Source organism: Arachis ipaensis, chromosome B3 (assembly GCF_059453495.1).
Source record: "Arachis ipaensis isolate K30076 ecotype BB chromosome B3, ASM5945349v1, whole genome shotgun sequence".
Taxonomy (NCBI): domain Eukaryota; kingdom Viridiplantae; phylum Streptophyta; class Magnoliopsida; order Fabales; family Fabaceae; genus Arachis; species Arachis ipaensis.
In genome coordinates, this window is record NC_142438.1 from 113,250,478 (window position 1) to 113,322,566 (window position 72,089).

The 72,089-nt window shown below is 34.1% G+C and overlaps 5 protein-coding genes across 5 annotated transcripts; 3 read left to right on the forward strand and 2 right to left on the reverse strand.

The window, feature by feature from the left end:
• The first annotated feature begins 12,377 nt into the window (after positions 1-12,377).
• LOC107630770 (uncharacterized) lies at positions 12,378-14,601 on the forward strand. The gene is made up of 4 exons (XM_088509599.1): positions 12,378-13,238; positions 13,333-13,467; positions 13,980-14,129; positions 14,213-14,601. Exons 1-4 carry the CDS (start codon positions 12,570-12,572, stop codon positions 14,297-14,299), a joined length of 1,041 nt encoding a protein of 346 aa, XP_088365725.1. The 5' UTR covers positions 12,378-12,569; the 3' UTR covers positions 14,300-14,601.
• Positions 14,602-18,771: 4,170 nt separating this feature from the next.
• Positions 18,772-29,878, reverse strand: LOC107633458 (general transcription and DNA repair factor IIH helicase/translocase subunit XPB1-like). Its single transcript, XM_088509913.1, has 11 exons — positions 29,856-29,878; positions 29,211-29,298; positions 28,822-28,905; positions 27,988-28,060; positions 27,572-27,687; positions 27,223-27,303; positions 27,051-27,110; positions 20,879-20,962; positions 20,663-20,762; positions 19,410-20,522; positions 18,772-19,051 (listed from the first exon to the last, which is right to left on the reverse strand). Exons 3-7 carry the CDS (start codon positions 28,833-28,835, stop codon positions 27,074-27,076), a joined length of 321 nt encoding a protein of 106 aa, XP_088366039.1. The 5' UTR covers positions 28,836-28,905; positions 29,211-29,298; positions 29,856-29,878; the 3' UTR covers positions 18,772-19,051; positions 19,410-20,522; positions 20,663-20,762; positions 20,879-20,962; positions 27,051-27,073.
• A 30-nt stretch (positions 29,879-29,908) lies between these two features.
• Positions 29,909-36,635, reverse strand: LOC148572089 (general transcription and DNA repair factor IIH helicase/translocase subunit XPB1-like). Its single transcript, XM_088509914.1, has 3 exons — positions 30,304-36,635; positions 30,158-30,214; positions 29,909-30,034 (listed from the first exon to the last, which is right to left on the reverse strand). Exons 1-3 carry the CDS (start codon positions 30,559-30,561, stop codon positions 29,909-29,911), a joined length of 441 nt encoding a protein of 146 aa, XP_088366040.1. The 5' UTR covers positions 30,562-36,635.
• Positions 36,636-39,871: 3,236 nt separating this feature from the next.
• Positions 39,872-40,411, forward strand: LOC148572090 (uncharacterized). Its single transcript, XM_088507962.1, has one exon. It carries the CDS (start codon positions 39,872-39,874, stop codon positions 40,409-40,411), a length of 540 nt encoding a protein of 179 aa, XP_088364088.1.
• Positions 40,412-46,399: 5,988 nt separating this feature from the next.
• On the forward strand, positions 46,400-46,939 carry LOC110269765 (uncharacterized). Its single transcript, XM_021117598.2, has one exon. The coding sequence runs from the start codon at positions 46,400-46,402 to the stop codon at positions 46,937-46,939; it is 540 nt and encodes a 179-aa protein (XP_020973257.1).
• Positions 46,940-72,089: the final 25,150 nt, after the last annotated feature.

Sequence of the window (72,089 nt, forward strand, 5' to 3'; positions counted from 1 at the left end):
TAAAACATCAAAAGGGATGGGACTAAAATCCGTATTTTAAATAATCACCAATGGTGGAAACCCAACTCACACTTGAGTAACATCAAGTCTTGAGTTCAATGCGGTAAAGTACACTATTAGAATAATTGCAAGTACTCATAATAATTTCTTTCATCCCAAAGTAAAAAGTACTTGGAACCATAATGGTATAAAGGAACAGGATGAGCTTTGCTCTTAATAGACCTATAGCAAGTATATTATTGCTGAAGTGTTTAATTATGAGATACTTTGATAGGGTCTACCTATATGAGTGTGAACTGAGGCTGGTTTTCAGAGTTAAGATTTTACTCTTAAAGCACTCACGAAAGGATACAAGACACAAGGCCTACTAAATGTGTCATATTAAATATAACATTTAAATGATACTGAAATTTTATGTGTCATCAGTGCACGCTTGTTCATATGAGTTAAATGGTTCAAAGCTTGTCTACCATTTTAAATTCGGATGAGTGAATACCACTGGTTACTAGGTAAAGGTTCAAATCGCAAGATACCTCTACTGAAAGCATAAAACTTCCAGAATAATAGGATTGAAAAGAAATTTTGAAAATGGTGGGAGATTGTGAGATATATTTTCAAAATATGTGAAAAGTTATTTTGAAGAGTTACATCTCTTCATAGAGTTGTGACTTAATCAAAATTTATGCCTGTTAAAAGGTTGCAACTATTTGAATAGTTATGTCTATTAAAAGGTTGCAAATATTTGAATAGTTATGTCTGTTGAAAGGTTGCAACTATTCAACTATTTGAATAGTTATGTCTGTTGAAAGGTTGTAACTATTTGAAAAGTTGTGTCTGTTGAGTATGTAGCTGCATGTACTCCATCTCTATAAATTTCCCTCATTTCATTTTTGCCAGCATCCATCTCAACACTTTCTTTATGCGCAAAAGAAAGAATAGAGAATATTATTCTGTAAATTATCATTTAGTGTAAGGCTTGATTGTGTGAGTGCATAAACAAGTCAAGTGTTCTTCATTGTATCCTACAGAAAATTCGCCAGTAACCTATTTTGCACACCATTGTATATTGGTGGGGGCGAATTAAGCCTAAAGAAAAGTGTGTGTAACACACGCCTTGAAGAATTGCGCTATTTGATTCACTATCCCCTTCTCTCTTAACTCACAACGAGTTATACCTTGGAGCATCCAAATCCACGCAGGAACATTTGGTGCCCACCGTGGGGCCAACGATTTCTCTAACCCCACAGCCTTTTACTCTATATATCTTTCTACTCTTTTTTGCAGGTCACGACGCATGGCGGACGAACATAGTCACGCTCCTTCGAGTATCAATCAAGCCGAAATCCTGGCAATCAATGAGACCCTCAAGGCAGAAAACTAAAGGATGGCCGAACTCCTATGCCAGATGGAGCATGACCGTAGTAAAGAAGGAGACAAGAATGCCGAGAACAAAGACAACAACGATGAACACACCTCAGAAACTAAACACGCCATCCCGAAAGCCACAAAAACAACTACCAAAAGAACCAACCCCTTCACAAAGGAAGTTATGAGCTTTAAAATGCCCAAAAAATTCACACTACCTTCAATCCTAAAACCCTACCAAGGAATAGGAGACCCAAATGTCCACGTCACCAAATTTCATGCCATGATGTTCATGAACAAAGAATCCGACTCGATCCTATGCCGAACCTTCCCAACCTTTCTGGATGGAGCTACCTTAATTTGGTTCTCCAACCTCCCTGAAGGTTCCATCTCAAACTTCGATGAGCTGGCCGACCAGTTCGTCAATCACTTCGCTGCATCCAAAATATACGTCCACAATTCTGATTACATGAGCACCATAAAACAAGGGTCGAACGAAAACCTGAAAGACTACATGACCAGGTTCGCCGAAGCAACCAACGAGATACCCAACCTAAATCCCGAAGTTCATCTCCACGCCCTAAAGAGTGGTCTCCGCCCATGAAAATTCCAAGAATCTATAGTTATAGCAAAACCAAAGACCCTGGCCGAGTTCCGAGAAAAAGCAACAACTCAGATCGAAATTGAAGAATTTTGAGCACTGCGGAGAGCGGAAAAACCTACTTCAAATAGGGAAGAGGAAAGACGAAACATGCACCCAAGCAGTAGAACAGACCAAAGATCGTTCAGACTAACACCCAAGTTTGACAGCTACACCCACCTTAATGCAAAGAGGGAGGACATTATAAAGGACATACTGCATTCAAAACTCATCAAACTCCCAAACAGGGCAAGTACATATCAGAACCAACTATTAAGAATGGCCGATGCCAACAGACGACCTTACTAAGATCCAGTTCACAACCGACGAAGGAAAATATACATACCTCGTCAACACACTAAGAAATGATGAACAAGATCAATTAGCCAAGCTATTAAGACAAAATGTCGATCTGTTCGCATAGACCCCAACAGACATGCCAGGAATAGATCCCAACATCATATGCCACAAGTTAGCCACCAACCCATCAGTCCGACCTGTAGCCCTGAAGAAACAACACCTCGGCACAGACAAGAGAGCAGCCTCTCTGGAAGAAACCCAAAAACTACTCAACTTTGGCTTCATCAAAGAACTCAGATACTCTACTTGGTTAGCCAACGTGGTAATGGTAAAAAAGAACAATGGTAAGTAGAGGATGTGTGTGGACTATACAAACCTTAACAATGCCTGTCCAAAGGACTCATACCCCCTCCCATGCATTGATAAACTTGTCGATAGTTCCTCTAGTTTTCAATGTTTAAGTTTCATGGATGCTTATTCTAGCTATAACCAAATCCTAACGCATGAGACTGACCAAGATAAAACTGCTTTTATTACTTACAATGGCAATTTCTGCTATAAGGTTATGCCGTTTGGACTAAAAAATGCAAGTGCTACTTACCAAAGACTTATGGACAAAATTTTCATAAATCAAATCGGCCGAAACATAGATGTCTATGTCAATGACATGGTGGCAAAATCAACACATACGGCAAACCATGTCAACGATCTAACAGAGATACTGCAACAACTTCGAAGGTACAACATGAAGCTCAACCCAGAAAAATGCGCCTTCGGAGTGCAGAGTGGAAAATTCCTCGGCTTCATGCTAACTTGGCGAGGTATTGAAGCAAATCCCCGACAAATGCCAGACAATCCTAAACATGAGGAGCCCAAAGACAGTCAAAGAAGTCCAACAACTGACTAGCCGACTTGCAGCATTGGCCAGGTTTCTACCCCGTATAGCCCACCAATCACATCATTTTTTCAAAACTCTAAGGAAATAAGAAGAGTTCCATTGGACCAAAGAATGCGAAACATCTTTCACCGAGCTCAAAGCCATACTTTTAGCACCTCCAATCCTCCAAACCCCAGAGGCTGGTAAACTACTTTATCTCTATTTATCTATTACTAACCATGCCATCAGTTCTGTCTTGATAACAAAAACAGGAAAGAAACAACATCCGATATACTTTGTCAGCAAAACCCTTCAAAACACCGAGGTCCGATACCCGAAGCTAGAAAAACTGGCTCTAGCTCTTGTCACAACAGCCAGACGCCTGCGACACTACTTCCAAAGCCATACCATTGTGGTCAGAACAGAACAACCCTTAAGACAAATACTGACGAAGCCTGAACTAGCAGGAAGGCTAATCAAATGGTCGATCGAGTTGTCAGAATACGACATCCAATATGAGTCCAGAGGAGCCATCAAATCGCAAGCACTATCCGACTTCATTGCAGAACTAACTTTAGATGAGAAAGATCCTAAAGACAACATATGGACACTATATGTCAACGGAGCCTCAAACAGCAAGGGTTCTGGAGCAGGAATACTCCTCAAGGACGAACACGGAATAGCAATAGAACAATCCCTGCAATTTACTTTCCATGCACGTAATAACCAAGCAGAGTATGAAGCTCTAATAGCAGGACTGCGACTGGCTCACACAATGGGCATCACACAGCTGAATGTGAAATGCGATTCCCTCCTTGTGGTACAACAGGTAACAGTTAACTTCCAGGTAAAAGATACATTACTAGAAAAATACAATACCATTTTCAACAACCTCGTCAACAATTTTCAAAAATTCCATATATCCCACACACCCCGCGAACAAAATGATAGGGCTGACATCCTTTCAAAATTAGCAACAACAAGAAGTCAAAGTACAACACCTATATTATCTCAACTAACACTCAACGAACCTAGTGTTATGCTAACAACAATTTCGAGCATTTCGCGGAAAGATGACTGGAGATCACCTTTCATAACCTATTTGCAAACAGGTAGCATACCAAGCAATGTTCAAAACCAAAGAAAGTTCAAAAGACAAGCAAGTTTCTACACAATACTCGGAACCGAACTATACAAAAGAGGATTTACAAGACCTCTCCTAAGATGCCTAAACACGGCAGAAGCCAAGCTAGCAATAGACGAAGTTCACGAAGGCGTCTGTGGAACGCACATTGGCAGCCGAAGTCTAGCCGCCAAAATCCTCCGATCCGGCTACTACTGGCCGATGTTACAACAAGACTGCATGAACAAAGTCAAACACTACGATCACTGCCAACGCGATGCGCAAATCATTCACAACCCAGCCGACCAATTACATACATCCGAGATATGCTGGCCATTCAACAAATGGGGGCTAGATATCATCGGACCGTTTCCACCCGCTCCAGGCCAGGTTAAATTTTTAATTGTCGCCAGTGATTATTTTACAAAATGGATAGAGGCAACACCATTGGCAAAAATCACTTCCAAAAAAATAATTTTTTTTGTATGAAAAAGCATACTATGCCGATTCGGTATTCCTCAATTCATTATTACTGATAACGGTAGACAATTTATAGATCAAAAGTTCACAACTTTCTTACAAAATTTTAAAATAGTTCAACAATTCTCTTCTCTCGAACACCCACAAACTAACGGTTTAGCCGAAGCTAGCAATAAGATCATTTTACATGGCCTTAAAAAGAAGCTTGAAGACTCAAAAGGAGAATGGGCTGAGCTTATTCCTGAAGTACTATGGAGCTATAACACAACTAAGCAATCATCAACAAGGGAAACCCCCTTTAGGCTCGTCTACGGATGTGATGCCATGATACCCGTCGAGGTATCTCTACAAAACACCAGAACTACAAACGTCAACAAAAGCGACCACATCAAAAACAGAAGGACCGAGCTTGACCTCATCGAAGAAAATCGAGACAAATCAGCACTACATCAATTAGTTGCTAAACGAGCTATAACTCGGAAATACAATAAGAAGCTCAAACCGAGGACATTCTCAGAAGAAGACCTCGTTCTCAGAAGGATAGAAGATATACGTAAACCACAAGGGCACGGCAAACTAAGCACCACTTGGGACTACCCATTCCGGATCCAAAAAGTGATCGGTAAAGGAGCATACAAAATACAAAAGCTTGATGGAACAATCCTACCAAACACTTGGAATACATCTTCTTTAAAAATGTATTTCAGCTAGTCTATAAGTCGGACATGGTAATGCACTCTTTTTTCTACTACCAGATTTTATCCCTAAGGAGGGTTTTGTTGGAGAGGTTTTAATGAGGCACACCACCCCGTAATTCATTCGTTCATTATCTTATACTACAAACAGTACTCACAGTATATATTTCGTTTCGCAATTTTCCAAATACTACCAAAAACACAAAGACTAAATCAAACAGTACGAAATATTCGACAAACACTTCGCCAAAAGACCTAACACGTCACAGATATGAACAAACTATTGAAAACTTATAGCAAAACAAATCCTCATACGAGGAAATATCATACCAACTTGTTCAAAGAAAGTCAAACATGTTCTGAAAACGCACAGAACCAAAATGCAAATTGTTTAAAAGTACAAAAACAGACAAACTATGAAACCAAATTAATCTATTACAAACTAAGCACCAGGATTCTTGCCTTCACCCTTAACACCATCATCATCCTCCACCAACTTGTCCCCAACAACCACTTTGCAGGAATCTATCATCGATAAATCAGCAGCAGGCGCCAGAAACTTTGCTTGCTCAACAGCTCTCTAGAAACCAGCAGCGAACATTTCAATCCCATGATCCTCTTTCTCAGTCTCAAGCTATTTCTTCTCAACACCAAGGACAATCAGCCTAGCCTCCAAGGCTGTCTTCTCCTCGCCGATCTTTTTTCCAGCATCCTTAGCAGCCGTCAACTTCTCCTGCAAAGAATCAACCATATCCAAAGCCGTACGAAGCTTGTTTCCCTTCTCCAAGTTATCTCGCATCAGCTAATCAACAACATCCCTATCAAACGAATCTCTTGCATGCTTCAACTCTTGGGTTCGGCCAATAAACATCAGCCGAACTCCCATCACCTACAATAAACAAAGATAACAAGTAAAAACCTACACAAGCAAACACTACTAAGAAAAAGCCACGTAAACTTGTTATACTTGCAGATACTGACAAACTCCAATATCACCAATCTCCTGAACAAGTCTAACATCGGCCGGATTTTGACAATGCTCATCCGCCACCATACTCAACGGGAAATGCTCACTCCAAAGGGAAGTCAAATCTTCATCCCCGCGATAACCATGAAGCGCCCTTTGGTTCTCGGTAAAACGCTTGACCACCTCAAGATCAATCTCTTTTCCTCCAAGCTTATCCTCGGCCACACCCACAGGCCTATCCTTCTTTACCTCACCCCTTTTCCTTTTAACTCTAACCTTCTTCGGAGATGGCTGATTAACTTCAGTACCTTTCTCCGCCATAATATGACTAGTGGAACCTTGCCTTTTAACATTCTTCGTTCGAAAATACGCTCGCAAGCTGCTTGAGGTCAAATTTGGAGCCTTTTCAACTATAAGCAAAATAAACAGGAAACGAATAAACAACCATCACCAAACCACACAAAAATAAGTTACACAAAACAAATACCTATATATCTAGCCAAGGCATCTTTATCCATTTCCAACTCTAGGAGTTCAACAACCAACAACAAACCCGAAGATGAAATATGATTAACCAAAAACTCCACAACCATCTCATTTCTATATTCCATCCCCTCCATACCTAATATCTTCCTAGGCCTCGGAACCCAGAACAACGGGAACCTCTCCAAAAAGCACTCATCTACAAACCATGGAAATTCACCTTCAGCAACACCAATCTTCAAAAACATAGACTTAACCCCTTTATACGAAGAACTATATAGGCTAAAAATAGCACGACCTGAAACACTAGCAAGGTTCAACCAACAACCACGCCTAACCCCTTTACACTGAAACAGAGCAAAGAAGACTTCCAAGGATGGCTCAATTTCTAAATATCCCATCAGAATCTGAAAAGCCCTAATGAACGCATAGGAATTATGGTGCAGCTGTGATGGTGCACACTTAAGCTGCATAAGTATGCCACACTAGAATTCAGAAAAGGGAAATTTAACACCCAAATCCACAAAAATGCAACTGTACATGAAGAAAAACTTAAACCCTTCCCCACGGTGAAAGACACAATCATCGGCACTACACGGCACGAACCTAAGCTTAATATCACTACCTTCTCTAACCCACGAAGACACTAACCCTAACTGCGACATACTTTGCTCATCGTCAAATACAGAAGCATACCCCTTCACCGAATTTGCCACCTCAGAAAAAGGACTCACAGGATTCCAAACCCAGACATCCTCCACGAGTTTAACTTCTGTCTTACCACTCACAGCTGTCCCTATCTCAACCTTTTTTCCCTTATCCATTCCGAAAATAAACAAGCACACAGAAAATAAAGAACAGGGGGGAAAGGAATAACTAACCTTTTTTACTCATCTTCCGGAAACACAAGCGAAAAAAGAAAAGCAAGTCCCAAAACCAGATAATCAAACAATCCAAACAAAAAACCACCCACCAGCCCACTACCCCATACCTTCTGCAAACGATATGCATTCAAGAACAATCCCTAGCCATCGATCGTAAAACCCAAAAAGCAAATCAGCAGCTAGATCTCACCGCCGTTACAATACCCAACACGCGTTAAAAGCAAATATCTTTTCCAACATTTCTCTTTCCTCCCTAAGAGGCGCACGAAAGTTATTAGCACGAAAATTCAAAAGAATAACCTCCTCCCACTTTTCGAAGCCGACAATAAACAAGTTAACCTTGGGGGCTCCGAGCTATAACTCGGCACACTTAAATCACCACACTCCAAAGTCGCCAACAAACGAAAGCAACCCACTTCAGATCCTGGTTCCGAGTTATAACACTTGAAAAAAGATTAACATGTTTATATCTCGACTCCCGAAACAGGTCAACCTTGGGGGTTATGATCCGTTAGCCTAAAATCGAGTCATAACAAGAATCTCGGAATCAAGAACAGCACACAACTCCTCCCAAATCTCTCTCCAAAGCCACTCAAGTCCCGAAATATCGGGCTACAGTCAAATCAGTAACAAACAATGTAGATAACGGTCTTCTAATAATTCCATTACATACGAGTGATTCACTCAGTCACAGGTACACAATACATTCAGTTTCACTCTGAATTACTTTACACTCTTACTTACTTGAGTGTTGGAGTCCCTTTGCAGGTGCCCAACGCCGCCCTCCCAGTAAACAGACAACGTTCCACCCTTCTACTCCAAGGAAAGCCGGTCTCGGCTCCAACAGGACAAGTTATACCTCGGATCATCCAGATCCACGCAGGAACACCTTCAATGAGTTATACATTGGAGAAATATTTTGACACTCAAAGTGTACCTCATTTATTGAAAAAATAGTAAGCTCAACTAGAGCTGGATGAGTTAAACAAAAAGCATAATCACACAAAAATATATATTAACTCAAGTGATGGGAAATCATCATCATCATCATCATCATCATCATCATCATCATCATTATTTACTACAATATTTTTTGCCTAAGGTAATCTTTACTCGAAACAACATTTAACAAAAGTTGCCTCAAATAGGCAAAGGCAATATTTTCGACGAGTTACCTTTGAACAGGACAAAGATAACAAAATTTTTTACAACCCAAAAATATAGTTGTCTTTGATATCTAAAACTATATTTATAAAATATTGCAATATAAAAAAACTAAGACAATATTTTTAAATAGAAATATAACATTTTATAAGAGTTGATAAAAAATTTTAACAAATAAAATTTATAAAAAGTTGCCTAAAATTGTTCATAGTTAAAAATTTTAGAGAAAAATTTTTAATCATATTCTCACCTCTTTTTTTCCTCCAAATAACTTAAAAAAAGAAAAAAAAATAAAAATAGATTTAGGTATCATCATCAGTTCATTTGAAACAATACCAGAAGCCCTAACCTACGCATCTCTTTTTTACTGTGCAGCTCCAATCAATGAACCTAACGGTGACAGCGCAACTCAACGCTCTTCTCCATCGCGCGGTATGCTTTTCCATGGCATTGTGCTCTCCTCCACGTGCGGTGCTCTTCTCCACGCACACTTCTCCACTGCGTGCGATGCACTCCTTGTTCTGTGCCGAACCACCACTCAAAACACCTCTTTTCTCATCCACTGTCGCCGAACCACCACCGGCGAGCAACCCTTCTCTCCCTTCTCTTCTCCTTCTTCCTCTTATTCTTTTTTCTTGTCTCCTCCTCTTCGCGAACCAAAGATGCAGAACCGTAGCAACTCCTGTGCTGCTGGCGAGTTCTAACGCATTCTGGTGACCACCCTTCTACCGCTCTATTGTTCTGGCGACACTACAGTGCAGCTGCATGCAAGCCTGCAACCTCCTCTCCTCCACCTTTTATTTCTCTGTTCTTCAATTTTTAGGTTTTTGGAAAAACTCATTTTGATCTTCTCTATTTTAATTCATTACGGTTTAGTTAGTTTTTAATTCTTACTCAGTAATTTCATTTAGTCAAACTAGTTTTTGCTAGTTAGGTTAATTTAGATTAAAATTAGAATTCTCTTATCCGCATTTATCTTAGTTCATAAGTAATTAAGCATGCTATTATGATTCTTGGGTCTAGAATTTTAATTTGTTTGGACTGGCTCGATTGATTTTCTATTAAACTTCAAGTTCTCCATGACTTGTCTACCGAGGTGCACTTCTCAATGTTGATTGTACTGATTCAGCAATTTGGTTCTCCATTTTTATTCTGGTATTTTTTTTCTTTTAATTTTTTCTTATTTTCAATGTAAATTACAGAATGATTAATGTAGCACCATACCACACAGAACTTTACGCATAAGTTCATAAATTAGAGGTAGTGGAGTATTATGACCTCTAAAAGAAAAATGCATACATAGGCATGTATGGAAAGAAGTTTTAACTAGGAGTCTTGAAGAAAAACTTGATGAAACAAACAGAAACGCATTGCATCGAAACGGCTAAGCGTAAAAAGGGATAGATAACAACGTATAGTAAAGATAATGTACATATATATACATGAAGTTCCAAAAAGATACAAGTAGTAAGCTCTTAACTCGACCTGCGAAGCAAAGACCGGTCAGAGTATAATTTTATATATATATATATATATATATATATATATATATATATATATATATATATATATATATATATATAACCCCAAAATAGTTCCAAAAGATGGAATAAGATCCTGTTTCTCCAAGTCAACCTCTAAGAGGACAAAATAAAAATATACACAAGATGGAGAACCTATATACATATATACATATACAAGGTACAACACAAAACCCAAAAGTAGATCTTCGCTTCAGCAGAGCCTCCAACATGCTCAGCGAGGTGCCTCGCGTCCTGCATCTGAAAAACAACAATATATGTATGGAATGAGAATTGGGAGTTCTCAACATGGTAAAGGTGCCCGAATAGTTAATAAATAATGTCTCGAAAAGCCAGAGACATTCCAAAACTCCAACAATCCAAATTCATGTCCTAAAGTTTTCTCTAAACCAAACTCATGGTGACTATATCTAAGTGTTTCTAATCTAACTCTCCGTTTCTTTTCTCAGCAATCCTCCAACTTTAGGTGGAACAACCCTCAGTGCCTCCTCCACCTGTTAAAGGGATCTCTCAAAAACAAACATAGACAAAACAGATAAGAAAAACACAGATATAGATAGTAGTTTTGAGTTGAATCTTTTAGTCATTAAACTGGATCCTTAAAAATTGTATTTGAGCACGGTATTTATTATTTAATTTAAAAAAATAATCTAAAAGAATGTCAGTAGATAAAAACCTAAAACGGTATAAACATTCAAGATTATTTTAGATTTTTTTTTAAATTATTTTTTTTAAGATTTAGTGTTATGATTTAAAAAATTCAAGATAAAAAGGTCATAAATATAAGGATAAAAAATTAATTTAAAAAAAAGTAATGAATAAAAAGAGTTAATTCTCTGCCAATGAGTTATAACTCAAATAGCATAGTTTCTCCATACTCACCTAAAAAGTTGCCAGTTCGAGTCTCTCTATCTTTAATAAAAAAAAAGAGTTAATTCTCTCATGAGACTGAAACAAACTCTTAAAGTAAGCTTTTACCTCATTTGAGTTTAGGCAACAGGCTGGACTCTATTACCAGAGAGATATATTAAAACTTGGTTTGGTAAATCTCTTATCTTATGTTTATATTTATAATTTTTAAAAGGTATGGTATATTTAAAATTTTTTAATTTTTTTTAAAATTAATTTATATTTATTAAAATTAAAAAATATAATATAACTTTATATATTAATTAATATTTAAATTTAATTCTTATATTAATATCTATTATAATATTTTTAATTTTAAAAATTATTATCAAATATATTTGTTATCGTTTGAATTTATTAAATATAAATACTATAATTTTTAAAAATTTATTTTTAAAAAATTAATTTTTATAAATTATTTAAAAAATAAATAAAAACTTTATCAAACCAAACTTGAGCCGGTTTCATCACAACAAAGCAGTGCTAAGATATTATATTGTTGAGACAATATAAATAATAATTCAAAAACCAAATTGCATGTTGGACTTAACAAGTTGTGCTAAGAATGTATCAACAATATCAAGTTAACCACACTTTAATTTCATTCGTTCAACAGAACAGTAGCCCAAAATTAAACTTTCTACCTGTTTATTCAACCAATGAGTTAACGTAATGCTAGCTAGTAGAATGATTCACCAAAAAGAGAAATAAAAGATTATTGACCATCCCCTGATCAGAGATTAAATATAATAATAGTATAAAATTGAAAAAATATCAAATGAATTCCGGCGACAGGGAATTATTTAAAATTAATTAAAAAGGACCCCACCAGTCAACTGGAAGGCATGTAGTAGAAGTAGAATATTGAAAGAGGAGGGGCAAATGTGCAAATTTGTAAATATGTTATTTAATCATTCTTGTATATATAAGCATTGAAGCAGAGATGAATGGAACGTCATTGAAGAAAGTAACATAAGCTTGGATTATGTCTTGTTGTTCAACAAGTTACCAATATAATAATACACTGACAAAATAGCACCCCTCATCGTCATAATTTTGTTTTTATTTCGTTTCTATTTTTGTTCATTGTAACGACAAAACACAACTAGCTGCTTGTTCCTGTTTTTCATTTTTCAATTCAATGTCTTCTGGTCTGTATTCATTTGAAACCACTTTCCAAGCACATTCAAGCTCAGACATGGTCACTGCTGATGGAGGAGACCTTGCTTTTCTCACTGACCCTTTTCCTTTCTTCGAAAACAGCACTACTAATGATATTGGTCAACACTGTTCGAGCAACCAAAGCATGTTCGATGAGGCTCTTTCTTCTTCTTCTGTTGACCCTTTTTCATCTTGCTTCTTTTCTTTCTCTCCTCCAAGTACGCACTTAGAAAACCTTAGCCTTCAGGCCAACAACAAGAACAACCGTGTTGATCCCAATTTGGAGAGTGACTTTGCAAGTTTCTCATCGGGTTTTGATGTGACACAAGTAGTGAAGAGCGAGGAGTGCCAAATCGCTGTTGAATTTGATTATGGATATAATAATCATAATCACCAACACTTTTTTCCCCACAGTTATAGCGGTGCTGAGAATGTGGCAAAATACATGCAGAGGAGTTTCAGCAGCAACTCCTTTCATGGCAAACCTGGGAATTTTCTGTTCCAAAATAATCACTCTGACACACTAAACAACAATAATAATAATAACAACATGGAATCTCCAAGTTTTCAAAGACATGATATGAGTTCACCTGAAAACAGTGCCTTCAATGGACAAATGAGGAGGGTGTGCAGCACTGGAGATCTGCAGGTACAAATTAAATAATCAAAAACATATTTTATGCATTATTATTTCCTTTTGTAAGTTGATTAATTGTTTGACTGAAAAAATGATCATGTATCAGAAGTGTCAAAGGGAAGGATCATTGTTGGAGGAACCGAATTTCAAAGTAGGGCGTTATAGTGCTGAAGAAAGAAAAGAAAGAATATCAAAATATAGAGCCAAGAGAAGCCAGAGGAACTTCAACAAAACCATCAAGGTATGTATAATAATTAAGATGAATAATTAGAATAAAATATGGTATTAATATTAGTACTGACCAAACTATTTTGATAATCAATTTCAACCAAATTAGTTTAATAATTTATTGATAAAATAAAAATTAATTGAAAAAGAAAGAAAGAAATGTATAAGAAGATTTAAAAAAAAAAAATACTAATATAGAGTAAATATATAATTTTAATTATGCACATATATATTAAAATCTGTTATTAAAATTAGTTATTAATATAAAATATATATTGAAATATAACATATGTATTAAAAATAAATTAAATAATATATATATTTGTATCTAAATATATGATAATTAATTTTAGTATTATTTTTGAATAATTTAAAACAAATTCTATAATACTTATTGGTTGGTATCTAATTATCTTTTTTATTTTTTTAAATTGAATATTAATTTTTAATTTTTTTAATAGCAAGTTAGACCTCACTTTTTTTTTTTTGAAGCACCATAGTTTAATTTGTTGTGTGGGGTAACAGTATGCATGCCGAAAAACACTAGCCGACAATCGACCGCGCATACGTGGCAGATTCGCACGCAACGACGAGGAGCGCGACATTATTCCTATTCCAAATCACAACGCTCCATGTTCAGCCCGAGATGATGAAGACGAAGAAGTCGATTTCTGGGTAAACTACTATTTCTCTATCAAATTCCAACATGAATACATAAATCGCTTATTTGAACTTATCATATATTGTTATAATATTAGATTGAAGGGTTGCAGTTGCATGAAGAGCAGGAGGATGTAACAGTCAACGCTTATGGACCTAATCAGTTTCAGTACTTTCGTTTCTAACAGCAGAGTTCTGTTGTTGGTGGTAATTAAAGAAATTCATTTTTAAGAAACAGATAACAAAGTCAAAATATGTAGAATATGAGGTATTGATGAGGTCAAATATGAAGAAGTTGGGTACTTGGAGGAGGGAGCCCCTAGTTAGTTTATAGTTAAGTTATTCTTGGCCCCTATTTTCTCTCTGTTTTTCTTTTTTTTTCTTCCAGGTTATGATTGATTGTCGCCAATTAGAGTATAGATAATAAATAATAATATCACTTATCCCATAATCATGACATGATATAGTAAATATGCTTTTCTTTCTAGTAAGCCCTTACACCAAACTTATTATATATATATTTCATCCATTCGTCTTCAACTTATACCATATACCAAAATAAAAATTATGTGGTTCTAAATTTTATTTACACAACAACTTTTAACTTATCATTTGTCTCTTCTCTCTCAATTCGAACCCCCATGTGGAGTCTAGTAAGTAGGTACCCCGGTCACCGCAAACTCGATATTTAACAATTTTTTAGAGCAGAATGTGGCATAGCATTTTCTAGCTATGCAGCTACTCAGCTACCACAAATTGTCAACTTGGCTTAACTAACGAAAATCACAAGTTGTTCCTCACAACATGCCACTACATTTCATCTTCGGTGATTTTTTATTTTTTATTGCATTCAACCCAATTACCGCATAATCGCTTTTTTATATTGGAGTCAAAACGAATAATGATAATCGACTGTGAGATGTGCCGCAACATTCCTAGAACAGTTCAATGGTATAGGACTATAGGTTCAAATTGGCTCGTAAATCGTAATCTTCACAATTTGACTCTCAAAAAACATATGAAATAGCAAATGCGAAAATTTTTGTGCTTGCCTTTTTGGGGGAGAAAAAAAAAGGTTGATAAATAACTAAAATAGTAGTCTCTTTAATTTCAAAATAACAATTTAGTGCAGTGGGAATTGTATCTTCCAATCAAACACCAGTCAAACAAATTCCAAGGATATAAAGGTTAATTAGTTTATATTTTTACAATCTAGTGCCGTCAAATCTTCGGCCGTAATGATGACTTAGCACACAAGAATGATGGGTTTGCCAAAGTGCAAATTCAATTTCAATACCTCCTTCTAACTGATATATAAATTTTTCTCGCGAATTGGAAGTCAGAATGAAAATAAACATAATTTCAGCAGAAGTGGACTACTTATGATTAATTTCAGCTTCCCAACACAACTTTTCCTATTTTCTTGAAATACAACGTTCCTAAATTAATAATTAATCGTAGACTACGGAAAAAAAAAAGGATAATATTCTAACCTATCTTCTTGAAAGTGAAAACCTTTTCATTTAAAAAAAAAAAAGTAAAATATCTTTTTTGTCTCCAACATTTGGGGTAAATTTTATTTGTGTCCCTAACGTTCAAATCGTCCTATTTGTATTCCTAACGTTTATAAAAGTGATTCAATGTTATCCTGCCGTCGATTACACATCATGAGCGCTTTAATTTGAGTTTTAAAAATCTATTCTTAAAGTTAGAATACAAATGTTTGGGATAAAATCAATGATCTACTCTAAAAAATAGCTCATCAAATGTTGAAACTAATTCCTACAACATTTACATAATTCACTTTTCTAGAGACATAATTGAATCTAAATACAAATAGTGGGTATAATATTAAAATCGAACATATCCAAGTGAGACCTAATTGAAAATGAATACATCCAAGTGAAAATAATTAAAAAATATAATCTGATTTGTTAGTATAATTGATAGTAAGATAATATTGAACCATTTATAAAGTTTAGGATACAAATAAGACGATTTAAACGTTAGAGACACAAATAGAACTTACCCCAAATGTTGGAGACAAAAACGATACTTTACTCTTTAAAAAATGTAAACGGTAAACCAACGGTGAATGGAAATAATAGTAGGACTAGGCTTGGGCATTTCGGTGATGAGCCTGCAATACAGAATCATGGAAGGCAAAAGATTCTCTTTTATTAATAGAGAAAGTGAATTGCATAAAAGTTTATGAAAAGCAATATTTATATACTATACTATTGACATCCATATAAAAATATAATTATTATTAATTAATTATATATTTAAATTATTTTTAACTAACAAAATAAAATTACCACGTATTTGGTTATTAGAAAAATATTTGTGTCAAAATAATGCTTAGAGTAAAGTGACAATAAATTTTTTTACAATAGCAAACGATAGATACATTATATCCTTCTATTAATTTATCTAGTAAAACTTAATAGTGATACTTATATATACCGTTAATTACTGTTATGTGTTTATTTATGAAAAATTATCACATAAATAATAATTTTTAGAGCAAAACTTTACTTATTTTAGTAGGATTCGTGATAAATAAAAAACAGTTGATAAAAATTATATGAAAATTTAAAAAATAATAAAATATTTTACTATCCGAAACTACATCATTTCTATACACATATAATAACATCAGGATTCGCACCATTATACAATTTTATTTTGTTTCACACTATTTATTGACAGAAAAATATACATATCCACCGCCTATTATCGTAGAAAGCCTAATTGATATTTTTTTACTTTGAAAACAAATTAGTTCGATGATTTAATTGTCAATTTACTCTAATGTTTATTACGAAGGATATAGATATAGCGGAATTGTTTATTTATTGAGTTATGGTATACAAACAATTTGACGGACGAATTAATAAACTATTTACAGTTTGCCCTTTTTAAAAAAAAAATACAATTTGTCCAAGTGAATTACTTCTTAAAAATTTTTAATAAAAAATTGTAATTCACCCCACCTTTTCAGAAACTAAAAAAATTGCATCGACATTTTGTTAATTTTAAATTTATCCCTCGTATTTTCGATAAACACTAATAAACTATTTTTAAGAATTAGCTTCGATTTTCAAAAGCACAAAGTTGCATACTTTTGCTCTTCAGAGCATAAAGACGCAATTTAATGGCCAATTAAAAAAATGTGAAGCTATTTAGATGCCATACACTGGTATAAAGTGCGGTAACATGTGTTGAGCTGCCATTTTGGCAGCAATACTCACTCGCACATAATATATATATAATGTGAGAAATGGAAGGAAGTTCCACTCTGTACAGGATGCTATCACAACATCAGTTTATGCTGAAAATGAAAAAGAACATTTTGAAGACAGAGCAACACAGCAAACAGATACCAAGACCGTTTTGACAGATTCTCAGCTAAACAATGTCAATCATTTATATTTATATATGGTATAGTGCCAGACCAAAAGAGATGCTTCAATTTATAAAGCTCGTGCTGCTTCTCTAAAAATATATCCATTGTTGTTTATCACAGTTTATAATCTCCATAAGCTACCCTTTTTTTCATCAATAAATCTTCTACTAGGAATAACTCGACAAGAGCAGTTACTTTTCCAAATCAGTTACAGAAAATAAAATGTGTGCTAAAAACCAAGTTATAGTTGGATAACAAAGAATATTGCTCTAATACACAATGACTTAGACGTTGGAGTGCCTTTTCTATACCATCTGGTCCTAGAATTCTTCATAGTTAAATAATAATGAAGTAACTAGCTTCCTGTTATAATGAGAATGTAATTGAAAATAGAGGGAGACAATGCCTTTAATGGGGAGAGCAGTAAGAAAAGAATGCTTATAAAATTGATCTTAATTAAGCATCCATAATGATTCCAAACACCCACTTTTGACCAGCAAGAATGAATATCAAAAAACACTTCAACATCCTATCATTGCAGTGCTATAGATTATTAGATGATTTGCCTAGCCGTATTTACAGACAACGGAGAACGAATTTCATTCCCGTGAGATATAGGGGGAAATAATAAGTGCTTAGGAAAGTTGTCCAACAGGGACAGGGTTAGACCTTTTCTTTAGTCCAACAAAAGGCTTATGATTGGTACATCGAAGGTTCCATTGTTCGATAGAATATATTTCTAGCGATTTGATTGACGATAATCAAACACAAAATCGATATTTTATTGTTTTCTTCGCACGAATGCCATGGTGTGAGCCCTTAGTGGACAAGCCAAGTTACATAAAATATATGTGATCTGGCAGACAAGAAAAGAGCTCATGTTAATATGTTAATGTCGATGGAACTTTTGTCAGGGGTAAGACTGGAAATGCACCTTTTAGCTTCAGTGGGGAATCCCATGAGCACAAGATGGTCACCAAAAGTGGCTCAACTTCATCACACTCAGACTATGCCTAAGAATGGGAGTTATTGCTTCCACAAAGTGTTACTTCTTTCTTCTTTTTTCTTCCCTTAATGAGTTTTATTTTCCCTTTAATAGACATTAATGGTGACAAATGCATGTGTGTAATGTCTAATGTTTGCCTTGAAGGCTTTGAATTTGTGAAAGTCAATCATATGCCGGTGAGAAAAGATGAAATGTTTAACGATTGCTGAGGTAGGTTAGCTGACTTTTCTTTCACACGAGCATGGTGTAATGAGTAGCTCTTTATCTTGGAATGGGATTCATGATCAAATACAATTTGCACATAAGCCAAAAGCAAAGAGAATGTCCCAAAAGTAGTCAAATGCTAGATCTCCTTATTAGGTCTTTGCAAGGACAAGAGGTTCCTTCACCAACATCTAAAGTATCCACAAAAAGCAACCATCAATTCGTTTTCTCTCTCTAGTGTGCTTCTTGTGGGCCTCTTACCAAATATCTGACAGTGACATGATTAGTGATTTCCACTGTTCTCTGCCCTGTACATCTCTGAATTCGTACTCCACTATCAATTAGTTAATCAAAATTCAAAAGAACTGAGAAAAGTTGCAGGGGGAAAAAACAACAGAACGAGCACATGAGTAGTAATATGAAGTTTGTTAGCTCACACTATGCACGGATACTCTCAAGCCTCAACATAACACCGTTAAAATATAAATCATCCTAATTACTCCATAAGTATCTAGTACAAATTATCAAAGCAGAAGTGATCCAAGACACACCCAACCATCTAATTATTGAATAATTTGAACAAATTAAGTGAAATACACCGAGATGAACCAAAAAAAGGAAGACTTGAAATTTGCAATAGCATAAATCAGCATGTTGTACTCTATTTTAGAGGTACCTTGTGTTTTCTTACATGGTTGATTGGTGTCTGCGAACCACTTCACCTACTTTCTAGAGCAACAATCTGATTAGCCAGCCTGCATAATTATACGCAATTACGAATTAGGCAACACATTCAGAGAGCAGATCAGCACGAAATTTTCAAATATGAGATTAGAATTTTCTAACCCAAACAACAACAACAATAATAATAATAATATAGCAGTATGGGAAAGCCTATTTCTTGCAAATATTTTAGAAATATGAGGTGCAAGTGCAACTTTTACTCGAGTTTTTACTTTCGAAATATGCCCCAAAGGTGCATAGCTATTTCAACATAGGGCCTAGCTGTTTTGGGTGAGGATTAGACAAGATTAAAATTCAGCTTCTATTCTTCAGTCTTTCCTGACTGCTGCTTATGGTAGAACCTGAAATTCATTCTCAAATGAAACTCCATGACAAACTAAAAATTTGAGAAAAGCTAGATTAGTACATGTCATATGTATGTACACAAACAATTAAATTCAAGATGATCAAGCCAGTTGCATTCACATCCATGCACTGGAGCCATTTACACAGATGGTGCAACAACTGTTATGGAAGACCTAACTACCTGAATTGACTTTGTTTCCTTTGGGAAGAGATGCCAGATGAGTGCTATTGATATTCTGTGCTCCAACTAGTAGAAAAACCAGAAAAGGCCCCTTAGACTGCACATTTGTGAATTGAGGTCAAAGAGGGAAAGAAAGGAAAGGGAATAAATTGGAGAGTAAAATGAACTCTCCACTTTATTCATTGCGTCCCTCCCTTCATCTCTAAGATTGCAAATCACAAATGCACCTTAGGCACAGGGTAAGCAAGCTTTTCATTTCGCAACATAGACTAATGAAAAAACTGAAAAAAAAGGGGGGGGGGGGGGGGAAAGGGGGCAAATGATTTATATCTACATGTACTTTGTTACAGGGAGGGAGAACAGCATTATATTAACAGGTTGTAAACTCTATTGATCACTATCTTGCACAATACCCTGCTTGCTTCAGTTTGAACTATATCGTTTTTGAAATAACAAATGTCTCTTTGATGGATCCTTTGGCTTATTTTTTATCTGTGCTTGACGGTGTTATGCCCAGTACTGCATGCGGAAGAAAGTTGATCACCACAGATGTGTAGTTAACAAATTAAGGTTGTAAAGAACAACAAAATTCAACAACTCAAGATGGATTAACACGCAGTACACTTTAATGTAGCAGGCAAACAAAGAGAATAACAAACCTGTACTCCATGTACACTATCCCTTTTGCACCTGACAAGGTGCTCATTGATGTTTGAGAACGACGGGCACCATGAAGAGCTATTTCATCTGTATCTTCTTCTAGTTGTTCCGATCCAACAGCATCATCACCAGCATTCAATACCAGATAGATGGGCGTCAGTTGTTTTCCTTGGAAAAAATTTGAATCCAATTCTAAACAGAATGAAAATGGAGACCTTTGCAAGAAGTGCAAGTTGATCCTCAAGATGATAATAGCTCAAACGAAGCCCTTCATCAGATGGAGGCAAGCTTGTAATTACCTGTCAAGTATAATCAAAAGCTAAGCATATACCAACTAAAATCTTGGTAAAACACTTCCGATGGCCAAGATGAATTGCAATTGATATAGCATGGCAATTATGCAACACTTAATGAAACATTTTCTAAAAAATTGGGCAATTATGCAACATTTTCTAGGAGAATTGGAAAGAAAAAAAAGAACGAGCCCCTGTATTAATATTCAGACTTTGATTTTATATATAGTTTTGTTACCTACATTTACTTTTCACCAAACACGGCATAGCATAAACAAGCAATCAGATTGATAGGAGTCATGGCATAGTTAGACTTTGGCACGTTTAGAATGTGTAATGTGCTTTCTGTTAATTCAGTTAGGCTGTTAATTCTGTTAGGCTCCACTTCCCCCTTTCAGTTAGTCAGTTAGTTACTAGAAGGTACTGGAAGCTTCACTGCTCAGTCCAGCTCACTGCTCAGTCTCATTCCATATAAATAATCCTCCTCATCACCTTGTAACAGCAGCTTTGTAATTCAACTCTCAGTTCAATCAATGAGATCCCTTCTCTTCTCTGTTTTCTCTGTTGTCTTTCTCTATCCACTCTTCGTCTGATTCTTCTCCTTCAAGATCACCCTCTCTGGTCTGGTACCTTTCATGGTATCAGAGCATATGGTGCCATAACTTCCGCAAGATCCAAATCACAAGAACAAGAAAATCAAAGCCACACACAATGGCTCAGGGATTCATCGCAACACCAATTTCAATGAAGCTGGATGAGGACAACTTTCTGCAGTGGAAAGATCAAGCATTCTCGACAATTGAAGGAAATGATATGCTGAGTCACGTCACAGGAAAGGGAATTCCTCAACAGTATATAGTTATAGATGATGAAACGGATGCAGTGTTGAATCCACAATATCAACAGTGGAAAAGGCAGGATGCGTTACTCAAATCTTGGCTCTTAGCCTCAATGAGCAAGCCATTCACTACATGAATGGTTGGTTGCACCTACACGCATCAGGTGTGGAAGAGATTGGAGGATCATTTCGCTTCTCAGATCAAGGCAAAGGTAATGCAACTGAAGCACAAACTCAGCACATTTCAGATCGGAGCATCAGTGACAGTATGTGCTTTCGATTAAAGGTGCAATTGATGCACTAGTCTCTATTGGAGAGTCAATCAATGAGAGTGATCATGTAAATGCAATCCTGCATGGCCTCACTGAGTATTCCTATACACCTCTGTGCTAGCAAGAGCTCAAAGCATAACAGTGGCTGAGCTAGAGGCGTTATGACTTGCACATGAGAGCATGCTTTCTAGGTTCAGGAAGCCAGAACCGTTTGTCCAAGCCAACATTGCTCAATTTGGAAGAGGAAACTTCAGAGGCAGCTTTCGAGGAAGAGGAGGAAGGATGTTTAGAGGAGGCAGAGGTGCCTTCATTGTAGGAAGATTTGCTCAAGATCCCTCGATACAGGAACAGTTTCAAGCTGGTAGAGGTCAATTCAATAGAGGAGGAAGAGTGCACAACACAAGAGGTTATATGAATGACAGACCTCAGTGTCAAGTTTGCAACAAACTAGGCCATACAACAAGGACTTGCTGGTATAGGTACAGCGAAGATCCTTATGAAGGAGATTATGAAAATGGAGGATACAGTAATGAAAGTTACAGCAGTGGAAACAACCAGGCTTACAATAATGAAAGATACACTAGTAGAGATGGAAATAATTCTGGTACAGCAACCAGGTCTCTCAACAGATTTCTCAGCCTCATGCAAATTTTTGCAATGTCCTAGCAACACCTGCCACAGTTCAGGATCCAAGCTGATATTCTGATTCAGGGGCTACGCATCACATGATTCATAATGAGCAGAATCTGTTAGAGAAGGAGGAGTATTGTGGCAATGAACAAGTCATAGTTGGTAATGGAACAGATTTGCATATCCCTCAAACACATTTCAACCACATTGGAGCCAAAAGATCCGTCGCCATATTTCAGCGTCACAAGGTCAATTATACCATCAAACTTCAATATTCGTAGGTCCAAAAAGCCAAATAACATCATTTCGCAACATAAGGGTCAAGCATATCATCATATCCGATTATTTCAGGTCATAGGGATCCTTCATCACAATTCAATTTCGTAGAGCCACGCATCATTGTATCCGATTTTATCGGGTTATAGGGCCTAAGATCCTTCATCACAATCCAATTTTGCAGAGCCACATATTATCATCATTACAATTTTATCCAGTCATAGGGACTCATCCTTCATCACAAATTCACAATCCACAAGGCCACACATGTCATTACATTTCAATATGATTGGACAGAAAAAGCCAACTAAATAACCCTTCCACACTTTTTATTTTTTCTAGGATCATAAGCATCATGAACATTATTGCACAAATTTACCATCAACAAATCATTACACAACTTTTTCAAGGGAAAAAATCTTATCTAATCCACATAGTAAAAAAAATTCATCACAAAAAAATTGAAACAATTCTACGACAAATTCTTTTCCCAAATGACTCAAGCATACAAGGTGCAAGGTAGAATTGAAATAAATTCAAACTCCAGAGTCCCATCCAAATCATAAAAATGGAAGAGAAAATTGTGCATCCCAGAACTTCCAAATCCAAATGGCAAAACTCAGTTGCCCGTAATTCAATAACAGAAAAATAGTTGGGGAAATAAAGAGAAACCAACCTTTCCAAAACCAACTCATCCCCAAGATAATAAAAAGATAGCACCAATAATCGAAAGCAAACCTTTTTTCTTTTCTAAGATATGAATATATTCCATAAGAGCAACGATTTGCACAAATTTTGTAAAACACAAATTGACAATGAATTCAGTCATTCAATTATTTTCTGTTTATCCATAACATTTTTCAACAAAATAATTATCTCAATGTGTTTGGCAATCAATAAGAAAAACCATAATTAACTGAACTGTTCTGATAAATTTCAAAGCATGAACAAAAGCACATCAGAGAGGAAATACTATTTTGGAGTCAAGAGATCCATCACCACATTCCAACCACATTGGGGACGAGAAACCCTTCACCAAATTTTAAGGTCATAAGGTCAATTATACCATCAAACTTCAATATTCATGGGTCAAAAAAGGGAAAATAACATCATTTTGCAACATAAGGGTCAAGCATATTATCATATCCGATATATTCGGGTCATAGGGAATAAGATCCTTCGCCATAATTCGATTTCATAGGGCCACGCATCATGTATCCGATATTTTAGGGTCATAGGGACTATGATCCTTCATCACAATTCAATTCCATAGGACCACACATTATTGTATCCGATTTTCTTGAGACATAGGGACTAAGATACTTTGCCACAATTCAATTTCATAGAGCCACATTATCCGATTTTATCGGGTCATAGGGACTAAAATCTTTCATCACAATTCATAGGGACACATATATCGTTACATTTCAATATCATTGGACAGAAAAACCCAAGTATATTACCCTTCCACACATTTCAGTTTTCAAGGGTCACAAGAATCATGAAAACTATCGCACAATTTTACCGTCAACAATTCATTACACTACTTTTTCAAGGGACAAAATCTTATTTGATCCACATAGTAAAAAAATTCATTGCAAAAGAATTGAAACAATTCTGCAACTAAGTTTGTCCTGCTATAAAAGTCAATCATATATCATTCTGCAACAAATTCTTTTCCCAAATGGCTCAAACATACATTGTGCAAAGTAGAATTGAAATAAATTCAAAGTCCAGAGTCACATCCATCTCATAAAAAGAAGAGAGAAAAAACAGGACATCCCAGAACTATCAAATGGCAAAACTCAGTTGCCCGTAATTCAATAGCAGAAAAATAGTTTGGGAATTTAAGAAAAACCAACTTCTCCAAAACCAATTCATTCCCAAGATAATCAAAAACTAACATCACAATAAAAAAGCAAACCCTTTTTCTTTTCTCGGACTTGAATATATTCCATAACAGCAATGATTTGCACAAAAAAAACCATCTTTACAATGGACCCCGACGTTAAGTAGCAAAATGCAAAAGATTTGAACGGAAAAACATCTTTATAAAGAGAACCAACAAAAAAAAGGGAATGCTTTTTATTGCTGTATCAAAGTCCTGCAAGTGTTGAGCTAGACTCATACTTTCTATTGCTGTATCAAAGTCTTGGACAATTAGGCAGCTCGATGTCAACAATGCTTTCCTTCATGGTGACTTAACAGAGGAAGTCTACATGAAATAGCCTCCTGGCTATGAGCAAGGAGATCCCTCATTGGTGTGTAAGTTCACCAAAGCTCTCTATGGGTTGAAACAAGCCCCAAGAGAGATTGGCTTTGAGGCCACAAAGTCTAATATCTCAGTCTTCTTTCAGGAACTCAGTGGACTAAAGACCTATGTGCTTGTGTATGTTGATGATATCATAGTAACTGGGGAGTCTCCAGAGCTCGTGAAGGATGTCATAGCAAAAATGAATGATAAGTTTGCCTTGAAGGACATGGGAGACCTTCACTATTTTCTTGGAATTCAAGTAAACAAAACCTGTGATGGAGGGCTGGTGCTTACTCAACAAAAGTACATCAGTGAAGTCCTAAAGGAAGCTGGCATGGTGGGCTGTGCACCCTGTCACACTCCCTTGCCCTCCACAGTAAAGATCACAACTCTTGGAGGATCAAGCTTCTTTGATCCACAGCTGTACAGGTCAATCATTGGCAGCTTGCAATACTTAACAATAACCAGGCCTGAAATATGCTACAGAGTCAACAAACTGTCACAGTTTGTCCAAGCTCCCTTAGAGTCTCATTGGAAATTAGTCAAACGAGTACTAAGGTAACTCAGTGGGACATCTAGCTATGGCTTGCATCTAAAACGGGAGACTTCCTTGGGGATAACTACAGTGACTCGGATTGGGTTGGAGACCCAGATGATGGGAAATCCACCAGTGGCTACTGTATTTTTCTTGGGGCAAATCTAATCTCCTAGACATCAAAAAAGCAGACAGTGGTAACTAGATCCAGCACTAAAGCTGAGTACAGGAGTATGGCAGAGACAGTAGCAGAGCTGACTTGGATAAAGACTATGATGAGGGAGCTGCTGCATCCTCCACCAGAAGCACCAATGCTATACTGTGATAACTTGAGTGCTGTCCTACTTACTGCTAATCCCATTCTGCACTCCAAGTCTAAGCATTTTGAAATAGACTTACATTTTGTTCGTGACCATGTTAATAGCAAGGCAATCCGGATCAGCGACATTCCAGGCTCAGTACAAATAGCAGACATTCTCACAAAGGCAGTACCCTCTGAGAGCTTTCTTCACTTTCGGGGCAAGTTGAGTGTTCACAATCAGCAGCAAATCACTGGTCCAAATGACAACAACTCGAGGTGATGATGATGCTAGGCGTCAACCAGTGTTTTAGCAGTCAAGTCAACAAAGGCATATAACTAGAGATGATGATAGGAGTCATGGCATAGTTAGATTTTGGCACATTTAGAATGTGTAATGTGCTTTCTGTTAATTCAGTTAGGCTGTTAATTCTGTTAGGCTCCACTTCCCCCTTTCAGTTAGTCAGTTAGTTACTAGAAGGTACTGGAAGCTTCACTGCTCAGTCCAGCTCACTGCTCAGTCTCATTCCATATAAATAATCCTCCTCATCACCTTGTAACAGCAACTTTGTAATTCAACTCTTAGTTCAATCAATGAGATCCCTTCTCTTCTCTGTTTTCTCTGTTCTCTTTCTCTATCCACTTTTCGTCTGATTCTTCTCCTTCAAGATCACCCTCTGTGGTCTGGTACCTTTCACAGATGATAGCAGATAACAATACACCACAAGGAAGCTTAATTTCATCCAAGTGTACTTCAGCATCGTACACCTTACTCATAGTTGTCAAGTATACTTCATGGATATAACCATTATAAAATAAATATATTATCAAAAGGAACTTTTGGGACATTCCAAATTATTATAAGTCAATTCTTAGAAAACTTGCATCCTAACAAACCAACATTGGAATAGAGTAAAACAATTGAGCAATCTTTCAAGAAAAATAACTACAACTGCAAAAAGTTGGGAACATAAAATTAAAAAGAAATTACCTTAAAGCTATAACCTTGATCAATTAAAAATTGTTATCTCTTAATTGAGTAATACATCTCCTGCAAATCCAAGCAATGAAAAAGGTACATTACACCACAATTCCTAATTCTATAAGTTTGTCATGATTCTTTGATTAAAAAATACAAAGCCCGGCATAAAACGAATGCTTACCTGGGTATCTGTTGACACAAGCGAATAAAAAAATGCGTCATACTCCTCTTTACCACCTGCCATCCTATCTTGAGGTTTTCCCTGATTTAATTGATTTATTTGAAAATAAAATTATCAGCCATTACATAGGCACACACAATAACTCATTGAAGACAAAATGACTATACAAAGGGCAGATAACTTCCTACTTTTCTCAACAACATTTTAAGTTTAAAATCTTCCATATGGTAGGTTCACGGGCAACGATTTTAAGTGGTGCTTGCAAATTATTCATAAAATACGTAATCATAGCTGCCCCAATAAGTTAAGTAATAATAGTATTACATGTGGAGGAAGTTCAGAAACTAACCTTTGCCCTGAGAATATACCCCCTAAACATTGGGCTTCTTGACGCCTTGAACCGGCATGAGAAGGGATTTGAATTATTAAATTTGCTTCAGGGATATCAATAGAGTTGTCACCCACCTGAAAATTTTAGAGAGGTGCTAGGATTAGATCATTGTATGTTATTCTGTACAATTAAAAAGGAAATCGCACATAATATATCAATAATATCAAACAGGCAGCATTGAGGCAGACAACTATAAAACATACTAGATCTTTTATAAAACCAATCAATACAACAAAACTTGCAAAAATACATCAGTTCGAACTTGACATTCATCAAGGTCGATAGGATGGACCTACCAACATATGCTTTGACATATCCAAGCAGAATAAAGCAGATAATTCTCAAAATGGAAGTATAGGAAAATGGGAAAAGACCTTGGAAAGGAAAATAGTGTTGACGTCTTTGCTAGTTTTGAAGGCTTGAAGAATTTTTGTCCGCTCGACATGGCTGCAGATAACACATCAGAATATAAGGTACCGTAGAAAGAGAACCACAAATTATATATATAGTAATAATATATGTCAACAGCACCTAGTAGCAGTATATATCATAGGCTTGTGGAGTTTCATGGCATACTCAGTGAGAGCAAAATTTATGTCTATTTAAGAATTCAAGCCAGAAGGATACAACCATAATTTAGCATGACAACCTCATCCATGAGGAGCAATCCCTATTCCCTATTTTTTATTTCTTCAATGATCTTGTCTGATTCTTCAGACAGTTTACCAGTAAAAGCAATCATATTATATGTTGTCACAACATTTCCAGCATTACCATGGAATCTCTCTTTGCTATCAGATGTTATTTGTTCATCACGGATAGTTGACCAAAGTTTAAACTAAAAAGGCCACTGATCTACAGAGACGGCATTTGTTGCCAAACAAAGGCAGCTCTTTTTTATCCGGCAAGCTGCAGAAACACCAACTAGGGACTTTCCAGCGCCACGTGGGAGAACTATTATACCAGATCTTGCTCTACCTGGGAGGAAGACAATAAAATTGCAGCCAGAAGTAATTTAATTTTCAATATGCACTTATGTTGCTGAAGTCATTCTAATCCAAACCCCATACAGCCACACCACAAGCCAATTATCTCTAAGCAGTTTTTTTAAACTAAAAACATAAACATACCAACTCATAAATTTCCATAAAATAAATAACCAAATATTTTCTTGGGTAAAAACTAATGCATATAGATTAAATATATACCTACTACAAATCATCCAAACGCCATACCACTAGCTCATTACATGAGGTTTCCAAGTGAGGAAGGACCATTGATAGGCTTGCACACTGCAAAAATATGTTCCAAGGTGTGTATGTTTCCTTTACTTCAATTTTTGTCATAATACACTGCATGGTTTAACAGTGGTCCCGAATATTGTAGTCTTCAAAATACACAGAAAGATGGAATATTATTTTTTATATCTCAAGTCAAACAACTCAAGAAGTCAGATCGATCAATTCTAAAAAACAACTGATGGGTGCTCATAGAGTTTAACATGTTAAGAGGAACTGTAAAGATTTTTTTATTTTTTATTTTTTAACTAGAGAGGAAATTTAAAGATACATGTGCATGCAAAATATATCAGCATTACCATTTCCAAACATTTTACTAAGGCTCTTCTCTTGATGTGGTCGAGGTTGTGCTTGAGGCTTTAGTTCCATGTCAATGTCTGGATTCACCTGCACCATTAAAACAGGGTAACTGCATGAGCAGCAGATAAACTAATTTAAAGTCCAAAGCCATAAAGTTGCAATGCTTGGCATATATAAACATATTGATTATGATCCAGAAAAATTATAATCACTGTATCATTTCTGAAGTCATACACCTCCAACATGGGATAATTTAATACATTTAGCAAGCACCGTTGCTTTACCATTTCAACCTACATACAAATATAATATATGATTTGAAGCAACTGCAACAATTCTATCCTGTTTTCTAATAACAATCTAACCAAATATTCAAATTAGCTTTCGTTACATTTGCAATGACAATCTCAACTTTCTTATAAGCACTGAACATGTGAAGGATTTTGACACCTCATATACTCAATTTTTGCCTTCTTATATTCAAAATAATCAATTTATTGCATTAATTTAGGACATGAATGACATATAATCTGGCACCATTATGTTCCAAGTCTTGCTATATGCAGTCAGGTTGAGAAAACAAATGGATTAAGGTGCTCAAAAAAGAAATATCACATTCCTTTTTACAGCTTGACCAATGTTACCTGAGAAGGATCAATTTCAAATGAATGAGCTTCTTTATCTTCAGCTACAGCTGCTACTTCTGCTTCATCGAACAACTCATCGTGAGTGCCTTCAATTTCACCTGCTGCTTTGCTGATTGTAAATCCATTCCCATTTGTACCCCACAAAAATAAAAATCAATACTGAATTTGAGTTTCACCTATATATGGGGAAGAGGAAGAAAAACAAATACACGAAGAAAGACATAATATACAATCATAGCAATTTTGGCAAACCAAAGTCACCCAAATATATTAAACAGAAAGAAAATCCGATCACGCACCTCAGAAACAATCCTTGCTCTAGATATAGTTTTATCCCTGAGCAATGTCTTCAAGACCTGCAAAAATTTGAAGTATGAACCGCATAAGATCTGAAAAAAGCATTTGCAGAAATTGCTTGCTAGGGGCATCCGACATTTCTACATGCCTCAGGAACAGGAGATTCAACAAAGTAGCTGTTCTTCTTAAGCACCGGCTTCACTTTGCCATAATTTGCAGTGGAATCATGTATAAACTTAATCATCTCTTTGGGAAGCTTGGTCTTGGACAACTTGGTCAAAACATTTATGATTGTTTCTGTTTCCGGACCTACTGAAACCGCGGCATACAAGGAGTGCGGAGTAAGGTTGTACTCATGCATTGACTCCGGTCTGTGCAGCACCAATCGTTTAACACAACATTGCATATTTGTACTGGAATCATCATCTTTTTATATATTCCAATAACAAGGAACCTGCAGACAGGTTCGGTGATGGCAATGAGAAAATCGTAAGCATGCTTGTACAAGGGAGAGGGCGATTTAGGTTATCTGGTTTCAACTCCAATTTGCTAAAATATTTGGTTCTACCATCTGATTCACGCCAAAAACCCCTCAACCCTAGAGTAGGGTTGCATGAAATTGAAAATTGGACGGTGAATGAAGATTACCGTCATCGTCAATGCTTTTTTCGCCATCTCCCTGTTTGAAACAATGTAAGCAAAACAGCAGAAGTTTGCGAGAATGAAAGAAACGAACTGATATCAGAGATGTAGGAGAGAATTAACGGCTTTCGCGGTTTTCTGTTTCTTGGAGGGTCGACCTTTTTCACCTGAGAATACCAAAACACTAAAAGAAGAGAAAAAGAAACGGTGTGATTACGGTGCATTTCAATGGAATTGGCGGCAGGATAAGAAAATCAGGAAAGCTAGAATGAAGGGTGAAAACTGAAAAGTGCCGTGTTCCATTAGATATCCTCCTTTTCTTGACAATGAACCAACTACAGTTACTAATGAAATAGCCAGAACGAAGACAGTAGAAACTAGAAACAAAACTGACAAATGACAATGAATTTTCCGACAGAAAATGTCTGCGTATTTAATATTTATACTATTGAATTTTGGCGGGGAAGACGGTGTTGGTCGCGCTCGTGTCCTACAAACGGGCCGATGACAACATGGGCCGGTCCGGCCCAAAAACACTAACTAATGCGAGGGGAGTATGAAGCTATCTGAAGATATCTTAATCCACTTATTCATTGCTATATTTCCTTCTTTCCAATAATGTCAGTTTAACAAATCAAATAAACTTTAGGTCTAAAATAACCAAATAGACTAAAGGCCAGTGACTTGTATAACAGCTGTCATGAGTATGAAGCTAAAACCATTATCAAACTTTCCACTTTTGGTCTTTCTTGGTATGATACAATGATTCTTACAAAAATTCAGAATAATAAAAAGGAATCTAACTGTTGTATGATCTTTATCCAAGAAAAAAGAAGGAATTCAATGCATATATAAATCAAAATCTATAGTCTGATTGGAGGATGCTTTGAACTTTATGAATATATACACTGGCATGTCATCATGTATGCTATGTTGGTTCTCTTTGTAACAGTATTTTTCAAAGTCAATCTGGTATAAGTTGGCACCTCGCAGATGCATTTCAACATCAATGTCAATCTAAGGGAGAGAAAAAGAGAAAGAAAAAGAGGACGTGTGATGTCTAAAGCATATCTATTAATAGATTATGTATGGTTTAATGCATGGACATATTTTTGGTGTCACCCATGCTATGCATATGTCTTTGCTTTCAAGAGGGTAATTTGTTAGCCACTGTATCAGAAAGTAGGGTATGCAATCCTTTTCAACTTAGCAATCCATAGAAACACCTCCAAGACAATGCCATGTGATCCTTTATCACTCATCAAAAATAATTTCAGTTGGAAATTGATTTGAAGATTCCCTACTTCCCTTAGCATCTATATATACCAAATTTCTTGGGGTTCTAAATTAACACAAGTCATTTGCATCCTCAAGTATCCTAACTCAAATACTTATTTCTCATACAAGTTCTTTGAAAAAACCACTATACAACATGGATTTCCGTATTCCAAGTATTAAAAGGGCAACAAAAACAATTTCCAAGGGAATTGATATACCAAAAGGCTACCTTGCAGTCTATGTTGGAGACAACATGAGGCGGTTCGTGATTCTGATATCATACTTGAACCAACCTTCATTTCAAGAATTGTTGAGTCAAGTTGAAGAAATATGGATATGATCATCCAATGAGTGGTCTCATAATTCCGTGCAATGAGGATGACTTTCTAAACATCGATTCTCACTTGAATGGGATGTAGATCATGTTATTAGGATGTAGATAAATTAGTTGAGACATATTTGTACAGAAGGCACTTCATTCTTTTTCTTATGGACACTTTCCATTTTGCTTTCATTCCTATGGAATTGTAAAAAAGATTTTCCGAATGAGAAAGTAGTTATGGCAAGATAGTATTGCAAATTAAAACACTTGTTGCTATTGTTATATCTCAATTCTCTAATGAACTAACTCGTTCAAATGAGATACTGAACAAGTGAATATAGACGATCAGTCGAACAAAAATGAATGGTTCTTGCAAAAATTAAGTTCCAAAGGAAAACTTATTATATATCTGTTTTAGAGAATGCTAGTATGCTCTTCTCCCTTCCACTCTTTCTGAATGTAGTGTTGTCTTCTAATTAAAATAATTCACTACACGTCCAAAAAAATAATAATAATTCACTCCTAGACTCTAATTGTTTTGATCAATTAATCATACAATTTGTTAATGTCCTACCCACAGCTAGCCATTTAGGCCATTGTCTTGGCTTGGAACCTATAAGACACCTTAAGTAGGTTTCCAAGCATTTATTGACAACCCATGTTGACCTTCCATTTGTGGATGATAAGTTCAACTCATCTTGAGGGTGGTCCCACCTTCCTTAAACTCATCCTAAAATTTTCTCTTGAATAATTTATCTCGAACAATTGAATTTAGAAAACCATGAAGTTGCACCACTTCTTTGGCAAACAAATCAACTACTTCCTTGACTGTGTAAAGGTATGCTAGACTAAAAAAATGAACATATTTAATCATCCTATTCACAACCACCAAAATAGTGTCTATTTCCAAAGCCAATGTAGTCCCCCAATGTAGTCCATAGATACATCAGACCAAACATTTATGGGAATTGGTAATGGTTATAACAGGCTAGCAAGTAACAATGTCTGGTGCTTATTCCTTCGGCAGACCTCACATTCTTTGATGTATTGCAGAATTTTTCTTTTCATCCCTTCCCAATACATCACTCCAGAAATTCTCTTGTAGGTCCGAAAGTATCCAAAATGTTCACCTACATTTGTATCATGAAATTCTTTGAAATAATTAGAAGACAAAGGAAGAATCTTTCCGTTCCTAATGATGAGACCATTTGCTCTCTCTCTTTTATCTTCTATTTCTTTTTTTGCATTAATTTTCTCAGGGCATTCAACAGTTTGGATATGATCATCTCAAGGGAGGTCTGAACAATTCCTTGCAGTGAAGATGTATTCCACCAACTCACATCTCCCTCGAGCTAAGACTGATGAAGAATCTTAGACTCTCTGAGACTAATTGACATAGATTAGCATACATGTTGTCATAATAGATTAGTATAGAGAATTGGAATGACAAATTCAAAGAGTGTGTAATGTTTTTTTTTTTTTTTTTTTTGTATAAACAAATTGACAATGAATTCAATCACTCAAATTGTTTTTTGTTTATCTATAACATCTTTCAATTATCTCGAAGCAATTAGCAGCCTATATATGCAAATTTACTTGCATGAGAAAAACTAGATTTGGCTTTTCTAATAAATTTCAAGCATGAGCAGAACACATCAAAGAAAGAAAACTCTATTTTGGAACCAAGTGATCTTTCACCATTTCAACTTCATATAGTCAACTATACCATCAAACTTCAATATTCATAGGTCCAAAAAGCCAAATAACATCATTTCGCTAACATAAGGGTCAAGCATATCATCATATCCGATTATTTCAGGTCATAGGGATCCTTCATCACAATTCAATTTCGTAGAGCCACACATCATTGTATCCGATTTTATCGGGTCATAGAGCCTAAGATCCTTCATCACAATCCAATTTTGCAGAGCCACATATTATCATCATTACAATTTTATCCAGTCATAGGGACTGATCCTTCATCACAAATTCACAATCCATAAGGCCACATATGTCATTACATTTCAATATGATTGGACAGACAAGCCAACTAAACAACCCCTTCCACACTTTTTATTTTTCTAGGATCATAAGCATCATGAACATTATTGCACAATTTTACCATCAACAAATCATTACACAACTTTTTCAAGGGAAAAAATCTTATCTAATCCACATAGTAAAAAAAATTCATCACAAAAGAATTGAAACAATTCTGCAACAAATTCTTTTCCCAAATGGCTCAAGCATACAAGGTGCAAGGTAGAATTGAAATAAATTCAAACTCCAGAGTCCCATCCAAATCATAAAAATGGAAGAGAAAATTGTGAATCCCAAAACTTCCAAATCCAAATGGCAAAATTCAGTTGCCCATAATTCAATAACAGAAAAATAGTTGGGGAAATAAAGAGAAACCAACCTTTCCAAAACCAACTCATCCCCAAGATAATGAAAAGATAGCACCAATAATCGAAAGCAAACCTTTTTTCTTTTCCAAGATATGAATATATTTCATAAGAGCAACGATTTGCACACAAAATTTTGTAAAACACAAATTGACAATGAATTCAGTCATTCAATTATTTTCTGTTTATCCATAACATTTTTCAACAAAATAATTATCTCAATGTGTTTGGCAATCAAAGCTACTTGCAATAAGAAAAACCATAATTAACTGAACTGTTGTGATAAATTTCAAAGCATGAACAAAAGCACATCAGAGAAAGGAAATACTATTTTGGAGTCAAGAGATCCATCACCACATTCCAACCACATTGGGGACGAGAAACCCTTCACCAAATTTTAAGGTCATAAGGTCAACTATACCATCAAACTTCAATATTCATGGGTCAAAAAAGGGAAAATAACATCATTTTGCAACATAAGGGTCAAGCATATTATCATATCCGATATATTCGGGTCATAGGGAATAAGATCCTTCGCCATAATTCGATTTCATAGGGCCACGCATCATGTATCCGATATTTTAGGGTCATAGGGACTATGATCCTTCATCACAATTCAATTCCATAGGACCACACATTATTGTATCCGATTTTCTTGAGACATAGGGACTAAGATACTTTGCCACAATCCAATTTCATAGAGCCACATTATCCGATTTTATCGGGTCATAGGGACTAAAATCTTTCATCACAATTCATAGGTTCAGGTCATACGGACTAAAATCCTTCATCACAATTCATAGGGACACATATATCGTTACATTTCAATATCATTGTACAGAAAAAGCCAAGTATATTACCCTTCCACACATTTCAGTTTTCAAGGGTCACAAGAATCATGAAAACTATCGCACAATTTTACTGTCACCAAATCATTACACTACTTTTTCAAGGTACAATCTTATTTGATCCACATAGTAAAAAAATTCGTTGCAAAAGAATTGAAACAATTCTGCAACTAAGTTTGTCCTGCTGTAAAAGTCAATCATATATCATTCTGCAACAATTTTTTTTCCCAAACGGCTCAAACATACATTGTGCAAAGTAGAATTTAAATAAATTCAAAGTCTAGAGTCACATCCATCTCATAAAAAGAAGAGAGAAAAAACAGGACATCCCAGAACTATCAAATGGCAAAACTCAATTGCCCGTAATTCAATAGCAGAAAATTGTTTAGGAATTTAAGAAAAACCAACTTTTCCAAAACCAATTCATTCCCAAGATAATCAAAAACTAACATCACAATAAAAAAGCAAACCCTTTTTCTTTTCTCGGACTTGAATATATTCCATAACAGCAATGATTTGCACAAAAAAAAAATCCATCTTTACAATGGACCCCGACGTTAAGTAGGAAAATGCAAAAGATTTGAACAGAACCAACAAAAAAAAGAAGGGGGGGGGATCCATCCCATTACCGAAACGTGCAGATAATAGAGTTTCTTCTCCCACCATTGTTGATTCATACGTTCTTAAAACCCTAATCAAGTAGATTTTGCAAAAGCACCAATTTCCCTCGTTTTCACCGTTGAAATTTTGTTGAACCGAGCCTCCGAGTTCACCCACAGTAGAGTGTTGATCCCATTATTCAAAGTAATAGCAGAGAAAGAAAGAACCCAACAATGGAGAAAGAATAGGGGAAAATAAAGAACAATAATACCACATAAAACCAACTTTAAGAGGAACATAAACCGCTTACTGAGAAATCACAACCAGCGTAGGAACTAGGTAGTATTGAGAAGAGAGTTTCGCATTCTTATATAGGGTGCCAATAGCGGTGTTTTACGCTTTAGTGGATCCTATGCATGTGTGTAGACCTTTAATAATTATAATTATAATTTTTTAATTCTGTGTAATCTTTTTTTTTTTTTCCTTTTGTCGGTCAATGACTAGTTGACTTATGCATTTATGTAATTAGTATAGGAAGGCCTTTCTTTTTTTTTTTTTTTCTGTTGGAGTTATTCACTATCAAAAGTAATTAATTTACAAAGTAATATTGATAAAGTGGTAAAATAAAAAATTAAGTACTTTTATATTAAAATAACATATAAATATAATTACCTGTGTCATGTACGTAATAAGATTGAAATTATAATTTTAAATTATTTTTAAAAATTAATTTGAATTATAATAATTTGATTAATAAAAAAATAATATGTTATGTATTGTTTGATTTTTTTTAATCTAGTATTAATTGGATTAATTCTAAAATAGTTATTAATCAGTTTCAATAATCTACTTTCTTCAATGAATCAGACATATATACTGAATGTGATCATAAATAATAGAGAAATTTCTACTCTCCTCCCCTACGAGATGCTAAAATGACACTTCCATCCCCTTTATTTTATAAATATACATTTTTTCCCATTCTAACTTTTAAAAAACCTCCTCTTTAATCCATTTTAAACTTTTTGTATTAACTAATGTTAACTTTATCTATTTTTTAAGAAAAAAAATTATTTTTAAAAAAAAAGACCCATTAGCAAAAATTTTATTTTTTATCATTAAATTTTGCTTACCAAAATATCCTTTAATAAATTATTATTTTATTGATTAAATTGTATTTTTAAAAAAATTTAATAATTTTATTATTTTTTTCTAAAATACCCTTCAATAATTTTTTAATTATTAAATTATAATTTTACCAAAATTTTCGTTAACAATTTGTTTAAAATTAATATCTATATATATTATTTTAACATTAAATAAAAATTTTTAGTAAGATTATTTTTCAATATCAACATATATTAATTGTTATACATATTAACAGTGATAAGATTTTTTTATTTAATGTTAAAATAATATATATTTATATCAAAAAATTAATAGTAAATATAAAAATAATTATTAACAAAAATTTTAGTAAAATTATAATTTAATAATTAAAAAATTATTGAAGGTTAGGTATCTTAGAAAAAAATAATTTAATTATTAATTTTTTTGAAAATATTTTGGTAAAAATATAATTTAATCAATAAAAGAATAATTTATTAAAGGGTATTTTGGTAAGCAAAATTTAATGATAAAAAATAAAATTTTTGTTAATGGATATTTTTTCAAAAAATAATTTATTTTTTCTTAAAAAATAGATAAAGTTAATATTAGTTAACACAAAAAATTTAAAATGGATTAAAGAGGAGGTTTTTTAAAAGTTAGAAAGGAGGAAAATGTACATTTATAAAATAGAGGGGAGGGGAGTGTCATTTTAGCATCTCGCAGGGGAGGGAAGTGGAATTTTCTCTAAATAATATAGTAATAGTCAAATCCACCAACAAATATATTGGCTATTATTATTTCTATGTAACTTGTATTGTTCTTGTCAAATTTAGATGGGACTTTTCATAACCTTATAATTCTTGCATTTATTTTTCAAACTTTTTCATTACATAATTTGTAAGACCCCAAATTTTTGAAAAATTAAATAATAAGTTATTTGTGATTTATTATTTTATTTAAAGAAAATTATTATTATTATTATTATTATTATTATTATTATTATTATTATTATTATTATTATTATTATTATTATTATTATTATTATTATTATTATCATATTTATATATTTACAATATTTATATATTTATTTCCCTTTGGCCGAAGCCTTAAGGGAATTAAGATAAAGAAAGCCAAAACGTGGCTTGCATGCTTAACTATGTACATATATATAATTCTTACTAATGTTTCTTTTATATATATATATATATATATATATATATATATATAGAATGAAAGGCAAAGAAAAGGGGAAACGTGGCTTTAATATAGGAATGTAAGATAAGAACTTGACAACTCATTAAGCCTTAATCATCATCAATTACTTTCCTTGCTTAACTTTTCATTTTCATTCACTAAGCATAAGGAAAAAGAAAGAACAGAGAGAGACCGAAGCTTTATGAGAGAATCGTAAAACCCTCTAACCTTCCGGCCTCGATTTCTTGCGATCCGTAACTCCAATAAAAAATATAATCCGGTAAAAGTATTCATATCTTCCTCCTCTACGTGTTGGCGTTACTTTTGTCCGGTGAAAATCGACGGTGACGTAGCTCCCCTACCCCTTGAGTTTGGCCAACTGGAGTTCTAGGAGGCACGGAGGATTCCGGACGTTTTTTCCTTCAGCAGCACGGTCAGAAAGTTTCTCTAGAGTTTCGAGTATTTCGATTACGTACGAAGGTAGGGTTTTGATAAATTTTCACCGACTAAATGATATTTGATAAGTAAATTGATGTTTGGATTGAGTGTTATTGAAATTTGATTGCATTTCATGTTGAATTTTGTTGATATATTGATATTTTGATGAAGTTGTGTCTTAGTCAGCTCGAGAATGAATAAATTTTTAAGTTAATATTTTGATAAAAAATAAAACAGGTTTTCAGTCTCGTTGAAGAACAAGATATTAGTTTGGAAATTTTATTTTAAAGGATGTCATTATATTTTTATAAAAAGACTGAGGTTATGTTTATTATTATAAACTAAGTTTTGAAAGGAAAATGCTATTTTGAGTTTTTATTCAAAATTACTGCCACAGGAGAGCATATGTGACATTGTTTGGGCCTTAGTGCCAAATGTAAAGTGGGGACGCCCACACACTGAGAACTGTTTTCCAGATGTACGCTTATTGATTTGGAAAGTCACACTGTATGCGGCCTAGCCATACGACTTATAAGCACACTGATGCATCTGGAAAACCATATCTGGGACTCGTGTCCGGGTAATGTCGGGAGCGGGTAGGCAACCGACACATGAGCTCATGGCCTGCGTTAGGAATAGACATGCATCATTCTTGTTGCGCATTTGCATTTTACTTGACATTGTGAAATTGTTTGTGATTGTCTTCTTGTGTTTATACATTCCTTAATGTTATTCTGAATTGTGGTGACTAGATATTTCTTTGTGACACTTGTATATTTCATTGTGAATTACTTGAACTGTGGTAATCCTGACTAAACTAACCACCCTCGACCCTACTAAGAACCCCCAGTTCTTACCCCTTCTCTTCCTCCGCTTCAGATGGAGACCGGAGTTATATTTTACGAGATGGACCCTCCCTATATATACGAGGATATTGTACAGCATAGGTTTTATGTAGTAGCTGCGGAGATTAGGACTCGTATGTACATTCTGCGTGATCATCCTTTCCATCACCCGATTGACACTCCACAGTTTAACCCCGACATGCCCTATGAGTTCCCACTGCAGTGGCTCTACCCGGATGCTCCATTTCACCCGTTTCATGATGGGCCAGTGCCTCAGCAGCATCCCGATCAGCCTGCGGATCAGGCGGACCCTGAGTCTGAGCCCATGGAGGAGCATTTTCCAGAGCCTGTACCGGAGGAGGACATCCCCGTGGAGCAGATCTCAGTATCTTCATCCGAGCCATCTTCTGAGGAGCCGCTCACCGCCTCTATTAGTGGACCGGCGAGTGCTGGTCAGACCAGTAGCACGAGTGCCAGTGCCCCTCCCGAGATTATAGAGATTTTCGATGACGAGGACGAGGATCATGAGGAGTGTTCTGATGTGGTTGTGATCTCCTCTGACGATGACAGCTGAGTCCTGGGAGCTGCGGTTGTGCCTTTTGATAGTTTTTTTTTGTGTTAGCCTAGCCTTTGGGTTAATCCCTCACTTTTGGTCAAACTCACTGAGAGAGTAGGGTGTACATAGTGGACTAGGCTAGTTCGGGTGCCAGTTTAGGGGTTTTCTATATGGACCAGGGCCCGGAGTGTTGGGTTGTACATAGTAGTATTTCTGAAGGGTTGTATGCTAACTCAGGATATATATATATATATATATATATGTACGACAGTACCTGTATGCTTATGCGTGGCCTATGCTATGTGTTGTGATTGTATATAATGCCGGCTTGTGTATGTTTAATTAGTTGTTCTTGCAAGCTTTCTTATAAAAGTTTTTCCAAAACTCGATAGTACGCTAACCCGATTACAGGCTTAATAATACATAGTAAAGGTTTCATGTGAACAAGTTGGTGACACTTGATTTCTGGTATGATCATGACTTACTGGGAATTGGGTCGTTACAACTTGGTATCAGAGCAGTTCGTTCCTATTAAAGCCTGGGGATATGGACTGAATCATGCTTCATTGCATTCTCTGAGTTGTGTCTCATGCATATAGGATATCGTTGTGATATGAATTGCATGATTGTCACTGTGTTTCCATTTTAGAGCTTATTCACACCTTGTCTGAAATGTTAAGACTGATCACCTTAATATTACATGTTGGGTGTGCACAGAATCTTGATGGCTGCACGGGGACGAGGACGTGGTAGGTGTGGTGCAAACAATGCAGAGGAACTGACGAGGGGTGCAGATGCTTTTATAGCTGCGATGAACACCATGGCTGAGGCTGTGCGTGAAACGGCAACTGCTACTACGCGAGCAATTGACCGTTTAGGGGAGAGAAATGGAGATCATAACGGAGGACGCAATGGTGAACGTGGTGGAGACGGTAATGATAATGAAGGTGCCGGAAACCACGATAACCCTATGACATTGGCAACCTTTCTGAAGGTAAATCCGCCCATGTTTAAGGGGACGCTTGTTGCAACTGAAGCTGACAATTGGTTCCGTGGTATCGAGAAGTCATTGCGAGCGCAACATGTACCAGAAAGACAGTACGTGGAATTTGTGACCTATATGCTGGAAGGAAAAGCTGAACACTGGTGGCAGGGAGTGCAACACTTGTTAAGGCAGGTGGTGGAAGAGATTGACTGGGATACTTTTAAGGAGGAATTTTACAAAAAGTACTTCCCTAGAACTGTTCGTGATGCTAAAGAAATGGAAGTGATGCAGTTGACGCAGGGGAATATGTCAGTAGCAGAATATACTCAGAAATTTGAGGATTTGTGCCGATTCTCTAAGATCTGTCAGGGAAACCCAGATGATTTTGAGGAATGGAAGTGTTTGAAGTACGAAGGAGGACTCCGCGAAGAACTAATGTACTCGTTGGTACCACTGCAAATACGAAATTTTGTAGAGCTTGTCAATAGGAGTCAGTTGGTGGAAGACTGTACCAAGAAGGTGGCGGCAGCAAAGATGAATCGTCAAGAATTACCTCCGAAAAATTTTAATCGGTATATAGCCCCTCAGGGAAGGAACTTTAAAATGAATAGGACACTTTCTTATGGGAATTAGCAAGTTAGTAATCTTCCTGCTCGAGACAATATCGATAGGCAAGGATGAGATACTGGAAAGCGACCATAGCCAGCACTAACAAACCTTGTTTGTAATCAGTGTGGGAAGGATCATGGTAGGAATCTGGTGCACGAAAGTGTGATCTCAGGCAACGGCGCCAAAAACTCTGTACGCACGTCTTAATAAATTATTTTTCATTCACAACTTTGATATAACTAACCAGCAAGTGCACTGGGTCGTCCAAGTAATAAACCTTACGTAAGTAAGGGTCGATCCCACGGAGATTGTTGGTATGAAGCAAGCTATGGTCACCTTGTAAATCTCAGTCAGGCGGATATAAAATAGTTATGGAGTTTTCGAAATTTTATAATAAATAGACAGAAAATAAAGATAGAAATACTTATGTATATCATTGGTGAGAATTTCAGATAAGCGTATAGAGATGCATTCGTTCCTCTAAACTTCTGCTTTCCTGCTGTCTTCATCCAATCAGTCATACTCCTTTCCATGGCTGGCTTTATGTAAGGACATCACCGTTGTCAATGGCTACTTTTTATCCTCTCTGGAAAATGGTCCGATGCACTGTCACTGCATGGCTAATCGTCTGGAGGCATCACCCTTGTCAATGGCTGCATCCCATCCTCTTGTGAAAATGGTCTGAATGCTCTGTCACAGCATGGCTAGTCATCTGGGGTTCTCGATCATACTGGAATAGGATTCACCCTCCTTTTGCGTCTGTCACTACGCCCAGCACTCGCGAGTTTGAAGTTCGTCACAGTCATTCAATCCCGGAGTCCTACTCGGAATACCACAGACAAGGTTTAGACTTTCCGGACTCTCATGAATGCCGCCATCAATCTAGCTTATACCACGAAGATTCTGATTAAGAGATCCAAGAGATACTCATTCAATCTAAGGTGGAACGAAAGTGGTTGTCAGGCACGCGTTCGTGGGGGAATGATGATGATTGTCACGTTCATCACATTCAGGTTGAAGTGCGAATGAATATCTTAGAAGCGGAATAAGTTGAATTGAATAGAAAAACAGTAGTACTTTGCATTAATCTTTGAGGAACAGCAGAGCTCCACACCTTAATCTATGGAGTGCAGAAACTCTACCGTATGAAAATACATAAGTGATAATGGTCCAGGCATGGCCGAATGGCCAGCCCCCATGAAAGTCTAAGATAGCATAAAACTGATCAAAGATGTCTAATACAATAGTAAAAAGTCCTATTTATACTAAACTAGTTACTAGGGTTTACAGAAGTAAGTAATTGATGCATAAATCCACTTCTGGGGCCCACTTGGTGTGTTCTTGGGCTGAGCTTGAATGTTACACGTGCAGAGGCTCTTTCTGGAGTTGAACGCCAGGTTGTAACGTATTTCTGGCGTTCAACTCTGGTTTGTGACATGTTTCTGGCGTTTAACTCCAGACAGCAGCGTAGAACTGGCGTTCAATACCCTTTTACGTCATCTAAACTAGGTCAAAGTATGGACTATTATACATTGATGGAAAGCCCTGGATGTCTACTTTCCAACACAATTGGAAGCGCGCCATTTTGAGTTCTGTAGCTCCAGAAAATCCACTTTGAGTGCAGGAAGGTCAGAATCCAACAGCATCAGCAGTCCTTCTTCAACCTCTGAATCTGATTTTTTGCTCAAGTCCCTCAATTTCAGTCAGAAAATATCTGAAATCACAGAAAAATACACAAACTCATAGTAAAGTCCAGAAATGTGAATTTAACATAAAACTAATAAAAACATCCCTAGAAGTAACTAGATTCTACTAAAAACAATGCCAAAAAGCGTATAAATTATCTGCTCATCACAACACCAAACTTAAATTGTTGCTTGTCCCCAAGCAACTGAAAATCAAATAGGATAAAAAGAAGAGAATATACTATAAATTCCAAACTATCAATGAAACATAGCTCCAATCAGATGAGCGGGACTTGTAGCTTTTTGCCTCTTGAATAGTTTTGGCATCTCACTTTATCCATTGAGGTTCAGAATGATTGGCATCTATAGGAACTCAGAGTTCAGATAGTGTTATTGATTCTCCTAGTTCAGTATGTTAATTCTTGAACACAGCTACTTTATGAGTCTTGGCCGTGGCCCTAAGCACTTTGTTTTTCAGTATTACCACCGGATACATAAATGCCACAGACACATAACTGGGTGAACCTTTTCAGATTGTGACTCATGTTTGCTAAAGTCCCCAATTAGAGGTGTCCAGGGTTCTTAAGCACACTCTTTTTTTTTTGCTTTGGACCTTGACTTTAACCGCTCAGTCTCAAGTTTTCACTTGACACCTTCACGCCACAAGCACATGGTTAGGGACAGCTTGGTTTAGCCGCTTAGGCTAGGATTTTATTCCTTTAGGCCCTCCTATCCACTGATGCTCAAAGCCTTGGGATCCTTTTTATTTACCCTTGCCTTTTGGTTTTAAGGGTTATTGGCTTTTTGCTCTTGCCTCTTGGTTTTAAGAGCTTTTGGGTTTTTCTGCTTGCTTTTTCTTTTTCTTTCTAATTTTTTTTCGCCAATTTTTTTCTTGCTTCAAGAATCATTTTTATGATTTTTCAGATTATCAAATAACATGTCTCCTTGTCATCATTCTTTCAAGGGCCAACATATTTAACATTCTTAAACAACAACTTCAAAAGACATATGCACTGTTCAAGCATTCATTCAGAAAACAAAAAGTATTGTCACCACATCAATATAATTTAAACTAAGTTCAAGGATAAATTTGAAACTCATGTACTTCTTGTTCTTTTGAATTAAAAACATTTTTCATTTAAGAGAGGTGATGGATTCATAGGACATTCATAACTTTAAGACAAAGTTACTAAATACTAATGATCATGTAATAAGACACAAACTTAGATAGGCACTTAACATAGCAAACAAAAAACAGAGAATGTAAGAACAAGGAATGAGTCCACCTTAGTTATGGTGGTGTTTTCTTCTTGAGGAACCAATGATGTCCTTGAGCTCTTCTATGTCTCTTCCTTGTCTTTGTTGCTCCTCCCTCATTGCTTTTTGATCTTCTCTTATTTCATGAAGGATGATGGAGTGCTCTTGATGTTCTACCCTTAATTGTCCCATGTTGGAACTTAATTCTCCTAGGGAGGTGTTGATTTGCTTCCAATAGTTTTGTGGAGGAAAATGCATTTGAGGCATTTTCAATTACTTTCCTTGCTTAACTTTTCATTTTCATTCACTAAGCGTAAGGAAAAAGAAAGAACAGAGAGAGAGACCGAAGCTTTATGAGAGAACCGTAAAATCCTCTAACCTTCCGACCTCGATTTCTTGCGATCCGTAACTCCAATAAAAAATCTAATCCTGTAAAAGTGTTCATATCTTCCTCCTCTACGTGTTGGCGTTACTTTTGTCCGGTGGAAATCGACGGTGACGTAGCTCCCCTACCCCTTGAGTTTGGCCAACTGGAGTTCTAGGAGGCACGGAGGATTCCAGACGGTTTTTCCTTCAGCAGCACGGTCAGAAAGTTTCTCTAGAGTTTCGAGTATTTCGATTACGTACGAAGGTAGGATTTTGATAAATTTTCACCGACTAAATGATATTTGATAAGTAAATTGATGTTTGGATTGAGTGTTATTGAAATTTGATTGCATTTCATGTTGAATTTTGTTGATATATTGATATTTTGATGAAGTTGTGTTTTAGTCAGCTCGAGAATGAATAAATTTTTAAGTTAATATTTTGATAAAAAATAAAACAGGTTTTCGGTCTCGTTGAAGGATAAGATATTAGTTTGGAAATTTTATTTTAAAGGATGTCATTATATTTTTATAAAAAGACTGAGGTTATGTTTATTATTATAAACTAAGTTTTGAAAGGAAAATGCTATTTTGAGTTTTTATTCAAAATTACTGCCACAGGAGAGCAGATGTGACATTGTTTGGGCCTTAGTTCCAAATGTAAAGTGGGGACGCCCACACACTGAGAACTGTTTTCCAGATGTACGCTTATTGATTTGGAAAGTCACACTGTATGCGGCCTAGCCATACGACTTATAAGCACACTGATGCATCTGAAAAACCATATCTGGGACTCGTGCCCGGGTAATGTCGGGAGCGGGTAGGCAACCGACACATGAGCTCATGGCCTGCGTTAGGAATAGACATGCATCATTCTTGTTGTGCATTTGCATTTTACTTGACATTGTGAAATTGTTTGTGATTGTCTTCTTGTGTTTATACATTCCTTAATGTTATTCTGAATTGTGGTGACTAGATATTTCTTTGTGACACTTGTATATTTCGTTGTGAATTACTTGAACTGTGGTAATCCTGACTAAACTAACCACCCTCGACCCTACTAAGAACCCCCCCAGTTCTTACCCCTTCTCTTCCTCCCCTTCAGATGGAGACCGGAGTTATATTTTACGAGATGGACCCTCCCTATATATACGAGGATATTGTGCAGCATAGGTTTTATGTAGTAGCTGCGGAGATTAGGACTCGTATGTACATTCTGCGTGATCATCCTTTCCATCACCCGATTGACACTCCACAGTTTAACCCCGACATGCCCTATGAGTTCCCACTGCAGTGGCTCCACCCGGATGCTCTATTTCACCCGTTTCATGATGGGCCGGTGCCTCACCAGCATCCCGATCAGCCTGCGGATCAGGCGGACCTTGAGTCTGAGCCCATGGAGGAGCATTTTCCAGAGCCTGTACCGGAGGAGGACATCCCCGTGGAGCAGATCTCAGTATCTTCATCTGAGCCATCTTCTGAGGAGCCGCTCACCGCCTCTATTAGTGGACCGGCGAGTGCTGGTCAGACCAGTAGCATGAGTGCTAGTGCCCCTCCTGAGATTATAGAGATTTCCGATGACGAGGACGAGGATCCTGAGGAGTGTTCTGATGTGGTTGTGATCTCCTCTGACGATGACAGTTGAGTCCTGGGAGCTGCGGTTGTGCCTTTTGATAGTTTTTTTTTTGTGTTAGCCTAGCCTTTGGGTTAATCTCTCACTTTTGGTCAAACTCACTGAGAGAGTAGGGTGTACATAGTGGACTAGGCTAGTTCGGGTGCCAGTTTAGGGGTTTTCTATATGGACCAGGGCCCGGAGTGTTGGGTTGTACATAGTAGTATTTCTGAAGGGTTGTATGCTAACTCAGGATATATATATATATATATATATATATATATATATATATATATATATATATATATATATATATAATATGTACGACAGTACCTGTATGCTTATGCGTGGCCTATGCTATGTGTTGTGATTGTATATAATGCCGGCTTGTGTATGTTTAATTAGTTGTCCTTACAAGCTTTCTTATAAAAGTTTTTCCAAAACTCGATAGTACGCTAACCCGATTACAGGCTTAATAATACATAGTAAAGGTTTCATGTGAACAAGTTGGTGACACTTGATTTCTGGTATGATCATGACTTACTGGGAATTGGGTTGTTACATAATTTACCATAGGTATTACTGTTGATAGAATCGTAGTTAGTAGCCTTTAGGTTTGAAAAATAATAAACAGTATGTCTGAGGTACAAATTTTCTAGATGATAAATAATTGTAACAATTCACTATTAATCCTTTTATATATATTTTATATATATATATATATATAAAAGTCCAGAAGAAGTTTTAGAGGATTCAAAAAGGTCCGTTGATCGCAGCCCAATCAATAGATAGCCTAGCCCGAGAGACGAGTTCCCCAAACCGCTCATCTGTCTTCCGCTTCATTCATAGCTATCTCCTCTGTCCGCTTTGAGTTTTTAGGAAGCGCGGGTGAAGGCACTTTGGGAAACCTTAGCTCCTGGGATTACAGGAGCTATAGATTTGAATTCCCTCTTTCAAGCTTCCGGCAGAGTTAGCATCTTCGAGACCTCAGCTCAGCAAACCTTCGAGCCCGTCTCCTACTTCTGAGTCCGATTCGGCTTCAGCAGCTAATGTAGATTTTGTGGAATCTGCTTTCATGTGATAGAACCTCAAAAACAAGAATACCTCTTTCTCACAAAGATTATGTGCTATATTGTTAACCATATGGTATTGGAGTTTGCCCTAAATTATATATATATATATATATATATATATATATATATATATATATATATATATATATATATATACTAATTATACATGGTAATAATTAACAAATATTTTCAATGGAGATGCTTGCTACAATTAGGTAAAATTTATGTTATTATATTTTATTAACCTTTATGATTAATTCAATAGATATACCTACTCAATATATGTTATCGACATTAATTATATGACAATATTTTTAGGAAAGAGCTAAAAGAGGAGATATATAAATATATATAATATTATTGCTATATAGAAAGCATACATAAATTACTACATTTTTTATTATATTATACAACTTAAAATTATAGTATCATGTTATTATTAATTCTAGATACTTGCTATAATTATATCAAATTTAATTATGACTCTAAATAAATAAAATAGATAACATTCAATATTATTTTTTCTTTTTTACATTTAATTTTTACTGTAAATATAAAAAGTAAAATAATTAATGAAAAAAATATGAGCATAAAATAAAACATATTAATTAAAATTCAATTTGTTATTTAATTAATCTTGTGTCCATACGATATAACTTTACGAAAATGTTATAAATCACAACCTTTTTTATTCTACAAAAAAAATACTATATGTAGCTTTTAGTAGTACAAAAATAATTATAAGAATTAATTATTGATATTGATATTAATCATAATTGATTATTGATACCCTAATTTTCTTAAAATATATTTTACCTTTTTAAAATATAATGCATGTACCGTGTAGACTTTTATTATTATTATTATTATTATTATTATTATTATTATCAAATTAAATGGGTCACTATTAATGCATGTATTAACTATTTTCTAATAAAATTATTGCACTTGAATGAGAATTAAAACTATATCAATTGACATAATTAGAATGATTAAAAATATCGATGATTGATAAATAGTTTAATAACACATTAAATATTGATTTGATATAATTATAATAAAGATATTTTTTTAAATTAATATAATCATGCATTATTCATGAACTAATTGTAATATAATTAGAATAAATTTATTTGAGAGAAAAAAAGAGTTCACGTGATAATTTTCAAAAATTATAATATTTTTTTTATTTATGTATACGTATATATTAATTTTGTTAAATAATTCTATATATATATATATATATATATATATATATATATATATATATATAGTAGTTTTTCTTAATATATATAGATATACATAAATAATTATATACATATACATAAATAAAAAATATATAAATTATATTTTGTTAAACTCCATGTAGTTTTTCTTAATATATATAGATATACATAAATAATTATATACATATACATAAATAAAAAATATATAAATTATATTTTGTTAAACTCTATGTTACCGGTTATTAAAAATATTTAAATCATATATATTAATTATTTTTTGTTATAATTATTTCGTTTTATATATATGATTATTTTTTATTCAACAATTGTGCAATAATTTTTTATTTTTTATATCCATATATATTCCTCAATTCCAACTCCATTCATACACATATTAATAATTTTTTTTAATAGTGATTTTTTAATTTTTTATTTTCCTTTTTTTTACGTATCTTTCTTTTTTTTTTAAATAGTGATATTTTAATATATATTTTTTTAAATACATTTTTTCTTAATAATTACATTACTAATCTAAAATATAAAATGAGAAAAAAAAGGTGATACATATATCTAAGAAAGAAAATAAACTTAAAAATTAGAAAAAAAAATTATATCAAAAAATGTAAAAATAATATATTCAAAAAGAATAGTCATAATATATAAATTAAGTCAACAATTTAAATTTCTCTAAAACTAATTTAATCGATCAAATATCAATATTAGAAATAAATTACTTAAATAATATTTAATCTATTCTACTCCTTAGATACGTATAGATTAGAGTCATTCTCGTAACGACAACCAACTGAAACAATATCATAAGTTCAAAAATTTAGAATTTGTGCAAATTCAGACCATTCTCTTGTTCTTTGAAAATCTTTTGTATCCCTGATAGAGTTGAATCGCAATTCCTTTTATGGAAAAAGAGTTATAGATGTGGCTTTGATGTGTTGGAGACCAAAATTCGAAAGTCACTATTTATATCTGAGTGTGACACCCATTGAATCCTAAAGCCAAATAAAATAATATCTCTGGTTTATTCTCATTTAATTCTAAATAAAAAATAATAATGACTTATTTAATTCAGCATTTATGATAATAAATGAGAAGACTATTATATAAATCATTTAATATAAAATAGTTTAATTTGCGATTACAATTAATATATGTATTGCCCATGAATAGATTAGGAAATAATAATTTCGTAACAAAATAATCATTCAATTTGAATTACAATTAATTGATTGATAGAAATTATAATAAATTGTATGATATTTAAATAATTAACCAAATCAATTAGTTGATATAATTAATTTATTATAATAAATTGAATTTAATGAGTTAAAAGAAATAAATCGACAGTTTTATCATTAAGTGCAGAAATTTAATTTTTATATAATAGAATAGATATTTACAGATTATTATATTAAACACAGACTAAAAAGAACACACTAAACAAAATAAAAGTATCAATAGTAAAATATAACCTAAAAAGTCACTTAAACTAAAAAAGAACCTGTGATGAATTATAATAAATCTATACATGAGAAGTAAAAGTAAAATAAATAATTAAAAATAAAGTAAAAATAGCAATTAAAAAAAGTAAAAGAAGATAGAAAAGATAATATGTAGAATAGATAAAAAATGTATTGCAATAGAAGATTAATATAATTAATTAATACAAAGGATGAAAGAGAAAAATCAAAATACAATCTTATTAAAAAAATTTCAAAAAAAATATTTTAAAGAAGAACCTATTAATAAACTTTTATAAAAATATTACAAAAAATTTAAATTATCTTTAAATAAAACAATAATACCCTTAAGAATTATTAATCAAAATAAAAAAATTAATATAAAACAAAATCATAGAAAAATATTAGCAAAATTAAGATAAAAAAACAAAAATAAAAAATTATAAATATTTTACTTGAAGTACAAAATAGAGAGAAAGAAAAGGGATATATAAAATAATAAGATAATAAATTGAATTAATTGAGTTCATTTATTTTATTGCTTTATATATTATTTATTAAATAATTTAATATTTATCTCGATTAAATTAAATAATAAATTAGTTATAATTAATTTGGTTTAATAAATAAAAAAATTAAAATAATTTGATATTTACTCTAATTAAATTAATTATTTGAAGCTATGATTAATGTAATTTAATGAATCAAATAAAATATTAAATGATAAAATATTTATCCTAATCAAATCAAATTACATAATTGATTAGTTATAATTAATATAATTGAATGAATCAAACACATTAAATTGAAAAATAATTTAGTTAATTTGTGTCTTAAGGACACATTTTAAAAATATTTATTTTTCAATAATTTTTATAAAATATGTTTTATAATATTTTTAATCTATGGTCTAAAGACACAATTATAATAACCCATTAAAAAGTACTTAATTAGTTAATACAAATAATTAGTGTAATTGATTTAGTTTAATAAATTAAAAGAAATAAATGTGAAAGGAAGAGATAAAAAGAAAGTGAAATTATAAAAATGTGTAGCCACTAAAAAGCAATAAAAAAAATTCCTTTTAGTTTTTTATTTGTTAATTATTAATTTATTATAATTAATTTCAGAATATTTATTATACGTTATTCATCTTACAAATTAATACAATCAATTAATTGATATCAATTATCAATAATTAATTTTAATTTATATAACTCATTTCGCTATACTTTCTAAATAAATAATTAAAAATGCACGTCTCAATTCTTTGTTAAAGTAGAATAAAATAAATTACATAAATTAAGTAGATATAAATCTAAAAATTATAAAATTTAATTAACAACTCAAATAAATTAGTACTATAAAACTAAATTTAACGTCTATTTTAAAAATAATTATTAATCTTTTATTCTTTTAATTATTAATAATTTAAATAAAATAAAATCCTATAACTTATTTTGTTATCTATTTTAAGTAATTACTAACATTTTATTATTCTAATTATTTGCTTGTCTTATTTATCATTTATGCTTTCAATCAAACACTACCTTAATATATATCAATGACATTCTAAAATCTGAAATCAGTAGCAACCCCTGAAGTTAGTTTGAGTTGCTTGCGTAGCATATCATCTAATTCTCTATTGCTTGAATTGACCTTAACCTTTGATCTAGTTCTGGACTATTGCTGCTTAACCACTGTCCTTTTTCTTTTAAACTCAGGGTGGGGAAGCTAGTTCTATATGGCCATCCGAGGGAAAATTGCAATCCATTGCATCTCAAAGTACTCTTAGTTGCCTCTCACGGATGCTTGATGATGCTGCTATTCATGCTGACCTAACCATTATTACAGCTCATGGTACATTGAGAGCTCACAAGGCAATCTTGTCTGCAAGTTCGCCGGTGTTCAATTCCATCTTAGGGAATTGTTAAATAATATTTAAAAAAATCCTCTAAAAATAGAAATAGTGATAGCACTTTAAATAATTAATTTAATAGAATTAAATTTAAACAAATAAAATGATTTAATCAATTATATAAATAATAGCATATTTATAAATATTAATAATAAAAATAGTCTCATTAATGTAAATGATCAATTCAATAATTATATGAAAAATAACTAATTACATAATTGCATAATTTTCATGATTCTATATAGTTGAATCTAATAGACAATTAAAAAAATATGTATATAATAATATCCTAATATTTTAGCATATTATAAATCATATTATAAATTTATATATCATATTATAATTTTAAGTCAACTCCTTAAACACATTATAACATAAACCATCTAAAAAGATACACCAAATTAACAAATATCACATGGATCATAACATACACTCTAAATTGTCACGATATTTCAAATAAAAAGAGCATCAATACAAAGAAATCAATGAATATAACTAAAATAAAGAGCCATAAAGAGACACACAAAAAAAAATCAATAATAATAGGGAACCAAGATGGTTCCAACCAAAAATCAGCCAAATGCCTCTGGATGAATCCAAAATCTCTATATGGATGGTGCTTATGCTAGGCATTAGGATGTTTCTTTTCTTTGTAAATTGGATGGTTTTGAATCTGTTTTCTGATTTATCATATTTTAGGCATTTGGAGAGGGAATGGGGTGAAGAGACGGAAGTTAATTGAATCAGTTTCCGTGATTCACGTTGCAATGATACTGAACGTATCTTCTCCTAATTTGAATGTGGTGAAATATTTAATAACCAATATTTTAAATCATAAATAAATAAAACTAATTACTATATTTATAATTAATTAAGTTGTTCCATTTTTGGCTGATTTGGAGTTGGTTCCATATACTTTTCCAAAAATAATAATAAAGAGAATCAATAAAAGCATTAACATATAAACCACATACACGAACAATGTATATATTAATTGTGAATCACAAAAAAAAGGACTATATATATATATATATATATATATATATATATATATAAACCACATATACAAACAATGTATATATTAATTGTGAATCACAAAAAAAAGAACAATATATATGAATTGAAGTACACATGACAAAATAGAATATTACAAAATAAAATTATAGTAAGATTATTTAAAAATAACGTAAAGATAACACATCTTTTTTGTTAATTAGAAGCTAAAAGAAAGAAAAGTATGCGCCTAATAATAAGCAATTAAAATAACAAAAATTTAAAAATAAAAAAAATAAAATGTATAAATAAAGATAAAAAAACAAAAATTAAATAAATTATAAAAATTGTACCTTAAACACGAGAGAGAAAGAGAGGAAGAGAGGGAGGGGACAGAGAGAAAAAAGAGAGTGAATGAGTAAAAAATATTTGATCTTGTATAAATAGATGGTATTGAGAAAAATGACCTAATTAAATTAATTCATATATTTCGTTAGCATATTTATTATTTATTAAATAATATGATATTTATTCCAATCAAATCAAATAATTAATATAATTAACTAAATTAATTAATTGATATAATTAATTATAATTAATCAATTCATATAAATTGTAATAAATGGTGATTGAATGTCTAATCAAATTAATTAATTGATATAATTAATTAATTAATTATAATTGATTTGCTTTAACGAATTAAATAAAATAAATAAGAAAACACCTCAAAAGCATGCCACATCAGTTCTCTATGTGCAAAAATCCGATTTTTATATAATACTAGTGTATATTCCCATACACTGTACGAGATAATTAATAAAAATATATAATTTTTTTATTAAAAGATTGATTGAGTGGTCATCTCACTCGTCTCCCTAAGTAAGTATTAGAGTTTCGAATTCAGCCTTGTGTGTGTAACAACTCATTGGCTAGCGGCAGACCCTTAATAAATGGAGTTTCAATCCGTGGATGATTAGTTTTCGACCTGCCGAGTTGGAAAATACAGTGAAAGAAAATAGTATTTGTCTTGAAAGTAGTGCAATTCTCATTGATGATAGCAATGCTTATGGAGATTTGCTTTTGTTGAAATTTAACTATGACAGTTTTATTTATTGGTATTATATTCATTCAGGAAGTCAACCAATATGATCAACGTTATTACCGGTTAAAATTTTATATTTTATGACATGATTTTCAAGCTTCTAAACTTATAAACTTATGTCATTAAAAAAGCTATTAGATTGATTAATATTTTTTGATAATATTACCAAAATACCGTAGTTGAGTATATTAAATTGTGTAAAAAGAAACTATAATAACTTTGGTTTTTTAATATATAATTTATTCTATTGAAAAATAAATTATTATTCCTAGATTGGAATATATTTTTTTTTCATTTTAATATCATTTTATTTGACAATAATTACTATTAAAAAAATGAATGACTACACTATTTTATAATATAATGTATAAAATAATTTTTTATTTCAAAATTAATTCTGTTTAGTGAAAAAAATTTAAAATATTTTCTTACACAAATTTAAATTTAAATTTGAATTCATAATTGATTAACAACTCACCTTTTTTAAAATTTTAATAACAAAAATAAAATTAGTTAACTGCAAAATATTTAGCATTTAATAATTTTAATCATTTAAATTTTAATTACCAAAAATTAAAATTAATTATAACTTAATAATCGATAATACATATATATATATTAGTACACAAATAGTAATATCTAATATATCATTTAATTTTTTTAACAGAACTAATGTATAATTTATTGAGAATTGATTTATTGTCTAAATTTTTTTTAAAAACTTTATAGTATGTGAAAGTAGTGATCTTATTTTTTATTATTATTTAAAAAATTATTTATAATTTTTTATTATGTAATTAACTTAATTAATAATAATCTTTATTATTATTTTTTTACAAACAAAATCATGTTTATATTATTTGTATTTTTTTAATACTAATAAATATATAGGTATTTGTACTATTATATTTATTATCTTAGATAATTGGCTTAAGTTACTTATTTCGTATGTTAAATAATATAAATTATATTTTATATATTAAATTCATCAATTTATCCATATTAAGAGGAGAAAATTTATGCAATAGATTGTATGTTATAAAGATTAGTTAATTTACATATAAATTATCTTTATAAAAATAAAGAAATAATTTATTACATATAATAATCCTTGATATATGTAGTGTCATGTGTATATTAGGATGAACTATTTTAATTATGTAAGTAATTATTATTATTCACTTTTTTAATAAGATAGTAAATAATATTTAAAATTAAAAAAAGATAATTAGAATTTTTTTATTTTGATTATAATAAAATCTATTATAAGTATACTTAACTTCTATATATACTAAATATAATCATATTTAATAGTATAGTATTTATTACAGTAATGACTCAAAATATTAAGTCAAGTGAGTAAGATCAACCTAGGTCTATTGTTAGGATCCTAATTTTGAATTAGGTTCATTGTCTTAAAACCTGATGCAGATAAAGTTCACGTGTCCTATCTCAAATCGGCTCAAATTGAATTTTCGTTGTTAGTTAGATATAGTAATAGATACTCGTGTGGGCACAGCGGCGGACCCCTTTTTCCGTCCTTCGCTCCCATTAAAAAAAAAAAAATCCCCGTTCGCTCTCAATTTTCGTCGCAAGTCTCCCTATTTAATTATCTCCTTAGCGAATGCAGATACCCACGATTATTTATGGATATTTTTTGAAAATTTTTGAAAAAAATAACAAAAAAACTATAATATAATAATAATAAAATAATCAATTCAATATAATTGAACACAACTCATAATATATTCATTATAAAAAATAATATTTAAAAAAATATAAAAATATCTTCCAACATAATAACATAATATAATATTTTAGAGCGAGACTGACATAATGACAAACTTAAGAGACAGAGAAAATGAGTTAGAGGAAGAGTAGATACAAAATCAAGACTAAGGATGAGTCTAGAAAGAAAACAAAAGAGTTTAAATTGGAGACAGAAATTAGGATTACCAAATTTAAATATATATATATATATATATATAAAAGGATAAATCAATCATTTATATTTACGTGGAATGGTCCCTTGAAGAGGGTACCTCCATCCCAGTCTATTTCACGTGGACAGGTTTTTCACCTGTAAAAATTTTACCGATCCCCATTTAGTTCCCGATTGGCTAGTCTTTTTTATCATTCCAATTGCTAGCATTCGTTGGTTCATGGCGTGAAACTACTCTAGCCAAAGTTCAAGCTATATCATTCTCATAAAATAGTAACACCCTTAAAAACTATTAATCAAAATACATAAAAAAATATATAAAACAAAATCATAGAAAATTTTGGTAAAATAAAAAAATTACAAAGATTATAACGGAAGTACAAAAAAAAAAAGAAAAAAAAGTATAAAATACATTCTATATATATATAAAATAATAGGTAAAAAATTTAAATTAAATTTATTTATTTTATTTTCTTATTCATTATTTATTAAATAATTTAATATTTATTTTGGTCAAATCAAATAATTACTATAATTAATTATTTATACTTAAGTCTTAATGTTATTTATTTAGTAGTATAACTGAAACATATTAAAATATCAAGAATAAAACTAAAACTAAAACTAAATATTAAGGATAAAATTAAAAAATTTATATTTACTATTTTATAAATTTTAAATAAAAATAGAAAATAATATATTTATAAATAAAATAAAAATAAATTATAACTTGTAAAAATAATTTATAAGATTTGTTACACAAATATTAAAATGTATGAATCGTCATTATGTTACTAACATAAATACAAATCATACCATATAAACAAATGTATAAAAGTAAAAATAAAATCTTCAAACTCAATCAATGTAATAATAAATGAAAATTTTGTTATTTATATACTAAACGCGATAGTAAATACTGGACAAAATAAAATCATATTTTTATAAATATATTTACACATAACTAAAAAATTAAAAACAAACACGCTAAATAATATAAAGCATCAATGGTAAAATATAACCTAAAAAAATTACTTAAATTCAAAAAGAACATGCATGTGATGAATTATAATAAATTTATATATGAGGACTGAGGAGTAAAATTAAAATAAAAAATTAAAAATAAAATAAAAATAACAATTAAAAGAAGTAAAAGAAGGTAAAATAAATAATGTGTGAAATAAATAAAAAATATATTGTAATAGAAGATTAATATAATCAATGAATATAACAGATAAAGGAGAAAAATTAAAATACGATCTCATTAAACAAATTTTAAGAAAATTTTTTGAAGAAAAACCTATTAATCAACTTTTAAAAAAATATTATAACAAATTTAAAACGTTTTTAAAAAATATTTCTATTAATCAAAATATATATAAAAAATAATTGATATAAAATAAAATTATAAAAATATTTAGCAAAATTAAGATAGAAAAAATAAAAATAAAAAAAACTATAAATATTACACCCGAAGAACAAAATAAAAAGAAAAAGGGATAGAAAGCACCTTTTAATTATATATAATTAAAATATATTATTGAATTATTAAATTAAAGAAATTGAATTGATGTCTAAAAATAATTACTAAAAACAATAAATTCTGATGACTAAAAATAATAAATTAAACTAAAGAAAATTTGAAAATATTATCTGAAAATATAAGAATCACAGAATATATAATATAGGAGTATATATACATTAATAACAAAATAAAATCGTAGCATATAGAATTGGAATTCTTCAATATTTTTAAATGAATTAAATGAATTTATTTAAAAATAATAAATATTCATTCACTACAATGATTAATATCCGTTTTATTTACTGGACCGTACTAATAAGAGAGTAATTAAAAAATATATGTGACCAGTTTAAATAATTTATTTAAGTATCTATTAATTAATATGAAGTATAAACTCGTTACCTTTTCAATAATAATTAATACTCATTTTATTTAAGCATCAATTAATTAATACTCGTTTTATTTTATATATATATATATATATATATATATATATATATATATAAAATAATAAGATAATAAATTAAATTAAATAAATTCATTTATTTCATCGCCTTATATATTATTTATTAAATCATTTAATATTTATGTGGTTTAATGAATCAAACAACATTTTAAATAATTTAATATCTATTCTAATTAAATTAAATATTTGATTAGTTATGATTGATGTAATTTAATGAATCAAATAAAATATTAAATGATAAAATATTATTTATTGTAATAAAATCAAATTAAATATAATTAATTAGTTATAATTAATACAGTTGAATGAATCAAACATATTAAATTAAAAAATAATTTAGCTAAGTTATCTTTTAAGGACACATTTTAAAAATATTTATTTTTTAATAATTTTTATAAAATATTTTTTTTATAATGTTTTTAGCCAATGCTCTAAGGACACAGTTAGCATCGCCCATAAAAAAAAATACTTAATTAGTTAATAAAAATAATTAGTATATTTGATTTGGTTCAATAAATTAAAATAAATAAATGTGAAAGGAAGAGATAAAGAAAAAGTGAACAAATAAAAATGTGTAGTTATCAAAAGACAATAAAAAAGTTTTTTTTATTTTTTTATTTATTAATTATTAACTTATTATAATTAATTTCACATCATTTATTATGCGTTATTTGTAACACCCTACCATACAGAGACTTATGCTTAAGTCATAATTCAGAGATGGCAAGGTATTACGACCTCTAAAACAAAAATTTAGTACGTATAGTAGTATGAATGATTGATTATAACTAGGAGCCTTGTAGAAAAAAAGGATAAACAAAAACCGCAACTCGAAAGCGCAACACTCCGATCACTAACACAACGAGCAAAGGATAAGCTAACGCAAGATCATATATATAAAGAGTGTTAAAAACGGGAATATCAAGACTCAAAATCCGGCTGCGAAGATAACCGGTCCGAGCATAATAATATATACATATAATAAAATAAGGAAACCCCAAAGGAAACCCAAAGGGACACAAATACATACAACCTATTCTCCAAAATCCCCTCTAGAAGGAGTCATCACAGTTTGTATTATTTAATGGAGATAAAAGTATCTAAACAAGATATATAAACCAAACAAAGTCCCAAGAACAAAGGATCTTCGCTAATCCAGAAGTCTCCAGCATGCCTCAACGAGAAGCCTCGCGTCCTGCATCTGAAAACCACAAAATCCGCATGGATGAGAACCAGAGGTCCCCAGTACGGTAACAGCTTCCACATATATAATACATAATAATAGAGGAAAGCCGAAGGCAATCCTAGAACTTCCTCCAGAAAATATCAAAGCTTATAAACAAGCTAAACCGTAAGCGGCAACTAACTAAAGATCCTTCAGTCTAACTAATACTTCCCTTTCTACTTCCTTCAGACCTCCCAACAACCAGCAGGAGTATAATATAGCAAACACAGTTATATCAGACAAGAGATTTACAAATAGGAACAAATAAGGCATTTAGGCAATTAGCAAGTAATATGCAGTCAAATAGGCAATCTCAAACAATTCATGTAGTATGCTTATGATGCATGCCTGTCCCTAGTGGCTGATGATATCATCTGTCGGTTATAGAGCCAACCCGACAAGTCCTGGTAGCTAGCCATTGGACTGTCCCTCTGTCGTGCATCCCCAACTCGAGTTATACTCATCATAAACTTGATCATAATCATGATCCATATCCATCACCCTCACTGGTGAATATTTATCCATCACCATCACTGGTGAATATTTATGGGGGCGAACTCATCCGGGCCTTTCACAGTGCCCGGCCACACTTACGACATAGGGTCAAAAGAGCTTCGAGTCTCAACCTGGAGCACATGGTGGCTAGCCATTGCTACTACCCAGGGAAACCCTCATCTCCAATGGTGGAAGTGCAAACCTTCACAATTCAATCAACATCATATATGCATTTATACTTGGCCATAAACATGGCTCCGCCGTAACACGGCAATAATCTAGCCATCCGGCTCACGGTTAAATCCATAACCAGCCAATTCATTAACAATTACGGCCCTTCGGCCCATGGCACAACAAGCACTTCCACCGCCATTCTCCGCATCTCACATAATCATCTTTGATCCTCAATGATCATTCATTTTTCCCTTGCTTCACTCGCAAGTTACCACATTCACTAGCCCTTTTTCTCATGCTAGGCATATCATAATGATTTAAGACATAAGTGGTGAGATCGGAGGCTTAGAAGTATGAAATTTGGCTTTTAAAACTCAAAAATCAACTTTGGGATGAAAACAGGTCCACGCGTATGCGCACTCCACGCGCACGCGTGGATGGCGCTTTCTCGAAGAACGGCGCGTACGCACCAAGTGCGCCTACGCGCGAGGGGTCATTCTGCTAAAAATTTTCTAAGTTAAAAGCTGCAGAATTTACAGATTCAAACCCCAATCTTCCGACGGACATAACTTCCTCATTTTAAATCGTTTTTCACTCGTTCTTCGAACGGCATGGACATCCCGGATCCAATTTCATTTCTAAACAGATTTGGCACAAATCAGAGATCCGTAGTCCAAGTTATGTCCCGTCAAAGTATGCCCAAAAACCATGTTTTCATACAAAACCACAAGGTGCCATTTTCAAAACAAGCCACTTTCAACTCTTTTCGAAACCAATCAAACATGCCAATTTCAATCCTTCTCTTTGAAATCATTCAAAATGTACCAAAATCAACAACAAGCCATCCTCAACTCACACATTGACACTTTACCAAGGTTTCCAAAACCACATCCAACCATTTTAACACTTCTCAATCAAATGGCTAAAGGACAAACACAATATCATGTCATACATCCTTCCTCATCCCAATTTCCAATAATACCATTTCCAATTAACCATCATTATACATAATCAACATCATACTCACCATCAACATGGTACCACCCATCAATTCAACCTCAATCATCCATCAAGCATATATCACAACATGCATTTCTCATATTTCACACAATCAAGGCATCAATATTCATAATCACATATATGAACACATCATATATTTCAACCATTCAACAACACCAACAATTCAATGCCTATCTTAGGGCCTCTAGCCTAAGTATTTCCTACCACATTACATATTAGATACGGGAAACTAAAACCATACCTTAGCCGATTCCCCAAGCTCAACCGGAGCACTTCCAAACCACTTGTCCACAAGCTCTCAAGGTATCAACACCTCCAAGAACAGATTTTATCACACAAAACCCTCTTCCAAGCTTTCCAAAATCACCAATCAAGCTCCAATATTCACATATACACAACCTAAGCCACAATCATCATACCCATACACAACATCTCAATACCCAAACATCATAGAACAAAAAATTATACTAGGGTTGAGAATCTTACCACATCCAAGGTCCAAGGAGACAAGATTAACCTTCTCCTTCAAGAGAGTTGGGTCCTATAACATCAAAGAACCCAAAATCTCAACATTTTTGCTCATGAAACTCGAAATCAAGGGCTGGAATTTCGAACAGTAAAACGTGGCTTACCTCAAGATTGATTGTATGGGTTTTGTAGAGCTCTCCGCGGTGAACGCGTGGCCGCAAACGGAGCGGCAATCGGAGCTCTAGATCAAAAGTTATGGTGGTTTGAAGATCAAGTGAGAGAAGGAAGTTGAGAGAGTGTTCTTCCCCCTTCCATCTCAATTTTCAGCGTGTTTTGGTGTTGTGTGAGGAGAGAGAGTGCTGAAAACTAGGGTTTTGGTTTAGTTATGTTGAGCCAAGGGCCCACTTTGGGTCCGGTTGGCCCGGTTTGGCCCGTTCGGTCCAATCTTGGTCCGAATTCTATAAAATTGGTACCGAAATTCTCGTCTCAATTTCCTCTATCATATTAAGCCATAAAAATATCATTTTTGGCTTTCTAGAATAAATTCTCATATATGGGTTAATTAGCCGTTAATTAACCGGGTCTTACATTCTACCCACCTAATTGGGAATTTTGCCCACAAAATTCAAATTCAAATTCAATTACCTGAGAATAAGTGCGGATAATCCGTTCGCATCTCCGACTCAAGTTCCCAAGTGTGTTCCTCAACACCGCCTCGACTCCAAGCCACTTTGACTAATGAAACCTCTTTTCCACGCAACCGTTTGATACTAGTATCATCAATTCTGACTGGAGCCACTGGAAGCGTCAAATCTTCTCTTAACTGAACCGATTCGGGTTCTAACACATGGCTAGCATCAGGAGTGTACTTTCGAAGCTGCGACACGTGAAATACGTCGTGCAGGTTTGAAAGATGGGGTGGTAAAGCCACCCGATACGCCACTGGCTCAATCCTCTCCAAGGTCTGAAATGGACCAATGTATCGAGGATTCAACTTCTTTGCTTTAATCGCTCTACCTACTCCTGTGGTCGGAGTAACTTTCAGGAAAACATGATCTCCTGCCTCAAATTCTAAGGGCTTCCGCCTTTGATCGGCGTAACTCTTTTGACGACTCTGCGCCGTAAGCATCCTATCTCGGATCTTCTTGACTTGTTCAGTGGTCTCAGTTATCATTTCCGGCCCCAACAAGCCTTTCTCTCCAGCTTCATACCAACATAGTGGAGATTGACATTTTCTCCCATACAAAGCCTCATACGGAGCCATTCCGATGCTCGCATGGTAACTATTATTGTATGCAAACTCTACTAACGGCATATACCTATCCCAACTCGCTGGTTGGTCCAAAACACAAGCTCTCAACATATCCTCTAGTGTTTGGATCATCCTCTCGGATTGACCATCTGTTTGAGGATGGTACGCTGTACTCAAGCTTAATCGAGTTCCAAAAGCTTTCTGAAATGCACCCCAGAATCTCGAAGTGAAACGAGGATCTCTATCAGAGATTATAGTAGCAGGTACACCATGGAGTCTCACAATCTCCTTTATGTATAACCGAGCTAGCTCCTCAAGGGTGTAAGTCATCCGAATGGGCAAAAAGTGAGCTGACTTCGTCAGTCGGTCCACAATCACCCAGATAGCATCAAAACCAGTCCTAGTCCTTGGCAATCCCGACACAAAGTCCATTGCAATACTTTCCCACTTCCATTGCGGAATCTCTAAAGGTTGCAACATCCCGGAAGGTCTTTGATGTTCAATCTTTACCTTTTAACAAGTTAAGCACTTTGAAACATATTCCGCCACATCATTCTTCATACCCGGCCACCAAAACATCGCCTTTAAATCATGGTACATCTTAGTACTTCCCGGGTGAATGGAGAATCTGCTTTTGTGTGCCTCCTTTAAGATATCTTGCCTCAAAGTACCAACATCCGGCACAATGATCCTACCCTTGAATCTCCATAACCCATCTTTTTCTTCCGACACTCTCCACTGTTTTCCTTGCTCGATAGCCGGTAACACCTTCCATAATGCTTCATCATTTTCATGAGCCTTTAGGAGTTCGGACTTAAAGTCACTTGAGATTTCTAATCGGCTCAAACACAAGTTTCCAGATACTTCTCGAGCACCAATTTTTAGACTCTCGAATCCCTTGAGCAACTTCTCCTCTTGAAGCATCATCCAAGACGCATATAACGACTTCCGACTTAACGCATCCGCCACTATATTCGCTTTTCCCGGATGGTAATTCAACTCAAAGTCGTAGTCCTTCAATAATTCCATCCACCTCCTTTGCCTCATATTAAGCTCTTTCTGATCAAAGAGGTATTTCAAACTCTTATGATCGGAAAAGACTTGGAACTTAACCCCATAGAGATAATGCCTCCACACCTTCAAGGCAAATACGACCGCAGCGAGTTCCAGATCGTGCGTAGGGTAACTAACTTCATGAGGTCTCAACTGTCGTGAGGCATACGCCACCACATTATGATGCTGCATCAGCACGCACCCTAGACCCTTCAACGATGCATCACAGTACACCTCAAAAGGCTCGTTCGGCTTAGGTAACACTAACACAGGTGCAGTGGTCAACTTTTTCTTCAATGTCTGAAAGCTCTCCTCGCACTCAGGAGTCCAAACAAACGGAGTGTCTTTGCGAGTTAACTTTGTCAACGGCAAAGCTAATTGCGAAAAGCCTTTGATGAACCTTCGGTAATAGCCAGCTAAACCCAGAAAACTCCTTATCTCAGTTACTGTGGTTGGTTGCTTCCAATCCATCACAGCTTCTACCTTGGTTGGATCTACGGCTATTCCCTTCTTACTCACCACGTGACCCAAAAACTTTACCTCATCCTTCCAAAACTCACACTTAGACAATTTCGCATAGAGTTTCTTCTCCTTTAAAATTTGCAACACGGTCCGCAAGTGTTCCGCATGCTCTTCTTCGGTCTTGGAGTAAATTAGTATGTCGTCAATGAAGACAACAACGAATTTATCCAGAAACGGACGAAACACTCTATTCATGTAATCCATAAACACTGCAGGAGCATTCGTCAACCCAAAAGACATCATAGTATACTCGTAATGACCATAACGAGTCCTGAAAGCGGTCTTAGGGATATCCTCACCCCTCACCCTTATTTGGTGATAACCGGATCGCAAATCGATCTTAGAGAAAACCCCAGCTCCTTGTAACTGATCCATGAGATCATCAATCCTTGGCAATGGGTACTTATCCTTTATGGTGACCTTGTTCAGCTGCCTGTAATCCACACAGAGCCGCATACTTCCATCTTTCTTCTTTACCAGTAACACTGGAGCACCCCACGGGGAAACACTTGGTCGGATAAAGTTCTTACCCAACAATTCCTCTAACTGAGACTTTAGTTCGGCCATCTCTAACGGTGACATCCTATAAGGAGCACTTGAGATTGGTCCCGCCCCAGGCACCAACTCAATAGCAAACTCGACCTCTCGGTTAGGTGGAAATTCCTCAATATCATCGGGAAACACTTCCGGAAACTCACACACTACCGGAATCTGATCCAACTTTTGATCATCACCCGAAACACCAGCGGTTAACAACAGGATACCCTGACATTCGATTCCAGAACAATTCACCATCATCGAATTCAAGTAATAATTATTCACCACGACCGGCCCTTCTGTATCTTCCGGCATAAAGTACACCGACTTTGTAGAACAATCAAGCAGGACATGGTTCTCAGATAACCAGTCCAATCCCAAGATAAGATCAAGACCAATCATCGGTAAGCAGATTAAATTATGGACAAAATCACGCTGCTTGAACCTGAACGAAACTTTCGGGCATCCTAGCCTAGTTACCATGGCCTCATGGGTAGCATTATACACTTTTAAGCCATAACCTAAGGTTACGATCTTCAATCCTAACTCATGGGCTTTCTCAAATGCAATAAATGAATGTGATGCTCCCGAATCAAATAAAGCATTTAAAGTTTGACCAGCCATTTCACAGTTACCTCGAATGAGTGTCTCAGATCCTTCTGCACCCACAGCTGAGGTGGTGAACACCCGACCAGTGTGTTGTGCTTTCCCAGCACCTTGCTTTTGCTTCTCTGGACAACTTGCGGCTTTATGCCCCGCCTTTCCACAATTGTAGCACAAACCCCATCCGGCCTTGCATGGTACTCCCGGATGGTGACTCCCACACCTAGTACAAGCTTGATCATTCTGAGGCTGCTTCCCAAACCTTTTCCCTTGGGAGTAGTTGTTGTTGGGCCTCCTAAAAGAACCTCCCCTCTTGAAAGACAGACCTCTAGGTGCAAAGCTCTTCCCTCGGTTCTGTGGAAATGATCCTTTGTGACTTCCTTTCTCAGCGGCTGCCCTCTTCACACACTCTTCAGCAACCCTACACTTGTTCACCAATTCGGAGAAAGTCCTAATCTCCATTGGCCCCACCGAACCGAAAATATCACTCCGGAGTCCTTCCTCGTACTTAACACACTTCCATTCCTCATATTCCACCGGAGTCCCTTGACACATACGAGAGAATCTGAACAGCTCCTCAAACTTGTCAGTATACTCAGATACGGACATAGTACCCTGCTTCAGCTGCAACAATTCAAGCTCCTTGGCCGTCCTAGCAGAAGTCGGAAAGTACTTCTTATAGAACTCCTCTTGGAAGACATCCCAGGTGATATAATCATCACCGTGCTGCAGAAGACGACGGATACCTTGCCACCAATGCGACGCTTCACCTGTGAGCATATAGGTAGCGAACTCGACACGCTGTCCTTCAGGTACCACTTGTGCTTGCAGTGCTCGCTCTATAGCCTGAAACCATGTATCGGCCTCAGTCGGGCTAGTAGTTCCCTTGAACTTAGGTGGATTAACCTTCAAAAAGTTTGCCAGTGTCATCGGGCCCTGAACTCCACCTCCGTCATTACCATGGTTGTTCATCTGTTGACCAAGAGCCTCAGCAGTGGCTTGCATAGCAGCAGCCATGTTCTCCAACGCAGCCATAAAGTTCACCGGGTCATTAGGGTTATTCTCCGGTGCACGAGCATTCGTACGACCTCTCGCACTACCTCTACCGCGTCCACGAGGCGCCATCTGGTTCCTATACACACCCAACAATCGATATTAAGTTGATCAGTCTCAATATCGGAAGTCTAGTGCTTCAAAGTCCCAAATGCATGCTCATGAACGTTTATGCCAATTATATCAAGCAGATATACTAATAGCACATAACACACACACAGAGAATGCACAGAAGCATAGTCAGTCCATCCCTCAGGCTCTATAGGAACGAACTGCTCTGATACCATAATGTAACACCCTACCATACAGAGACTTATGCTTAAGTCATAATTCAGAGATGGCAAGGTATTACGACCTCTAAAACAAAAATTTAGTACGTATAGTAGTATGAATGATTGATTATAACTAGGAGCCTTGTAGAAAAAAGGTATAAACAAAAACCGCAACTCGAAAGCGCAACACTCCGATCACTAACACAACGAGCAAAGGATAAGCTAACGCAAGATCATATATATAAAGAGTGTTAAAAACGGGAATATCAAGACTCAAAATCCGGCTGCGAAGATAACCGGTCCGAGCATAATAATATATACATATAATAAAATAAGGAAACCCCAAAGGAAACCCAAAGGGACACAAATACATACAACCTATTCTCCAAAATCCCCTCTAGAAGGAGTCATCACAGTTTGTATTATTTAATGGAGATAAAAGTATCTAAACAAGATATATAAACCAAACAAAGTCCCAAGAACAAAGGATCTTCGCTAATCCAGAAGTCTCCAGCATGCCTCAACGAGAAGCCTCGCGTCCTGCATCTGAAAACCACAAAATCCGCATGGATGAGAACCAGAGGTCCCCAGTACGGTAACAGCTTCCACATATATAATACATAATAATAGAGGAAAGCCGAAGGCAATCCTAGAACTTCCTCCAGAAAATATCAAAGCTTATAAACAAGCTAAACCGTAAGCGGAAACTAACTAAAGATCCTTCAGTCTAACTAATACTTCCCTTTCTACTTCCTTCAGACCTCCCAACAACCAGCAGGAGTATAATATAGCAAACACAGTTATATCAGACAAGAGATTTACAAATAGGAACAAATAAGGCATTTAGGCAATTAGCAAGTAATATGCAGTCAAATAGGCAATCTCAAACAATTCATGTAGTATGCTTATGATGCATGCCTGTCCCTAGTGGCTGATGATATCATCTGTCGGTTATAGAGCCAACCCGACAAGTCCTGGTAGCTAGCCATTGGACTGTCCCTCTGTCGTGCATCCCCAACTCGAGTTATACTCATCATAAACTTGATCATAATCATGATCCATATCCATCACCCTCACTGGTGAATATTTATCCATCACCATCACTGGTGAATATTTATGGGGGCGAACTCATCCGAGCCTTTCACAGTGCCCGGCCACACTTACGACATAGGGTCAAAAGAGCTTCGAGTCTCAACCTGGAGCACATGGTGGCTAGCCATTGCTACTACCCAGGGAAACCCTTATCTCCAATGGTGGAAGTGCAAACCTTCACAATTCAATCAACATCATATATGCATTTATACTTGGCCATAAACATGGCTCCGCCGTAACACGGCAATAATCTAGCCATCCGGCTCACGGTTAAATCCATAACCAGCCAATTCATTAACAATTACGGCCCTTCGGCCCATGGCACAACAAGCACTTCCACCGCCATTCTCCGCATCTCACATAATCATCTTTGATCCTCAATGATCATTCATTTTTCCCTTGCTTCACTCGCAAGTTACCACATTCACTAGCCCTTTTTCTCATGCTAGGCATATCATAATGATTTAAGACATAAGTGGTGAGATCGGAGGCTTAGAAGTATGAAATTTGGCTTTTAAAACTCAAAAATCAACTTTGGGATGAAAACAGGTCCACGCGTATGCGCACTCCACGCGCACGCGTGGATGGCGCTTTCTCGAAGAACGGCGCGTACGCACCAAGTGCGCCTACGCGCGAGGGGTCATTCTGCTAAAAATTTTCTAAGTTAAAAGCTGCAGAATTTACAGATTCAAACCCCAATCTTCCGACGGACATAACTTCCTCATTTTAAATCGTTTTTCACTCGTTCTTCGAACGGCATGGACATCCCGGATCCAATTTCATTTCTAAACAGATTTGGCACAAATCAGAGATCCGTAGTCCAAGTTATGTCCCGTCAAAGTATGCCCAAAAACCATGTTTTCATACAAAACCACAAGGTGCCATTTTCAAAACAAGCCACTTTCAACTCTTTTCGAAACCAATCAAACATGCCAATTTCAATCCTTCTCTTTGAAATCATTCAAAATGTACCAAAATCAACAACAAGCCATCCTCAACTCACACATTGACACTTTACCAAGGTTTCCAAAACCACATCCAACCATTTTAACACTTCTCAATCAAATGGCTAAAGGACAAACACAATATCATGTCATACATCCTTCCTCATCCCAATTTCCAATAATACCATTTCCAATTAACCATCATTATACATAATCAACATCATACTCACCATCAACATGGTACCACCCATCAATTCAACCTCAATCATCCATCAAGCATATATCACAACATGCATTTCTCATATTTCACACAATCAAGGCATCAATATTCATAATCACATATATGAACACATCATATATTTCAACCATTCAACAACACCAACAATTCAATGCCTATCTTAGGGCCTCTAGCCTAAGTATTTCCTACCACATTACATATTAGATACGGGAAACTAAAACCATACCTTAGCCGATTCCCCAAGCTCAACCGGAGCACTTCCAAACCACTTGTCCACAAGCTCTCAAGGTATCAACACCTCCAAGAACAGATTTTATCACACAAAACCCTCTTCCAAGCTTTCCAAAATCACCAATCAAGCTCCAATATTCACATATACACAACCTAAGCCACAATCATCATACCCATACACAACATCTCAATACCCAAACATCATAGAACAAAAAATTATACTAGGGTTGAGAATCTTACCACATCCAAGGTCCAAGGAGACAAGATTAACCTTCTCCTTCAAGAGAGTTGGGTCCTATAACATCAAAGAACCCAAAATCTCAACATTTTTGCTCATGAAACTCGAAATCAAGGGCTGGAATTTCGAACAGTAAAACGTGGCTTACCTCAAGATTGATTGTATGGGTTTTGTAGAGCTCTCCGCGGTGAACGCGTGGCCGCAAACGGAGCGGCAATCGGAGCTCTAGATCAAAAGTTATGGTGGTTTGAAGATCAAGTGAGAGAAGGAAGTTGAGAGAGTGTTCTTCCCCCTTCCATCTCAATTTTCAGCGTGTTTTGGTGTTGTGTGAGGAGAGAGAGTGCTGAAAACTAGGGTTTTGGTTTAGTTATGTTGGGCCAAGGGCCCACTTTGGGTCCGGTTGGCCCGGTTTGGCCCGTTCGGTCCAATCTTGGTCCGAATTCTATAAAATTGGTACCGAAATTCTCGTCTCAATTTCTTCTATCATATTAAGCCATAAAAATATCATTTTTGGCTTTCTAGAATAAATTCTCATATATGGGTTAATTAGCCGTTAATTAACCGGGTCTTACATTATTCATCTTACAAATTAACACAATCAATTAGTTTAATTATAGATAATTAATTATAATTGATATAACTCATTTTATTATACTTTCTAAAAAAATAATTAAAAAGGAACGTTTTAATTTTTTGTTAAAGTAAAATAAAATAAAATACATAAATTGAATAGATATAAATCTGAAAATTATAAAATTTTATTAACAATTCAAATAAATTAGTACCATAAAAATAAATTCAATATCTATTTAAAATAATTACTGACCTTTTATTCTTCTAATTATTAATAATTTAAATAAAATAATACACTATAATTTATTTTTTTATTTATTTTAAGTAATTACTAATATTTTATTTTTTTAATTATTTTTTTGTCTTATTTATTATTCATGCTTTCGATCAAATATATTAATAAACAAATAAACTAAATTAACTACCTCAATTATACTTGGACTATTCAACAATTCAACAAAATCTTTTCAATTTGGAATTAACTACTAACCATAGAAAATAGACAATTTAGAGTAATTTAGTATTATGAATATTAATTATGTATCGTAAAATAACCTAAAATCATAATGTAATTTATTTTTAAAAAATTAATCAAGCATTATTGTTAATTATGAAATAACCTAAAATTATAATGCATTTTATTTTAAAGAAACAATCAACCATTAACATCAATAAATAAAAACTATAGTCAAAATGCTTTGATTAAAATATGAGAGGTTAATTACTACTCATTATTAATAATATATCGATTATATAAAAAAATAAAAATATAATTATCCGCATTTACATCATTAGAAGAATTAGTATCACAAATAGAATTTTATCATAAAAAAAAGAGTAAAATTGCATATATATATATATATATATATATATATATATATATATATATATATTGAATTTAAAAAATAAAGATCGTTAAGTAATTAAGATTTTTTTGAAATAAATAGTAAAAAAGAAATAAATGTTATAAACTATATTCTTTCATAAATAACCCTTTTAAGTTGTAGATTATGTTTGGCATGGTTTATTTGTATATCATTTAAATTGACATTATTTTTATAACGATCATTTATTCTTAATAATTGTTAGAATTTTTGATCCCTTACAATAATTATCTATAAAAAAGAAACATATATATTCTGAAAAAGTTATTAAATAAATTTATTCTTTTTGCCTTATTTTTATATTAAAATTCTTTTATTTTGTCCTTTTTTAACTATTATCATGTTATTATAATTTTTAAATAATATTGAAAAAAAATCTTTAAAAATAGAAATAACGATAACACTTCGAATAATTAATTCAATAGAATTAAACTTAAATGAATAAGATGATTTAATTAATTATACAGATAATAGTATATTTATAAATATTAATAATAAAAATAGTCTTACTAATGTAAATGACCAATACAATAATTATATGAAAAAAATAAATAATTACATAATTGCATAATTTTTAAGATCCTATATG

Bases quoted from the DNA above. Each gene is read 5' to 3' on its own strand.
- LOC107630770 (XM_088509599.1), top strand. From the start codon at position 12,570: ATGTCTTCTGGTCTGTATTCATTTGAAACCACTTTCCAAGCACATTCA. The intron at 13,239-13,332 runs GTACAAATTAAA...ATCATGTATCAG, and splicing joins GCAGCACTGGAGATCTGCAG to AAGTGTCAAAGGGAAGGATC. The intron at 13,468-13,979 runs GTATGTATAATA...GTGGGGTAACAG, and splicing joins ACTTCAACAAAACCATCAAG to TATGCATGCCGAAAAACACT.
- LOC107633458 (XM_088509913.1), bottom strand. The intron at 27,304-27,571 runs GTTAGTTTCTGA...CAATTAAATCAG, and splicing joins GGTATATTCTCAGGGCAAAG to GGAAAACCTCAAGATAGGAT. The intron at 27,111-27,222 runs GTAAGCATTCGT...TTGGATTTGCAG, and splicing joins TTGTGTCAACAGATACCCAG to GAGATGTATTACTCAATTAA.
- LOC148572089 (XM_088509914.1), bottom strand. From the start codon at position 30,561: ATGCAATGTTGTGTTAAACGATTGGTGCTGCACAGACCGGAGTCAATG. The intron at 30,215-30,303 runs GCATGTAGAAAT...AAATTTTTGCAG, and splicing joins TTGAATCTCCTGTTCCTGAG to GTCTTGAAGACATTGCTCAG. The intron at 30,035-30,157 runs GTGCGTGATCGG...CCCCATATATAG, and splicing joins GAGCAAGGATTGTTTCTGAG to GTGAAACTCAAATTCAGTAT.
- LOC148572090 (XM_088507962.1), top strand. From the start codon at position 39,872: ATGGAGACCGGAGTTATATTTTACGAGATGGACCCTCCCTATATATAC.
- LOC110269765 (XM_021117598.2), top strand. From the start codon at position 46,400: ATGGAGACCGGAGTTATATTTTACGAGATGGACCCTCCCTATATATAC.